General features: G+C 50.2%; 1 pseudogene across 1 annotated transcript; it reads right to left on the bottom strand.

Annotated features, from left to right (window-relative positions):
* Positions 1 to 14,359: 14,359 nt before the first annotated feature.
* On the bottom strand, positions 14,360 to 48,950 carry LOC306956620 (maternal embryonic leucine zipper kinase-like; annotated as a pseudogene). The gene is made up of 16 exons: positions 48,945 to 48,950; positions 46,112 to 46,198; positions 45,749 to 45,884; positions 30,991 to 31,076; positions 30,418 to 30,534; positions 29,729 to 29,872; positions 27,944 to 28,021; positions 26,792 to 26,884; positions 25,570 to 25,672; positions 24,020 to 24,084; positions 23,352 to 23,450; positions 22,375 to 22,438; positions 20,941 to 21,088; positions 16,992 to 17,138; positions 16,075 to 16,295; positions 14,360 to 14,457 (listed from the first exon to the last, which is right to left on the bottom strand). The product of its transcript is annotated as a maternal embryonic leucine zipper kinase-like (transcript).
* Positions 48,951 to 71,664: the final 22,714 nt, after the last annotated feature.

The following is a 71,664-nucleotide window of genomic DNA, read 5'->3' as shown; positions in this document are numbered from 1 at the left end:
ATGTCCACAGCTCCCTCAGATGCAGCAGTAAAGCTCAGGCTCACCCAGGCCGTGTCTTTCCCTGAACTGCTCCCTTTGGCAGGGAAAGCTGGCAAAGCTGGGCCCATGGCCACCTCTGACCTCCTGAGCTGGTCGCAGGGTCCCTCAGCCAAGCGCAGGGCAGGAAGGAAGCTGAGACCCAGTCGGTTCCTTGCTGCTCACTCCCATCAGAAAGGTCCACGCACTGCTTGGGAAGCACAATGCCTCCTGGGGAAAAGAGAAAGCAGGAACAGGCCATGCAGGTGGCTATCACCAGCAGAAGGCCAGATCCTTCCGCCTGATGTCTACTCCTCTTTCCAGTCCTGATGTGGCCCAGAGGATGCACAAGTATCGGTGCTTAGCAGCAGGACTCAGGGAAGGATCTGTAGAATCGGAGCTGATTCAGCTCTCCAGCCTGGCAAAGGAGCAGAGCCGTAGGGCTGCCATGAGCTGCAGGACTGCCCTGCTGTCATTGGGGTGCTGAAGCTGAAACCAGCTGGCTGGCACAGCCCCATCTTGCTGACTTATCCATAGAACACCAGGGAAAGAGAGACAGCCTCTGGGCTGAGAAGGGCTTGGGATGGTCCAGGAAAAGGGCGCAGCTCACAACTGTTGCTCAGCATCTCCAGAGGACCACTGCTCACCGTCAAGATGCTGTGAAGTCCAGTGCACAAGGCACTGGTGAGACAGGGAGGTCACAGCGAGTCCCCCAAAAGCTGGGCAACACCTGGAGGTGGCACATGGACAGTGCAGGACGGGTGGTGCAGTGGAATTGCCAGGTCACAGCCTGAACCACTGCGTGAGCACACGAGTACCTCGAGCGGGGAGCCTTCCTCTCTCTCCATCTCAGCAGTGCTCCCAGCAGCACACACGCAGTCAGTCTGCACAGGTCTCCCCCCCCAGCCCTCAGCCCCCTTTCACCTTTCAGCACACCGCAGTTCAAACGCAGAAGGCTGCATTCCTCAGCTCACCGCTTTCTGCCAAACTTTTGCTGGGAGGGATGAGTCGATTCCTCTTTCTTTGATATCCTGTTCTATAGCTCCTCCATCTCAAATAAAGGCTCTGTCATCGCCTTGTTTGCATTACAGGTGGGAAGGGGCAGAGGACGTCTGTAACAACCAGAATGATCAGTGCAGTGGAAGGAGGTGTAACCACAAAGGGACTAGCACAACAGAAGGGCGTTACAAAAACAAAGTGCTCACCTGTCCCTGAAGATCCAGGCTCACAGGGAAAACTCCACAAGGGAGGGATCTCCAACCAGAGATCCTCGCCCATGCAGAGTCAGCCCTTCAGTGAGGTCTAGGAGAGGTGCAGCCAGGCTCCCCTCATTCCATCATACAACTGAACTGCCCTCACCTGTGCTCCCAGGGCTGACTGGGTCCTTTCCCCAGATGCTCCATCAGTGGTTCAGGCCCTGACTCAACACTCACCAGACAGCATTTCTCCACAAATAACAGCCAAAGGGGGAAAGGGTTATTCCCCTGCTGTTTCCCAGGCTGCCCGTAACAATCACATTCTGCTGTGCTGGTTGGCACAGCTGACAACAGGATCTTCTCACGAGCCAGCAGGACGAGGAAGTGCGCAGAGTTTTTGGAAATGTGCCTGCTGTCAGGGTGGGAGTTTGGGCCTGCCCCAGCACCGTGCATTTCCACCACACGACACTGGAGGTGGCAAAGGTGTCGGAGAGCTGGTGGAGCAGGAGGAAGCTTGGATGCCTGGCAGGTGGAGGGGACATGAGGTAGCTTCATCCATCACAGCCATGGGCAGCGCAGACAGACGGCCATCGGACGTGACGTACAGGGTCTTCATGGGGCTGGCCGTGGTCACTGCGGAGAAGGGAAGAGCGTGGTCAGCAGTCATGGAGGCAGAGCAGAGTTGCAGGGTTTCAGGCTGCGCAAAATAACCTTTGTCTCATTTTGTCTTCAGAGTGACTCAAAAACCAACCCCAGCACTGTCACAGCCTGGGCAGAGCACGGCAAAGGAACCCTAAACCTGTCGGTTCCCTTCCTACACCCCTCAGATCACTCACAGAATCCCCTCTCCCTTCAGCAATCCCACCCTCTCCCCAGGGGCAAGGACCACAGGGCTCTTCCTTGGTCAAGAACTCCCCATCCACCTCTCAAAGCTCTCGCACAGCTCAGGCATCTTCAGCTCTGTCATACCAGCAGGTGGAGTCCATGCCCCCACTTGCCACAGCTTCGCAAGCTCTCACCTGCTTTTGCACTGCACACAACAAATTGCAACAGCGTCGCATGCCCCTACCTGCTTTTGTTTTGCAACATGCCAATAGCCTGCCTTTGCACTGCCCATGCCAGCCTGCCTCTGTGCCACACGCCCCACACACACGCCCCTTTTGCTGACCACTGCAGAAGGCGATAATGCTTGTGCATGGCAACGAAGGTACCACTCCCTGCTGGATTGTCTGGTGGGCCAGGTATGCCGTGCTAACAGAGAGAAAAGAGGAAAAACAACTGAGAGATGGAGAAAGAAGGCCCTCACTAAACTAAGGATTTGGGGACTCTCTAACACACCTGTTGTCTCAGCTCAGTTCACAGTTACTTCAAATGCACACAGCACCTGCAAAGAATCACGCTCCAGGAAGGAAAGGAAGGAAAACAAATCCGGGACGCAGTGAAGGGCTCCCAGCTCTCAGTGGGTGATGCCTGCTCCGTGTACAGAGCATGCAGATAAATACAGGGCAAAAATAAACAACAGCAGAAGAAAAGAAGAAGAAGAAGAAAGGATGCAGGTAAGAAAGAAGTGGGGAAGAATGAAAAGTGCAATAGAGAAAACGGTTGGATACAGGCAAGACAGCAAAGCAATGAGGAGATGAGCAGAAGAGGAGAGCAGAAGCATAAAAGAGAGGATGAAGGTAAGAAAGACGTGCAGATGAGGAGAAGAGCAGAAAGGGAGGGGAGCCAAGACAGGTAAGACAGAAAAGCACAAGTGCAGAGCAGCTGAAGAGAAGAAGAGAGAACAGGGTATGGCAGAAGTACAGAAGATGGGCAGAGAGGACACAGGCCAGGGAGAAGTGCAGAAGCAAAACAGAACAGAAGGGAGGAAGAGAGCACAGAAGAGCAGAGAAGGAAAAGAGCAGTAAAGGGGTTCCCCGGGGTTCCAGGTGCCTGGGGACAGGCAGCGCAGCTCCCACCCGGGGGGCCGCCCCCAACTCCGGCTCAGCTGCCACCCGTGGGCCTGACCCCAGCTGCGGGGCTGCACTTACCGGTGCTGCTTCGCTCTCATGGGCAGAAAGCGGCATTGGCGGCACACTTGAAGTGTTGATATGAAAACTGGTATTTCTGGGGGAAATATCATATTCCTGAAAAAGAAATCATATTTGCAAAGGAAATGCAAATGCAGCACATCCCTGCACCATCCCAGCACATCCCATCACATCTCATCACCTTCCAAGCACCATCCCAGCACATCCCAGCATTACTCCAGCATATCCAATCACATCCCAGCACCATCCCAGCATCTTTCCAGCACACCCCAGCACATCCCATCAGCATCCCAGCACCATCCAATCACAACCCTGGATGCCTACCTGTGCGACCTGGTTTAGGGAACCTGCTTTGGCAGGGGGGGTTGGTCTTGAGGATCTCTAGAGGTCCCTTCCAACCCCTACAATTCTGTGATTCTGTAATCCCTGCTCCATCCCAGCACATCCCATTACATCCAGGGAGCATCCCAGCACCATCCCAATGCCTATCACCACTTCCAAGCCCTATCCTACCACCATCCCAGCAGCATCCCTGCTCCACCCCAACACCATCCCAGCAAATCCCAGCACATCGCAGCACGCCCCATCACCATCCCTGCTCCATTCCATCACCACCCAAGCACATATCAGCACTTCCCAGAAGCATCCCAGCACCATCCCAGAACATCTCTGCATATCCAGGCATCAACCCAGCACATTTCTACACTTCCAAGCACCATCCCAGCACATCCCAGCACCATCCCATCACCATCACCATCACAGCACATGCCAGTACATCCCAGCAGCATCTCAACAGATCCCAGCACTTCCCTGCACATCTGGACACCATCCCAGCACATCCCAGCAACATTCCAGCACATTCCAGCACCATCACTGCACAGGCCAGTACATCCCAGCAGCATCTCTACACATCTGAACATTTCCTGCACATCCGGGCATCATCCCAGCACCATCCCAGAACCATCCCAGCACATCCCAGTACATCCCAGCACATCTCTGCACATCTGGGCTCCATCCCTGCACCACTACAACACTATCCCAGCACATCCCAGCACCATACCAGCACATTCCAATGCCATCCCAGAACATCCCAGCACCATTCCAGCACAATCCAGTACCATCACATCACCATCGCATCACCATCCCAAACGATCCCAGCAACACCCAGCAGCATCCCAGCACAACCCTGCATATCCCAGCACCATCCCAGCACCTCCCACCACCACCCCACACAATACCACAATACCATACACAATACCATTGGACACCAACCCATACCATCCCAGCACATCCCAGTACCATCCCAGCACCACCCCCGCATATACCAGTACTATCCCAGCAGCATCCCAGCACATCCCAGTAGCATCCCAGCACCATCCAGAACCATCCCAGCACATCCCAGGTTTCTCATTTGCCTAGCCTTTCCTTTACTTCTTGCAGTTCCTCCTGAGGAAAAGTCTTTGCTTGAGGCAGACTGTGGGTGACAGTGTCGCTAGTATCCTTACATGCTAACAGTCCCTCGAAAGCCATCTGCAACAAGGCCGAAGTGCGTTTCTCTTTCTAATTGTTCCTCGCGATTAACTATTTGGTTCCGCAGAGTTTTTACCCATTCTGTGTAACTCTCGCCGATTCCTGTCGTGCTTCTATGGTTTGGAGTTCTGCCGAATGCTTTTCATCTCGGAACTCCACGGCAGCTTTTAAAGCAGCCCCGAACACGGCACAAACGACTTTCCTTTTCCAGCTGTGTCCCAGCCTCATTCTGTAAGGCGCTAATGCGGTCCAAACACTGCAAATGATGCCCATTTTGGCGTGCCCGGCCCACCCCTGATCGAGAGGGACGAGCACCGTGCTTTTCTAAAAGGTCAAATAACGCAGCTTCACTTCTCCGACCGGCAATACCGTCACTCATTTCGTAATGCTATGGGAGACCTACGCTAAGGGAGGAGGAGGTGCACGTCTTCAAAAGCTCGGTTACTCCTCACCGCTCCTCCCGAGGAGGCACCGCACCTGAACAAATGCGAATGCTCCCATCGCGCCTCCTTTTGTTGAGGGGAGCACACAAAGACAAGAGGCTAAAAAGCTGCAAACACCACACCTGAGTTACAAGACACACTGCAGTTCACTTTTTGCAACTCCAGGAGCTGCTCACCGCTCAAACCACTCCTCCCTTTCTTTGGGGCAGCACAAACAGTGCGAAGAAGCTGAAGCTACACTTTCTAGGTTTCAATAGAGACAATAAAAGGTCTTGGAGAGGCACACACGTTTAAGTCAAAATACCACTTCCTCACTTCCCCGAGAGCGCACACACACACACACACACACAAAACAAAATGCAAACAGTCAAAATACGCCCCCGACAGGTACTCACGTTAAAGGTAAAGGTTCAGAATACGGAGCGGTCTTCCTGGAGAAGGACTCACGTCTCAATGTTCAAAAAGGTCGCTCCTTGCAACTCCAGGAGGTGCACACAGAGAAGTTTCAAACTGCACCCGGAAGGACAACACTCACAGCGGGTATCCTGCCACGGCTACGCCAGTAACAAAACGTCTCGCTCCAACTTACAGGAGGGAGATGAGGTTCTTTTAGTATCTGTATGCCCGGCGTGAGATTAAGAAACAACGGTTCATGTGTTAGTCCGACCGGTTTATTACAAATCCTCATCAGGGAGACGGGGAAGGGAAGGAGGGCGACCGAAAAGATGGGAAAGAAGCAAGAATTGCGTCAAGCGGGGATGGTCACCGCCAGGATCCAGCAGCGTCCCGTTGCACGGCGTTTGAAGGTCCGAGGCAGAAGCAGCGAGGGGGGAGCAGCAGCGTGGCGGCCTTGGGCAGCAAGCAGGCAGCAGGAGGCGGCCGCGGAGCCATGCGGGAGGAAGCAGCAGCGCTCGGGCAGCAGCCCAGGAGAGTTCGGCAGCATGCAGGCGTCACTTGGTGAGGAGGCTGTTGCCAGAAAGCCTCTGTTCTTCTTCATCAGGAATCTGCTGCCAGAAAGCCTCTGCTCTTCATCAGGAATCTGCTGCCAGAAAGCCTCTGCTCTTCTTCATCAGGAATCTGCTGCCAGAAAAATTATCCTCATGGTTTTCGATTCCCTTTTATCCTCCTTGTTCTCCTGCCTACGTGACAAGGATGGGTCTTGAGCAAGAGTCACTGAGTGCCCCCTGAGATGGCCGTCATCCTGAGGTAAGTCCGCACAAAAGAGCACTTCACAGCCACTTAGCAGCTCATCTCCCCTCCTTGCCCCTGGCCTCGTCCATCTGCGTCCCCCAGACAAAGGATTTCACAACCCTTGCTCAGGACTTGCCTGCACTTGCACAAGTCCATCTGTGTCCTCAGCAAGCTTTGAGACGCTGACGTTAACAGAAGAATATCTTACACATCCCAGCTCCATTGCTCCATCCCAGCAGCATCCTACACCATCCCAGCACATCCAGGCACATCCCAGCACCACACCAGCACCACCCCACACCATACCAGTACCATCGGACCCCATCCCACACCGTCCCAGTAGGTCCAAGTACCATCCCAGATCGTCTCAGCACCATCCCATCACATTCCCAGCACCATCCCAGCACCACCCCAGCATATACCACTACTACCCCAGCACCATCCCAGCACATCCCAGCACATCCCTGCACCTCCCACCACCACACCACACAATACCAGTACCACCGGACATCAACCCACACCATCCCAGCACACACAAGTACCATCCCAGATCCTCTTAGCACCATCCCAGCACATTACATTACCATCCCAGCACCACTGCAGCATATACAAGTACTATCCCAGCACTATTCCAGCACATCCCAGTACCATCCCAGAAAGTCTCAGCAGCATCCCAGCTCAAACGAGTACCATCACAGCACCATTCCAGCACATCCCAGCACCATCCTAGCTGAAACGAGTACCATCCCAGCACCACTGTGTGTCTTCCCAGCAGCATCCTACACCATCCCAGCACATCCAAGCACATCCCAGCACATCCCAGCACATCCAAGCACCATACCAGCACCATCCTAGTACCATCGGGCACCAACCCACACCATCCCAGCACATAACAGTACCATCCCAGGTCATCTCAGCACCATCCCAGCTCATCTCAGCACCATCCCAGCTCAAACAAGTACCAAACCAGCACCATCCCAGACATCCCACCACGATCCCAGCACCTCCCACCACCACCCCACACAATACCAGTACCACTGGACACCAACCCACACCATCCCAGCACATACCAGTACCATCCCAGCACCACCCCCTCATATACCAGTACTATCCCAGCAGCATCCCAGTAGCATCCCAGGACCATCCAGAACCATCCCAGCCCATCCCAGCACGTCCCACCGCACACCAGCACCATCACAGCTCATCCCAGCACCATCCCTGCACACCCAGCACATCCCAGCACCATCCAGCATGTCCCACCCCAGAATGTCTCAGCAGCATCCCAGCAGATACCAGTACCATCCCAGAACATCTCAGCACCATCCCAGCACTATCTCAGCATATACCACTACCATCCCAGAACCTTCCCACACCATCCCAGCACATTCCAGGACCTTCCCAGAACCATCCCGTTACCATCCCACACCATCCTAGAAACTCCCAGCAGCATCCCAGCACATCCCAGCACATCCCAGCACCATCCCAGCACATCCCAGCACCATCCCTCACAACCCCAAACCATCCCAGTGTGGGAATCAAATGTTGTTTCCGCATTAGAATTGGATAATATTATTTTTATTTCATGATCTCCGCTATCATAGTTCTTTTTGGGAGTCCTTCTACTTCACTTGGGGAAGATCTCTGATAGTTTACATCACTGATCCTCTGGACGAACCTTCCCAGGCACGCACACTCTGTATAGAGGTGTATAGATGTATATTTTGTCATACACACTGCAAGAATATCCTGCACGAGATCAAACCAGACAACAGCCATGGCAGCCCGAGGAAGCGCCTGAAGAGACATCGGAAGGCCTGGCATCATCCCCAGTGCTCTTTGTTTAACGCAGACTTTAAAGAAAATCACCATATCAATACAAGGAGAGCACCGAGACAGCTTGGAAACAACAGGCAGCGTTCGTTTCTCGGCGCTTCTGCCCGCGGTCGTTTCTGCAGCTCCAATAACCCGCCCCGTCCCCGTACCCACCGCCGGGTAAGGACGGGGCGGCGCAAACGGCCGTGTCGTAGCACTGCGAGCGCCGGCCCCGTCGCTCCCCCCGCGTCGCCTCCCCTCCTCGGCACCGCGTGGGAAATGGCTGGGGTGGGATTCCGGAAGAGCTGGGGCGGCTCAGCCTGCAGAAGAGGAGGCTCGGGGCGATCCCGGGCGCGGCCACCGGTCCGTGCAGGGAGCTGCGCAGAGGACGGAGCCGGGCTGCGCCCGGCGGTGCCCAGCAGCGGGACCGGAGGCTCACGCTGCAGCACAGCAGGTTTCCCTGTATGTCACCGCTGAGCCCCCAGCTCCGGTCAGCGCCGTTGGATACTTTTGCCACTGATCACAGTGCAGGAGATGGGAGCATCCTTGTGAAATCCACCGGGCATCCTAAGGCACGAGGTGCTGCTGGCACTCCTGAGGCTTTGAAGGGGCAGCGGGGAAAACTGGAGGGCTCAGGGCAGTACTGGGGGCTCTTGAAGGGGCTTTGAGGTGCTGTGGGTTCAGAATGGCGTTTTTTTCCTCGTTTCACACACAAGGTGGCTCAGTAGCTACCAGTTGGTGGCAGCTGAGCCCATCAATATTGTGGCTTAGAGGTATGACACCAGCACCTGGCACAGGAGAACTCTGTAAGCTAAGCGCCAAGGGAAGAAGAAGGGAAACTTTAAATTCATTACCTCCTGTAAACTGGTAGTCTTTGGTTTCTTGTCACACCCTACTCCTGTAAAGCAGGATAACAAGGATTTATCGACATGCATCTCTGCAGCTTAGGACCACCATCCCGGCACTGCTCTGCTCACAGACAGCGCTGCAGGTCGTGGCACTCAGAAGGCGCCCCTCTGTCGTGCAGCCCTCCACAGCACCTGCCTGCCTGTCCCTGCGTGGGCTGGGATGGAGCTTTCCCTTTGCAGCGCCTGGTGTGACGCCATGTCCTGGTTCCATCGGTGCCATCCTGCAGGCTGCTGTGCACAGTGCAGTGCTGCAGAGCTGTGCTTCCCAGCCCTGTGCTCTCCAGCACTCTCGTGTGAGTTCCGCCTCTCCCAGGAATCTCCTGTTCCCAGGAACCTCCGCTGCTCCCTTGCACGCAGATCTGTGTGCACAGCCCTGTGCAGAACCGCACGCCCACGTGCAAGGACTTCCCTGCACACACACCTGAGCATCCACACACACATGCAAGCACATCCTTGCACAGCCCTGTGTGCACGCTCCATCCACGTGCACGCAAACGTGTGCAAAACCACACAGCCTTGTGCAAAGACCTTGATGCACACACCCATGTGCAAACCCACCCCTCCGCACACCAAGGTGCATGAAAACACGAGCGCAGCTCCAGCTCTGCACACAGCCGTGTGCACACACACACACGTGCAAAACTAACATTCACGTGGAAACACCCTGCTCACACCCACGTGCAATGCACACTGATGTTCAACACCGCCTCTAAGATGATCGGAGGGCTGGAGCAGCTCTGCTGTGAGGAAAGGTTGAGGGAACTGGGCTTGTTTAGCTTAGAGAAGACAAGGCCCTGGGGAGACCTCATTGTGGCCTTCCAGTCCTTGAAGGGAGTGTATAAACAGGAGGGGAACGGCTGTGTGTGAGGGTGGGTGGTGATGGGACACGAGGCTTTAAACTGAGACAGGGGAGATTTAGGTTGGATATTAGGAAGAGGTTTTTCCCCCAGAGGGTGGTGAGGCACTGGAACAGGTTGCCCAAGGAGGCTGTGGATGCCCCATCCCTGCAGGCATTCGAGGCCAGGCTGGATGTGGCTCTGGGCAGCCTGGCTGCTGGTTGGCGACCTGCACACAGCAGGGGGTTGGGACTGGATGAGCACTGTGCTCCTTTTCAACCCAGGCCGTTCTGTGATTCTATGATCTCTGCACACCCTGCATGCACACACACCTGCACTCACAGCTCTGTGACAAATGCCACGCCCATGGCACAGCCAACATGCAGACGGGGGAAATGTCAGGAGCAAAGATGCCCCGCTGCGCTCCTTCATTCTCCTCTCTGTAATGAAGGCACCGGGGCGCAGCTGCAGCCCATCCTGAGATGTGGGTTGCTGCAGGGTGCCTCGTTTGGACGCTGCGGGGTCAACCCGGAGCCGCAGCCTGAGGGACACTGCTCGTGTGCTCTGGAGATGGAAGATGTGCCAGGAGCCAAGGCAAGACTTTCACAGGCAGCGCAGGGTGGCGTTCCTGGGCCGGGCGGTGACACGCAGAGCTGTGCCCACTGCCCTGGGATCTGCGTGTGTCCCGTCCTGCAGCGCTGCAGAAGAGCTCAGGGTGCAGCGCTGCGGCACGGCTCACTGAGGACGCCGGGTTGAGCAGCAGAGCCCCAGGTGGGATATGGGGGTCCTGGGACGGTGAGGGGGGTCCTGTCAGGACTGTGAGATCCCAAGGGTGACCCGAGGGGGTAAGGGAGGTCAGAAGGAGGAAACGGGAGTTCTGGGGGAGCCCAGGGAAGGGATAAGGGGTGCTGATGGGGACCGTGGGTTTCTGTGAGGCCCTGGGCTGGCTGTAGGGGAGGTGTACAGTGTCTGAGGAGGTTCTTGATCCGGTCACTCAGAGCCCCGTCCAGCCCGACCTGGAATGTCTCCAGGAATGGGGTTTTGTCAACAGTCTATGGGCTGGTTTGGCCCGGTTCCGTGACTGGCAGGGTGGAGGGACCCCGGAAAGGGATCAGGGATAAAGGATAGAGAGATGGGCCCCAAAACAAAACAGCGGCAACGTTCTGAGGAGAAATAAACTAATTTACTGAACAAGAGATCAGAATGCAAGATAACACACTGTAACACAATATAATACAATATACCAGGGCTCAGCACTGGGGCCGCTTCTATTGAACATCTCTACTACCGATATTGATGAGGGGACTGCGCGTGCCCTCAGTAGGTTAGCAGATGACACCAAGCTGGGAGGAGTGTTGATCTGCCTGAGGGAGAAAGGCACTGTAGAGGGACCTGGATAGAGTGGATCCGTGGGACAAGGCTGACTGCAGGAGTCTCAATAGGGCCAACTGTCTGGTCCTGCATTTCGGTCACAACAACCCCAGGCAACCCTGAAGGCTTAGGGAGGAGTGGCTGGAAAGCTGCCTGGCAGAAAGGGACCTTGTTGTGCTGACGGACAGCCAGCTGAATACGAGCCAGCAGTGTGTCCAGGTGGCCAAGAAGGCCAACGGCACCCAGGCTTGGATCAGGCACGGAGTGGTGAGCAGGACTGGGGAACTCATCCTGCCCTGTACTCGGCACTGCTGAGGCCTCACCTGGAGTTCGGTGCTCAGATTTGGGCACCTCAGCACAGAAAGGACACGGAGGTGCTGGAGCAGCTCCAAAGCAGGGCAGCAAGGCTGGGGAAGGGCTTGGAGGATATGGCTCCGAGGAGAGGGAACACGAGGGAGCAGGGCTCTCCTGCAGCTGCAGCTGCAGCCTGCAGCCGGGCGCCTCGCTGAGGCCCCTCGAGCACCTTCACTGCGGGTGGGCGGCACACGGCACGGGCGGCACGGGCAGCCCGGCCGGGCCGGCGGCTCTGACGGCAGCGCTGCGCCTACGGCACACCGCACGCCATCGCAGGGAGCGGGGCCGGGAGCTGCGTGACGTCTGCGCCCGTTATTGGCTGCCCGCGCGTGCCCGCCCCCCGTCTCCGCAGAGCCGATTGGCCGCCGCGGCCGTCACTCGACTCCAAGGCGGGCTTCCTCTGCACGCCGTGCACGTGCGCGTGCGCGTTTCGTCCGGCGGTGCCCGGCCCGCCATGCCGAGTGAGGGCATGCCCGAGCGACAGCCGTGCGGCGGCGTGACGTCATCGTTAGGCGACGCGCGGAGCTCGGGCTGCGCGTCACGTGAGCGGGGGGGGGCTGCGGTTTGGGGCCGGGAGCGGCTCCGGGGCTCGGGATGCGGAATGGGGCTCCTTGCGGGGCTGGGCTGTGGATCGTTGCTGTGGGGACTTGCGGGGTCCCGCGGGGATTTGGGGCGTCCCTCTGGAGCCCTGAAGGCCTGGGCGCGTTTTGGGGGCCGCTTGTGGCTGGGGGCTGCGGGAAGTGGGGGTCTCGCAGGGCTGAGGGCGGCACGGGGCTGTTTGTTGGGGTGCTCCTCTTGGACTCGCGGCGAGGGTCTGGCAATGGTACGCGGCCGGGGGTCTGCATGCCTGATGGAGTCCGTTCCCGACCTCGAGTCCTCTTGCAGGACCGTTTCTTTCTCAGAACCCTATCCTGAACCGAAATCCTTGCTGTACCCAAGTCTAACGCCAACCCCTGCTCTGGTTAATGTGAAAAGGGCTCAAAAGGGAATCTTGGTGACTAATTGTTGCTGTTAGCAATGCTTTGGTGTTCGTTGTTGTTGTTTTTGTGAAATAAAGCCATATATTGTATGTATATAAACAAAACCCACAAATACCTTATTAACTATGTTAACTGACGTGAAAAAGTATTTTGGTATGATATTAAAGCTTATTAACCAGTATTTATGTAGCTTTTCTTTGATTGCCAAATGTTTTGTTTTGGTTTTCAAAACGAAATTGAATCTGTCATTAAAAAAATCAATTCTTAATCAAGTGCCTTATGTCAAGGCTCATTTGTTACATTCCCATCCCTCTCGCTCACCAATAAAGAAGTAAAATTCTTCTTTTTGATAAATTGGGAAAAAGGGAATCTGAATGGTTTTAGTGTAAATGCAAGTGAACTTTTTGGAGTGGGATGAATATGGGAACCTGTATGTCATAAATTACAGTGACAGACCGGAAGAAAGGTGTATATTTCACATATTTTGTCCAGATGATGTTATACTCTGCTCAGCTTGTAAAGAGATACTTCAAGGGGATTGGTGTTACTCGTGTCTGGAGTGTGGACAACAGTGGTGGAACAAGTTTTGGGGATTGTTTTGGGGAAACTTCAGGGTAAAAGGAGTAATTAGTGGAAACGTTAATAAACTAATAAAACAACAAAATAGCGCTATGGGAGGGTCGCAAGGGAAAGAAATACCAACAAAACAAACAAACAAACACCTCTCAGGTGTATGTTGGCACATTGGAAGGATGCTGCAGGAGGGCCAGGGGGAATATCAAATAAGGAACTGGGAACATAAATGGAATAACGGGAGCAGTTTTATAATGGAGTACCCTAATCATGAGAGACCAAGTGCTGGGTGTTTGTGGAAGCTGAAGAACTGTACGGTTTGATTTGTGGATTGTGAAAGGAATGGGACAAACTGTTGTGATGGCATAAGAAAGGTAATTGTTACTGGTATACAGAAGTAGAATGGAGGGTATGTGGAAGTGTAACTGAGGGTACGACAAAGGAAAAAGGGTTAAAGAGAAAGTGAGTTCATCTGTGCTGGGGTGAGAGCAACCCCCCACACCGTTCCCTGCGAGCAGAACTTGGTGTGAGAGAGTGAGCTGCAGACGGAGACTGCTGCTGTAAACAGCATGACTTGCACAGGGGGAGGTGGAGAGGACAGGGCACTGGAAGTGAGGCTAGCCTCTGCAGAGAGAATCGCAGTGTTGGTACTGGGAGCCTCTGGAGAGGAGGAGGTCAACTGGGAATAACAGCAGCTGTTAGTGTGGCGGCACTTTTCCTCAGCAATCAGACTGTAGTTATTTCATATGCACTATTAGAATATGATCAGATAGAATGAAGAAAACAAAAGGAAGCGTCGTGTATTATGAGAGTTTCTGCTTACATGTCAGTTGAGCTTGAAGCTCAGAGATGCTTTTTAAAACTGCAGCACAGGGAAAATGGAACAAGATGGGATTTATGTTATGGAAAACAGGAATGCATTCTGAAGATGAGTGACTTCTAGTTTTAATTTTTATTTTCTGCTTTCAGTGTTTCCCAGGGAATACAGCAAGAGGTTTTAGGAGAATTTTAACCAAGAGAAAGGAAATACAGCTTGCTGTTGTGAACAATGCTTCCTAGGCTGTTCACTGATTGAGGTAGCACTGCTCTAAACCAAGAACATATACAGATAACTGCACACTTACCTCCTCTCAGGAAGAACCTCAGTTGCTGTCAGTTCATACGTATTTGCTGGTGTTTTGGGCTTCTTAACTGCAATGACTGTTGTGCACTGGCTCTCTGAAAGAAAGTATCCAAACCAAAGCAGGTATGTTTCTGCAGTAGAGGATTGACTTCTCTTCAGTCAGGATTTCTCACGATTAGCAATTACTTTTTTAAAGCCAGCCTCCTATCTATCTCTAGTCCACATCTTCAGCGTGATAAAATAGGTTTTAACTAGAACAACAAGACTACAACTGAAAACTGAGACTGATCCCCCCAGAGCTCTGTAATTCAAAAGTCTTTGAGGGGCCGGCGCAGTGCAATACTACAGTTTGGAAGGGATGAGGACCAGAGCTGGCTTCTTGTTCTGCCACTGGTCTCAGGACAAACACTGAGGAATTTACTATGTCAAAAGGTTGCATTCCACATCAAGCACTTTCCTTCAGGTGAAAGGTGTGAATTGCATCACCACAGTTAATACTACATGTTGAGTAACGGCCTAAAAAGTTCTACTGCCCACGTGTTGGAAAAGAGCTCTGTGGAGCAGCTTTGCATTTGTGGAGACAACTCAATACAGCTCGAAGATTCAGCTTTCCATAGCAGCAGTTGGCCCCAGACAGCCATGTTCTCAACACTTCCAAGAGATACTCCCACCATTTATTGTTATATCTCTAAGCACTGCTTTAACTATCCTGAATGCAAGAACTTCCAATAGAACAACAACAGTATTTTAATTGCTTAACTCTCAGGAATATCTAACAGAAATGAGCTGAAATCACACTTCTGCACTTCTCATGTAAGAAATACCTACTTTCACTTTTTAAGCTTGCCATAAGACCAACATCAGAAGTTACCACATGCAGTCTTAAGACAAAAATAAAACCTGTGTGAACAACCAGCCTTCGTAATGCGCTTCGTTGAACACTTAGCAAAGGAAAGTGGTATGTTCAGTGACTCTTAGTAACATATTAGCCTGCAGAGATGGAGCATTTCTGAACAATATTCCCTAGCACTTAGAACAGAAGAATCTTCAACTGTAAGAAGCGCTTAATACTTTAAAGGGCAGAGTGAACACGTGCAGTATCAACACGAAGGATGAGGACAAACATCTCTGTAACCCAGAGGAGCTGATACAGCATGGACACGTTTCTGGTCCATCACGTAAATGCAGCTGTTAACATTGCTAGCCTCAGTATTTTCAATGCCACACCAAGCAGATATGTGAAAGTACAGGTTACATTTCATTTAGAAGCAAGATGCAATAAGAGCACAGTTAAATAAAAGCATTTACCCTTTTCTTTCACTCAACACAGCAGCCCAGAAGAAAACAAAAAACCATAATGAACGTTGAAGAAATTTTCTACTAGATCTCCACGAGAAGTGGAACCACGTGCTAGTTTTAGGAACAGCAACTGTCTCATTATCTGGATGCATCTAAAGGCACGCTCCTTGCGAAACTGTGAGAACCTCTGTAATGAACAGACGAGTAACCTGCCCTGACATATGGCTAAACCTCTTGCAGTGCACTGTCAGATGTACAGGCTGGTGAATACATGCGCTGTGACCAAAAAAACCCCAAACCTAAATCTTCCAGAAACAGAAGGTTAGGATCCACAAGTATTGTGTTCACATTTGAGTTTAAAAAATCCCTAAGCTACACACGTTCTAGGTTCTCATCTGTTAGACACAACATACCTTTGGAAGGAGGTGCCTGGAGGGGTTTGCCTTGCACTTGCTTCTGTGTCTCACTCTTTGGAAAGGAGGCCTTTGGAGCAGGAAGTGCAAAGGGCAGCGCATTTCTTAATGCTGACTCTGCATCCACATTTCTTTGCATGCTTCATAGATGCCACTTTTCCTGTCACTGGAGCTGACAGTGTGAATTCCTTATCGCCCAGCTGAGTATCACACCTTGAATGCTGCCAGGTACTGCAATCACATCCAGAGAAGTCACTGTCAAGGAAATTCTAACATCTAAGCAGGTCAGACACAATGCTTATAAAAACATCCTACACTACTTGTCTATTGAGCAAAGTAGTTAAAAACTCTTCAGTACCTCTGATTCTCCCCTAAAATGAGTTTGCTTCTTACAGATTGTCAAGTGCCATTTTTCTATCTGTTCATCTAAATTCTACATTTAGGATTACTCCTCACCAGCTTATCTAAACATAGCTATGAATTATCACTTTTTTAGCTGCGAAATTTGAATTGCTTCACTGTGGGTTTTCTTGTCCAATACAGAGAGACTGAATTTCTGTCGGTACCTTTAAAGCTCTGTCCACCTCTTGCCTAACTCCAAAATCGTATTAACTGTGCCTTATCACTTCCCATTTTGTTTTAAAATCCTCACTGACTCCTTCGCTTGTTTCCTTACTCGCTGTGTCAGTGCAAACCGAACACTGAAGTTAAGGTTCTCATCAAATGAACCATGGCTTTCAGGTAGAAGGCATCACAATTTATGCTCAACATACTCCTTTGCTCAATCTGTATCTCCCTTTGGTCAAGGTCCACTAGATACTTAAATATGTAATAGGCATTATACACACTGAGAAGCAGATTTCTGGATTAAGAATTGTATTTTTTCTGTCAGAAACTAGCACTGGATCTTCAGACACCTGCTTTGTTCTGTGAGTATTTAGAACAAACTCTTCTAGTGGAGATTCTTCAAACAATGAAGTTCCATCAGCAAATTCCATGGATCCAAACGCATGTGGCACATGGCTGCAACCTGGCACATCTTCAGATGTCACAGCCTTTTCAGACTGAAAAGAAGTGTTCAGTTGAGATTCTTCTGCAGGATTAAAAGGAAGATTTCATCAGAAAAAAATAACACCAGTAAAATCTAAATATGATTGCTTTGCAAGTTCCTAACTATGGCTAACAGCTAATGGAAGTCCACACGCCAACAGCCCCAACTTTATATCATGCTCTTAATATTGTAATTGTGGATTTGACATTCATATCAAGAGCAGAAGGGAAATTATTCTTAAAGCTCGAGTCATCTTTTACAACCTGTGTCAACAAGAGCAGCATCTCAGAGCCTTCCATTTGGAGACTTGGACCACAAGCTCTTTCCAACAAAAGTCAAATAACAGCCTGGAAAGAACTGAAGAAAAGAATGCCGTGAGGTCTGAAAGTGGCTCATAGAAAGGTAAACAAGTCATGTCCAAAACATATGATTGTGCAATCTGCAGCACTGCTTGAAGCAGTGTTTGGAAGCCTATGAGGAAGCCCAGGCAAAAGTTCCTTACTGAATCATGGAATTCAGTATTTCAGTCAAGATTGCTAACCTTCACATCTCACACCACACATGACTGTGGTATCAAAACATCTTTTGTTTCTAACAGCTCATTATGATTTCAGGAACATCCTTCCCATGGACTTATTTCATACCACTTTGCCAATACTGCATGCAGCTACCTTATCAGTCCTGAGATAGAAAGGAGGCATTTTTGGAAGCTATGTTCTACTGACAGATAAGTGTCTCCTGACCTGTGTTCATAGATGTCACAACGATCACGTGTCTCATTGCTAGTGAAAGCAGAAACAGCAGATCTAGGGAAGCTCTATGATGACTTACTAAAAAGCCCTTTCCAGAGGGCTGCTAGCTATGGGCAATCTCTATTCTGTAACTGAAATCACGTTCCATTACAATATGAATGCCTGAGCAGGATATCGTGACTATTGTGTTTCAGAAGAAATGTAGGCCATAATGATTTTTTTGGAATTTCCTTACACATAAAACTGTTTCCAAAAAGGTGGTGCATACTCTTGTGCCATCAAATTCACAGAATCACAGACTGGGTTGGCAGGGACTTTGCAGCTCATCTGGTCCTACGTTCTTGCCCAAGCAGGGTCACCTAAAGCAGGCTGCCCCAAACTATTTCTGTCAGCTTTTGAAAATCTCCAAGGAGGGAAACTCCACAACGTTTCTGGCCAATGTGTGGCAGTGCTTGGTCACCCACACACAGAATTTTTTCCTGGTGTTTAGACAGAATCTCTTGCAGTCCAGTTTCTGCCCATGTCCTGCCATTGGGCACCAATGAAAAGAGCCTGGCTGCACCTTCTTTGCATCCTCAGTCCAGGTATTCACTCACAATAAGATCTTCCTGAGCCATCTCTTCCCCAGGCTGAACAATGCCAGGTTATGTGAAAGGTTACATTCTCTCACTTTCTTGTCTTCACATGAGACCAGTTCTAATTAGAGGCATTTGCTGTTCAGGTATTTTGGCAGGTTGAGCATGTATTCAGATGCCTTATCTTCAGGCAGGCAGGTGAAGTTTGTTCTGACTACTGTGGAAGGACTGATAGGCTGCTGTGTTACGTGATTTTCATCATCGTATGTGAGGGCATAATGCATTTTTTGAATAGCAGCACTAACCAGACCTACCTGGCACCCATGTCACAAGTGCCAGCTAGATAGATAGAGCAACTTCACTGTTGCTGAACCCAGAAAGACTAATGATCTGGGTGTGAAAGACTAACTCGCTGTGATCACAGAAATCACATTATTATTAGCTACGAGATATGGTTTAGTAGCTTGTGGCACTAATAGGAATGGGAGGGTGGTTGGACTAGATGATCTTGCAGGTCGTTTCCAACCTTGCAATTCTGTGATTCTGTGACCAGCAGTTCAAGGGAGGTGATGCTGCCCCTCTGCTCTGCTCTCACTGACACACCATCTGCAGTACTGCGTCCAGTTCTGCAGCCCTCAGCACAAGGACATGGAGTTGTTAAGCAGGTCCAGAGGAGGGCCACAAAGATGATCAGAGGGCTGAAACACCTCACCTGTAGGGAAAGGCTGAGAGAGCTGGAGCTCATCAATGTGGAGAAGAGAAGGCTCCAAGGAGACCTTGTAGTGGCCTCCCAGTACCAGAAGGGCCCTACAGGAAAACTGGGGAGGGACTTTTTATGAGGCCAGGTAGTGACAGGACAAGGGGAAATGGCTTAAACTGGAAAAGGGTAGATTTAGACTACATATTAGGAAGACATTTTTTACAGTGGGGATGGTGAGACACTGCAACAGGTTGTCCAGCAAGGTTGTGAATGCCTCCTCCTTCCAAGCATTCAAAGCCAGGCTGGATAGGACTTTTGAGCAGCCTGATCTAGGGGGAGGTATTCCCTGCCTATAGATACTAGATAATCTTAAAGGTCCCTTCCAATCCATACCATTCTATGATTCTACTCTATGATTCTATATTCATAAGGCTATTCTTGTTCTCTAATTTGTTGTGCTAGAATAGAATAATCTTGCACAGAACTTGCTTAGAAGATGCAATTAAATCTGCTGAAGCCTAAGGAAACAGACTGCTGGACTTTCACCCAGCTGCAAGTAAAGAAAGCCACAGAGCTTATTCTAACTGCAAGATAAGGAAGTAAGAAAGACTAAATTGAGACTCTGCAAGCATTGGCAGATCTCACAGTCCTGAAGATTGGAGAAAACAATCCACCAAGAGACAATGAAAGGAACCAATCCAGAGCAGAAAGATCTCCAACCTCAATAGTACTATTGGTCTTCATGGCCGACGGGGAACATGCAGCAAAAGGGCATTTCTCTGTGCAAGGTCCTTCTCCAAGAGCAATCACCTCGAGTTTTTTGCGTAACTTCAACTCTGTATGGCTTTTATGTTTTTTGGTGGGGAATCAACCACCAGCCTAAAAAGCCTGTATCAGCAGCTGACCACACTAACAGTAAATAAATGTTTCCTATTGTCTGGTCTGAACTTCCCCTGATGCAGCTCTGGGCCATTCCTGATCGTCCTGTCATTGGTTCCCAGGTAAACACAGCACCTTCCTCTGCTCTCCCCTCTTCAGGGAGTTGCAGAGAACAAAGAGGTCATCTCCTGGCCTTTTCTTCTCTGGACTAGGCAATGCAAGTGCCCTCAGCCTCTCCTCAGAGCACACACCTTCCAGTCCTGTTAGCAGCTTTGTTCCCCTCCTCCTGGCTGCCAGGGCACACCACTGGCTCATGTTAAACTTGCTGTCCCCACCACCTCTAGACCCTGTCCTAGTACTGCTCTCCAGACACTTGTCTCCTCATCTGTATGTTTGTTCCTATTCCACTGCTGGTACAATGTCTGGCATTTTCCTCTGCTGATTGCCTAACGCTCTGATCTATCTAGATTCTTCTGCAAGGTCTCCCATCCCTCCAGGGAGCCTCCAGCACTTCCCAGTTAAATATCATCAGCTGTTTAAGAAAACCTGCAGAGGATGCACGCCTCTCCTGCGTCCAAGTCAATGGGAGCCCCATTCACTGTGACTCTTTGAGCTCTGCCACTGAGCCACTCAGTATAGCCTGTACCTGTCCATCTCACATTTGGATGACTTGTCTGGAAGGATGCCACGAGGGACAGGATCAAAGGCCTCCCTGAAATCTAGAAAGATTTCATCCTCTGCCTTTGTGCACAAAGTGAGTGGCCTTATCATAGAACAAGATCTGACGACCAAGACTGGCTGCACACATCTCTCTTACAGATGTTGAGGCCACCAGGCTGTTTACCCAGGCCGAGCTTCAGCACACAGCAGCGTTTTTACCAGAATGTTGTGCTGAACTCTAACACTTACCCCTGGCTTGCTGGCTGTGCTGTACTGGCACGTCGTTTGTGATGGAATCCTTAAGTGGATGCGCTTGCCACGAACCTTCCTGGATTGAAGCAAGAGATAGGTTGTGACATCTGGTCACAATTCCACCTGAAAACAAGAGCATTTAGATCTCTTCAGAGAAGTTGTCAGTACAAAGAAAGCTTAGCGTTCTGAACGTTTCTGCATGTCTGGAATATTTTCCCCTTGATGTGCAACCTTCACGTCTGATCACATCAGGCTAGTTTCAGACCTTAGCTGCTCACACAACAAGTTTAAGATAGAGAAGCAGACTGCTCTTGTTTTTGCTTGAGAGCAGTACAATTGCTGAAAGTGAAAAGTAAAGCTGGTGCCAGAATGGCTCTACTGGAGTGAATGGCAAAGCTCCTATTAATGCACTTTGCACAGTATTTCAGCTGGACTCCCATCATTTTTGGGGGTCATGTTTCAGCCCAGCTCCAAGGAGCATCAACATTCAACTTGATTTTCAGCAGCTTTTTGACTACTATGAGAACCATGGGTAAATTGCTTGATAGACTCACAGTGTAGCACAATGAGCTTGAATTACTTATAAGGCATTAGAAGTCCTCTGATAAAGGACTGTGAAAATATTACAGACTAACATGGAAGAACTTCTTCCCCTCGTAGGTAGATTGTTCTCATTATTTTCTGTACCTGAAAAAAAGTAGAAATGTCTCTCCTAGGTAAAACTTACATTTTATACCTATTCCTACTAAAGTTATCTGGAAATCTTAACAATCCTTCCAAGTTCTACCACTTTCTATTTAATAGAAAGACAATTCAATTTCAAGAAACAGCTTTCAGATTCAGGTTAAAGCCAGAGTACACATCGTGTTTTAAATCTCTTCTGCAGCTTGGAATGTCATTAGTAGCACTGATACAATATCCCTACAAGCACTCAGTTTAGCTTTTCTCATTCATTTTCAAAAGTTACTGGGATGGATTCATTTCTTTAAGAGTTTGTGAGCTGTAATTCCCAAAGCTTGTTTGGTTGTCTGAGTGAGGAGTTGATATTTTCCACTTATTAATGAAACATTTCAGAGCAGTGAGTTAAGCCAGCACGTGACACCTGCTGTGCATCCATGAGTTTCTGTTTTGAGTCTATCTGGACTTCCAGAGATTCATCAGGATTTTAACATGGTACAAAATAACAGAAAGGCTTAGAAAACAAAATTAAAGCAGAAAAATAGTGTGAACTTCAGAAATGTAGTTGTTAGCTACAGATAGGCTATGGAGTTCAGCAGGGGTACCTTAGCTCTGAAAGGTATGAAAGATTTCATGTTTGAGAAGAAGCAAGCATTAGAGTCTGTTAATACAGAAAGGTTATTTACTGCAGCAGTGAGCTTAAATACAAAGAGTTACATACATTCATTACCTCTGATATTAATGCCGATATACTCTCTCTGCTCTGGTTGTGAAACACAGCAAGTTCTGTTGCACAGTCTTCATCAAGGTGCCCCAGCTGCAAGAACAAGACCTGTACTGAAGAAACAGCTTCCGAGTCATCTCACAGAGCCAATATCACCATGACAGTCTTCTGATATGCACCAATCAAGCCAATAGTTAGCCACCATTTCAGATTTGCTATTTTAAATAGTTAGCATCAGGGCTAAATACTGCAAGGAGTAAACAGAAAGAGTCACCACGCTTCAGCAACTGGTCCCTCTGTGGCAACAGGTTCTGCATTCAAGTACAAAAGTCTGTCAGCAGATGAGATTTTCACTAGAGCACAAGTTACACCTCTATCCCCTCTTAATTATTCAGTTGCACGGCATGCACAGCACACGGTGCTGTACGATCAGCACAGCTGTTCTTCAGAGAAACAGTGGCACCCAGAGGCCAGCAGCAGCCATTGGCTGCAAATACACAGCAACTTCTCAGTATCTGCAGCAAGAATCTCCCTCACACACCCAATTCCCACCCCAACCCCCCTACCCCAACCTCTCACACAGGTCAGACAATTGAGAGATAAGGAGGACAAGCACAGTTCCAGAGAATCATAGAACGGCTTGAGTTGGAAGGGACCTTAAAGACCATCAAGCTCCAAGTTGCAAAGCTGCAACTCACCAGATCAAACTGTCCGGAGCCTCATCCAACCCGGCCCTGAATACCACCAGGATGAGACATCCCTACCTCCTGTTTTATCCACCGCACCTCTCAGCACGGGGCTGCCTGCAAACTTTCTGAAGGTGCTCTCTAGTTCCATTCTCTCTGTCACTGACAAAGGTGTTGAAGGTGCCAAAATGGACCCCGGAGAGTCACCACTTGTCAGCAGCCTCTGAAGAAATGTGTTATCACTCCCATTCTGAGAGGATGCCAGTGGTCCAGGAAAGACTCCAGAACATACCTAGGCTTCTTCGAGTGTGTGTACTTACTGGGTATTTACTTTGCCACTCAACAGCACCAGAATAACCTTGCATGAGCCAAGGGTGATTTCACAGGAGTTTAACTGTCATCTGCTTCTTTGGGTCTGCCTAGTGGGCAGCAACATTCAAGCTGTTATTTACATCACCGAGAAGAACTGCAGACAGTTATTCTTTTCCTAACAACTTCAAGGTGCCTGGAAGCACAAATAGAGACCAGCAGTATTTATTCACTTCACCAGAAGGAACGTCAAACACCTGAGCTGTGAAGAACAGTTACAGCACCTACGGTTACAGTAAATGTTCCACGAGCATTTTGTCTGTGAGACTGCGTAGATACAGCCCAAAGGCACACTCAGTACGTTCAGCTTCCTTTGAGAAACAGCTTTTGTGTACAGATCACTTTTAATTACACAGCACAATTAAGAACATCCAAATGCAAGCTGCTTGAAGACTGTGTAGTTATTAAAACTGCAATAATTTCTATAACCATTAACTAGTACTACGTGACTATTGGAGAATTTTCAGCACAAGGCAATGCTAACCTTTACTTCAAGGACATCAGGCGTGGAGCAGTTTAACTTGTTTAAACACCGCATATTTTCTAAGCACTCCATCAATGCTTTGAGCTGATGCAACAGCATTTTGTACATCAATCTGAATAGAAGCAGCTCTTTTACCTGCAGCAGTTGGTCAAGTAGCAGCGTGCTGCTAGGGGAAAGCCATTTTGGAACAGTGTCTTTTCCTCTCTGCAATAAAAAAGTTATTCTCTTCACTAAAATAAGAGAGGATTGAGAATGAACCTTCAACAACTAGCTCAAAAGGAACTACTAAATTATTTGGATGATATTGACATCTCTTTTCTTTCAAAGCGTAGGAACAGAGATTACAAACTCTGCTTTAAGAACAGCCTGAATAAATGTAATGGTAAAAATTCACACGTGCTTGGCTGAGGGCAATGCTGGAAGGGAAACTGCTCACAAGAGCTACAAAATGCCCAACAGCACACCAGAAATACTTTGGTCTAACAACAGTTACGGCACATAGTCAATTTCCTTAAGTATTTCCCAAATGAAGTGATGTGGAGCATTACAAGGAAAAGAACACTGAACACAGATGCTGTGATTGGATTCAAGCAGTAGACTTAAACCAGTTCTGAGTTTTAGATTCCAGGATATCTCAGGATCTGTAACGTGTGACAGTCAATTACACAACAATGCCTCGGTGTCTGCATTCCAAGCACTTTTCAGATCACAGCCACATAAAATCAAAACAAATTCAGTGCAGAAATAGCAAGCCAGTATCTTAATACTTGTGAGAGTATCCATTTTTTACTGCATTCTGACTCAGTTCTGAAACTTGCTCATCCCAGTTCACTTAAACAAGTTCCACCAGTTCAAGCACTGCAGCCCTCAGCTCCTGTGTGCATCAGACAGATAGAACTAAATGGTGCAGAAACAATCTTGGACAGCTTTAAGAGCTCCATTCTGCTTACAGGCTCGCAGTCCAAAACTATCCACAATTTTAAGGAAATGTACACCTGAAGCAGTTGGATCATTTTCCATTTGCCACGTTCTGCAAATTGGAGTAGTGATTAGCACAAAGGATTTTCTGCAGTCCTGCAGAAATGGACAACGTCCTAATTACAAAGGGACAAAGGCTCAGTGCACAACACAGCTCACACCAGCCTGAAAAGCCGGGTCACTTGATTCACACGCTCAGGTTGTTGTGCGCTCTGAAAGGAAACAGAACGAACTGCTGAATTCAAAGGCAATCAGTGGGGTCCTACATTTCCTCCTGGTTCTGGAAGAGGAAATTCTGATAGCAGCTGCAGAACTTTGCTCTTCCTAGACAGGAGAAGAGCTGGCATTCCATAACATTCATTTCTGGTAAATCAAACGATGTATTTCTATTTTTACTACAGGTAGTACGGGGAGCAGCCAGTTGAAGAACCAGATACAGAAATTAGCCCATTGGCAAGCAAATACTTCTCCTCAAACTCTGCATGCTACCATGTTATATAATCAGGCTACAGCGCCGCACAGGCCAACCAAGTGTAGAACCAAACCCACAAAATACTGGTAGACAAAGCAGCAAAAAAGGGGACAATATTCAGCAGACAGGCCTTTCCACGCACAGCACAGCTCAGCATGTTCTGCCATCAGAAAAGCAAGGCCTCTTGTCATGCTCAGCTATTTCCCTTCTCAGTGTATTCTAGCACCATCGATACCTCCTGTTATCCTCCTGTAGAGTGCCATCACACTGCCATCGTCAAAAGGAAGAAACCCACACAGCAGAGCGTACCGCAGTGCACCCATGCTCCAAAAATCTGCCTGAAAAATAAAAGGACAAGTTTACAAACCTGAAGCACTTAAAATGGCTTACTGACAGACTGCACTGTCTGCCCTTGCCAAAGGCCACATACAGCCTACGAAAAGCTGGCTCTTTCCCTCAGGAAAAAAACCTTATGGCTCCAGACAAAGCATATGACCCTAATTCAATTGCTCTTCCGCTCAACTTAAAGCACTACGAAAACCAGTATCTTCATCTTAGCTCATCACCCTTCTGCAGTACCTTATACCTACAAGGATTTCACTGGCAAAAATGAAATCAAACCCATCACAAAGGATTTGGCACAGTTACGTGCTACTGGCTACAACGAGAGCTGCCAGCAGTCAGCTGTGAGGCTCTGCTGCTGTTCTCTTTATGCACAGGCACAACAAGGCTCTACACCTCACAGTGCAATTCTCTCTTTGACTGTAAAGAAAAAGCAGGCTTGAAAAGCAGTCTGGGGAAAACAAAGAAAGCAAGAATTAGAAGCCATCAACAGCAGTGCAATGGTACCCGAAAGAATTGCTACATCTTTAACAGCAGAGCAATTCAACAAGCATGAGGACATTTCAAACCAGACCAGTTGGGACAGATGAACAACTGCAAGTAGTGGGTTCCAAAGTTCTAGACATGAAATCAAGGCTGAAAAAACTCTTCACGTTTTCATCTCTCAGTTTTTAGTACATTGTGCATTACAGTGGAAGCAAGTCTTCAACACAACTTGGAAGCTAAAGACAAGTCTAACAAAACATGTAAGATCCTGAGACCGCACAAGAGTTTGACCAATGATGGACAATTAGCAGAGCAAATTGCTCTTTCAAAAACTTACTAATAGAAGGAGATCTCTGAAGTTGCTGTTTTACAGAGCCCCAAAGTAGGGAACAATTGGTGGAGACAGATGAGGATCAGCCAGAGACAAACCAGCCAGCTGTGTGAACTGCGGCCCATTGCACTTTTCAGTCTGTGGCCATTGACAGCTTCTGAGAGCTACTGAGCAACGCAACCCAGCAGAATTCAGGAGGGGAACCAAGTGAGCGTATCTGAGCTCCACTGCCTTTAAACGTTCTCTGGGGAGGGAAAGAGGGGAGAGGTGCAAAACAAACAAACTCTGGTCTGCATACCTCTGAGCCAATATAGGCTTTGCCCTGGATTAGCTCTGGTGCTGCACGTGCTGGGCTTCCACAGCATGTGTTCAGGCGGTCATCAAGGCCTCCCTGGAATAACACAGAAAACAGAAGAGTTTGCTTTAACAGAGTTCATGCTTTCTGTAAGGACACTTCAGAAGCCTCAGAGGCTTCTTCTCCTGGGCATACTTTCATTCATTATATATTTGGCTTTCATTCAATAGGTGACCTCACTAAGCAAATACTGTCTAAGACCATGAGCACTGTACAAATATACAGATCCCAAGCTGCTCACTTATCTGATGTATCCTTGGCATGATGCATTATTTTCCTCAGCTGATCATCTACTAAGATGAACTGTCTGCGCAAACACCAAACTGAGAAAGAAGTCATGCAAGAGCTGCTGTGTTTGAGGCTCGCTGGTCATTTAGAGCAACTTCATGCAATCACTTTACAAACTTGACAAAGAACAACTGGTAGAATACTTCCTTATTCAGAGTATCCTATTACTCTACTTGGGTTTTGTGCTAAACAGGTCAGAGCAAGATGACATTATACCACTGGGACAAGAGCCTGTTGGTCTTGGTTACCTGCGAGAGGCTCTAAATTTGGCCAGGAAAAGCGATTTGAGGATAAGTAATTCTCTTTGAATCAGGAAGGCACTCTTCCCATTAAATCCCTTCTCACCAGCACCCATCTGGCATGTTAAGTAAAGGCTCCTAGAAAGCCGTTTTAAGATCAAGAAACAATTCAGTTCAAGCATATGCAACCACAGGATCTGTTTGTCACCTGCAAAACTCTTTGGTTTTATCCATGATCTCAATCTACACACAGTTCCTTTGAAGAGATAATGGCACGCCAGCCCAGTGCTCCTATGACAGGCCCTTGCATAAGACAGGTGATACACGTACAAGATTATCTACAGTTAGACTGTGAAAATAGGAAGTCTGGGTAGAGAAAAGAACCTGAGTGTGCTTCTGAGCAATCTGTTCACTCTCACACAGCTAAGGCCCTTCCAAGCAAGATGCAACTGCATGTCAACCACAGAGACAGCTTGAATGTAGGGTGTTTGGGCAAGTCCCTGTTGCATACTGTAGAAAAACATGCATTACTTGGGGGCACATTATATTTGATTTCAGATACTCTTACCTTTGGCTTTGCACAGAGTCCAAGGTCTGTCAGCTTCAAATTATGAGAAACATGTTTCTCATCAATCAGCGGATCTTCCTGGTGAATGAAAAAGCAGTCAGGAATTATTTTCACCTGAATGCTCAAGGAAACATATTTTCTCTTCTGTTATTTCTTCCTGTGGTCAGTGGTTAGCAGGCTACTAAAAGCCCTCTCTCTCTCTCTCTCTGTCTCTCAGAGATTTTCACTGACTGCTAACAAATTCCCATATCCCAGGTGGGAAATACTGGTTTGTATCTGTTAGAAAGGGCCCAGGGACTAGGAGGACAAGTGGTGAAAGACCACAAGATGAATGCAAGCCAGCAGTGTGTGCTGACAGGAAAAAAAGCACAACAGGATAATGGGCTGCATTCAAAAGCAGCACAACCAGACCAGCACAAGACACCCCTGCTGCACACTCATTGGACCACATTTACAATACTGTAGTTAGTTTTTGGCCAGGAAAGATAACAACCTGAAGCAAGCTTTGTGGATGGCCTCCAGTCAATGCAGGGAGCTGAAGCTCCCACTCAGAGAAGAGAAACTGGGAAGAAAGAGGTTTGTTCAGAGTGCAGAGGAACCTCATGGCAACTTCTAAACGCCCACAAGGGAGGCATGAAGAAAGGAAGACAGATTCCTGAGAATCCGTACAGCAGGTCATGGTGGGATAGTGACCGAAAACAGTCACTCATGGAAACAGCAGACTGGACAGAAGGAAACAAAACTGCTCAAGCAGTGAACAGATTGCCCACAGAGAGCATGCAGCCTCATCCTTGGGAGAGGTTGAGCATGAAAACAAAAAAGCTCTGAGAAACTTGGTGTCAGGATTCTCGGAGCAGCAGGTTCAGGCACAAATCTCTAGAAGTCACCTCCATTCCAAGTTACTGTCCGAGCCTGTGAATCCACCAGCTTTTCAGCTGGAAGCCAGTTCCTTGCAAAAAGTATAGGCAATGCTTTATTTTTCAGAGGGGAAAGATTCTTTAGATACGAGGATTTCATAAGATGCCTAGGAAAATGCTTGTGCTGTAATGATTTGCTTTACTCGGCGATATCAGCAACTTAAGAAATGCAAAGTTATAACCTACTTGTGTAGAAAGACTCAAACCTTCCAGTATCTAACCCGTGCTTAAAGCCTTCAGTGACAGAAAACCCACTGGATGGAGCCAAGGCATGCATCTCATCCCATACTCTGCATAGCCACTGTTTGTTTGAAGGATCGCTCTTCCTTGAGGCACAAAACTGGAGCACACTGCACGCTGACTCCTGTAGTTACTGCTAGGCAGTGTTGCACAGAGCCAAAGTCATTCTCAGCTGAGAGCCCAAGGAAGTGAGAGGGAACAGAATTAGGACAGCTGACTTAAACTGGCCAAAGGGATATCCCACACCATATGACATGGTGTGGAAGGAGTTCTGAAGGGCGTAGAAGTTCATGTAAATCTCTTCTACTGCTGGGAGCCTAACTGGACATTGATTGGTAGGTGGTGAGCAATTGCTTTTGCGTTCATCAGAACTGTTATCCTTTTCCCTTCCTCTACCTCAGTAAATAATTTTATCTCAACCCATGAGTTCTACTTTGTGTGGTTTTCTCCCCCCTTCCATTACCTCCTGCAATTCACTGGAAAGGAGTGGACTGAGTGAAGCACTGCGTGATGCTCAGGCACCTGCCAGGTTAAACCACAACCACAAAGGGACAACTTTCTCTCCCAATGGAAAAATAAAAACACGCTCATTGTTATTTATGAAAGACTGAATACAGTTCAGACTTACTGGTTTGAGGTCTCTGTGGGCACGACCCTGACTGGGAACATAAGCAAGTGCTGAAACAGTCTGTCGAAAAAAGACTCGAGCTTCCTCTTCTGAAAGGTGGTCCTTAGAAACAATATAATCAAACAGCTTCCCTCCAGGACAATGCTTTAATGAGAAAGGTAAAGTTACCTGACAACGTATTTAGAATGCATCAGAGAAAAATAAGCAGCAGTGAGAGCACAGCAAGCACAGGACACCATTCCCCGTGCTCAGTCAGAGCAGTACAGAGTGCTCCAGTTATGCCATGGGCCAGCACTGTGGCACACCACACAAGCTACACAACCTGACCCTTGCCTCCAATCTGGTAACTGAGGCACTGCACTCAATGTCGTGGGTGGCATAAATCACTCAGGAGATGGCAACAACGTGAGGGCTCTGGTGTCCTGCAGACCTTGCAGATGCTACTTTAAAAACTGAAGTGTGAGTTAGGAATTAAAACCAGTTCCCTTACTGTGAATGCTGATTAGTGCCTTTTACAGAAAGACAGAATATAGAACATTGCATTCTTAATTTTAAAACCAATGAATCTTGAACCCATTCACCACTGAGATATTTAAGAATCATTTCATTTCAGCTTCATTTCTATATTATTGTCTGCTGCTAAGGATAAAAACAGTAGCCTTAAGCGTGGCACAAGCACTGTTTCTTACCTCCAAGACCATGAATATTTCCTTTGATGTCTCTGTTACATGATACAATTGGCAAACATCTTGCTGACTTCAGTTCTTCATGGCACCAATTCCTGTTCTAACACGAGGCAAGTCATCCTTAAGAGACCATAAAAGCAAGCCATGAAATTGCTAACTAATTTGGCACACCAGGTACCACATCTGACTACTGTGTAACATAAGATGTCAAAGCCTGTATGTGACAGTACACAATTCAGCATCAACTCAGCAATGGCTGACATTGCTCCCATAGGAATTCTAAAACACAGATCAGAGAAAGCTGAAAGGTAAAATATCCAGTATTCTCATTAGCACTTTGTTAAAGTTGCTGTAGTAATGTTGAACTTCCTCCATTTTACAGCCAGAGAGCATTGCCCTCTGAACAACGAGGAACAAGATTTGTGATGTTCTGCTGAACTTTTTCCACTCCTACAGCATCCTTCAAAAGGCAATGGCACTAGTAGGCTACATTTCTATATACCACCTCCCTGTGTTCTCGAGAACTCCACAACTGCAACAGAAGGTGTCATCATATTTAAATATCTTTTGGCTTACCCCTAAAGCAACTTGGTCCATGATTTTTGCTCCAACTTTTTCACCAGTAAAAAGATGCCGTCCGAGTTTCACCTCTGCAAAACCACCTAAAATTCAAAACAAAAAGGCTTAAAGTTGACTGTGAATCACACTGCATGGCTCAGACTTCCCTTACGCTAACAGTACAGAGCAATGCTCAGAGCTTCGTGCCACAGAGCAGAAGCAGGGCTGGACTACATCTTTAGAATCATAGAATCACAAGGTTGAAAACCACCTGCAAGATCATCTAGTCCCAACCACCCTCCCATCACCACTGCTCCCACAAGCACTGAACCAGATCTCGCAGCTCCTCATCCACACGCCTCTTGGACGCTGCCAGGGACGGCGACCCCGCCACCTCTCTGGGCAGCCAGTAGCCTATCCTAATTCTCTTTCTCTCTCTGAGAGAAAAAGTTCTGCCTTACGTCTAACCTAAACCTCTTCTGGTACAACTTGGGGCCATTTCCTCCAGTCCTGTTTGTTGCCTGGGAGAAGAGGCCAAACCCCTCCTCATCACAAGGAGCTTCAGGAAGTTGTAGAGTGCAATGAGGCCTCCCCTGAGCCTTCTCTTCTGCACACTGAACAATCCCAGCTCCCTCAGCCGCTGTTCATAAGACTTATGCTCCAGACCCCTCACCAGTTTCGTTGCCCTTCTCGGGACACACTCCAGGGCTCAATGTCTCTCTTGCAGTGAGGGGCCTAAAACCCCTAAAACACAATACTCGAGGTGCGGCCTCACCACAGCTAAGTACAGGGGGACGATCACCTCCCTGCTCCTGCTGGCCACACTATTTCTAATGCAGGCCAGGAGGCCGCGGGCCCTCTTGGCCACCTGGGCACACTGCTGGCTCGTGTTCAGCCAAGCACCCCCAGGTCCCTTTCCTCTTAACAGTCATCCAGCCACTCAGCCCCAAGCCTGTAACGCTGCACGGGGGTTACTGTGGCCAACGTGCAGGACCCGGCACTCGGCCTTGCTGAACCTCGTTAGGAAGCAGCTAGAGCCACTCCCCATAGGCCTAAGCGGCCCAGCAGCGCTCTGTCCCTTAGCAGGGCCGCCTCAGCTTCGATCCCACCCCGCGCTCCGCTCCGGCACAGCGCAGCCCGGCCTTTCTGCAGGCCGCTCCGCCCGAGGAGCGCCGCCGCCTCAGCGCAGACACACGGAGCGCTACTCCCAGCCCCCCAACCTCCTTTCCAGGGCGACCCAGGCCTCCGCCGCACACCGGAACCGCGCTACGACGGGCCGAATGCGAGCGGGGCAGCCGGCAGCTGCACAGAGGGCGGCCCGGCCGGCAGCTCGCCGGGTTCGAACTTCGCTGTCGGAACGCTCACTTCCGGCCGGGGGAGAGGATGGACCAATCACCGCAGCGCCGAAACCGGAACGGCTGTTGTGGCGCAGTGCATGACGGGAGGAAGGTAGGAACGGGATGCGGTGCGGTGCCACAGTGGCACCATGTTGAGTGGGTCTCCGGCTCCACTGCCGCGCTGAAGAGAGATGGAACGCGGTGGTGAAACTGAATTCATACAGCCCAAGGAGGCCTGGATTGCCGCATAACGCACGTTAATGACGAATCTGTCAGAGCCGTTTTATCACTGCCCCCCAAACACACTTTGAGTGCTTTAGGAGCATCAGTGGAATTTTGAATCAACTCGGCATATTGTAGCAAAGCTGCAACAGCTGCAAGACAGAACTTTGGGAAAAAAGTGATCTGTAACGACTGTTGAATAGTGTGATTTAATTATCATCCGGTAATTAAATCAATCAAACCAAGGGAATCAGCTCCCAGCCAATCAGCTACCAGCCAAGCAGGTGCAAGCAGTACAAGCTGCTCCTGCACTCCAGGGCCCATGCAGTCTTACCAAGGGGTCTCCAAGGACTCCCCTGTTGATCTCTGGCTTCCAGTGCCCCCTAATGTGCAAATCTGGCTCCTGTGTGCAGACATAAGGGGGGAAGTTCTGGAGCGCAGCCTGGCAAAAAGGGATCTGGTTTGACGGCCAATGGAATCTGAGCCGGCAGTGCGCCTGGCAGTCACAAGGGTCAACCGTACCCTGGGCTGCGTCAGGCCCAGCACTGCCAGGCCAGGGAAGCGGCTGTCCCGCTCTGCTCTGCGCTGTGCGGCCTCGCCTCCAGCGCTGGGTGCAGCTTGGGCTGCCACTCCATGAGATGCTAGGAGAGAGTGTCCAAAGGAGGGCTCCAGAGGTGGAGAAGTTTACATCACTGATCCTCTGGACGAACCTTCCCAGGCACGCACACTCTGTATACAGGTGTATAGATGTATATTTTGTCATACACACTGCAAGAATATCCTGCACGAGAGCAAACCAGAGAACAGTGATGGCAGCCCGAGGAAGCGCCTGAAGAGACATCGGAAGGCCTGGCATCATCCCCAGTGCTCTTTGTTGAACGAAGACTTTAAGGAATATCATATCAACAGGACCAGGAGAGCACCGAGACAGCTTGGAAACAACAGGATGGCTGCTGACTGACACCAGGTAACAAATAAATTAACAAGTAAGTAGCAAATGTCAACCTTCTGATAAGGTTGTGAACCTGGAGTACCCAGCCAGTGGGGAAACAGGGGAGGGGGGAGGCAAGGGGGAGAAAGCAGGGTCTAAAGGCTGTCATGTCGTGTCCATAGGCGCTGCTGCTTGCGGGACGCCGCCATTGCAATCGCGAATAAGATCTGCTTTATCAGAGATACCGTCCTGACAAACATGACTTGGATATTTCTAACAAGACCATTCCCCCTTGTCCTAGCACTGCGACCCTCCTAATCAGCCATTCCCCTCCTCTTTATACGCTCCCCTCAAGGACTGGAAGGCCCTGGAGCCTTCTCTTCTCCAAGCTAAACAAGCCCAGTTCCTTCAACCTTTCTGCATAGGAGAGGTGCTCCAGCCCTCTCATCATCTTATTGGCCCTCATCTGGACCCACTCCAAGAAGGTGACTTGATTTAGACAGTGCCTTAACATATACCAAAACAAAACAAAACAAAAACACACAAACAAACAAACAAAAAGAAGACAAAAAACACCCAACTAGTTGTGTCTCTGAAAAGTTGTTATGGGGAGAATCTGCCGTATTGAGAATCGTATTGAGAAACCAGGCATGATCAAGGATTGTTTCTTTTTTTGTTGTTGTTTATTTCATTATTTTGCATCCTGGCTAGCATCACAGCCACTTCCGGACCACATCCAGCCTGCCTTGGCTGGCTGGCTGGAGTCGTGGTCCTTGCCTGCCTGCCTTGGCTGGGTGGATGGAGTCCTGGCCCCTGCCTGCCTGCCTTGGCTGGCTGGCTGGAGTCGTGGTCCTTGCCTGCCTGCCTTGGCTGGCTGGCTGGAACCGTGGACCCTGCCTGCCTGCCTTGGTTGGCTGGCTGGAACCGTGGACACTGCCTGCCTGCCTTGGCTGGCTGGCTGGAACCGTGGCCCTGCCTGCCTGCCTTGGCTGGCTGGCTGGAACCGTGGCCCTGCCTGCCTGCCTTGGCTAGCTGGCTGGAACCGTGGCCCTGCCTGCCTGCCTTGGCTGGCTGGCTGGAACCGTGGACACTGCCTGCCTGCCTTGGCTGGCTGGCTGGAGTCCGGGCCCTGCCTGCCTGCCTTTATTGGCTGGCTGCCTTGCATCACAGCTGGTGTTCTGTTGCCAGGTTTCCCATATTTAGAGCTTTTGTCAGGGAGGTGGCTCATGGCATCATAAAGCCTTGGCTATGCATGCCTTAGAATGTCCCTTGACAACTAAAACATGGCTGCACTGGAGGATTGGGTGACTTTGTCCTGACAGTTGCCCTGTGTGTCTGATGAACCTGTTGAATTCTGCGGGGCTCCATTTTATGGCCATTTCTCTATCTTGTTTTTACTGTTGGTTCCAATAAAGATCTGTTGGTTGTATCAATCAGTTTGTGGATGATGCTAAGCTGGGAGGAGTTTAGACCTCCTTGAGGATAAAGAGGCCTTGCCTTGAGATCTGGACAAAATGGGGGTGGTTCCCATCTGCACAAAGAAGGGCGAGCGCTGGGTTCTGCACCTGGGACGGGGTGCCCTGGCTCTGCGTGCAGACATGAGGGGGGAAGTTCTGGAGCGCAGCCTGGCAAAAAGGGATCTGGTTTGACGGCCAATGGAATCTGAGCTGGCAGTGCGCCTGGCAGTCACAAGGGTCAACCGTACCCTGGGCTGCGTCAGGCCCAGCACTGCCAGGCCAGGGAAGCGGCTGTCCCGCTCCGCTCTGCACTGTGCGGCCTTGCCTCCAGCGCTGGGTGCAGCTTGGGCTGCCACTCCATGAGATGCTAGGAGAGAGTGTCCAAAGGAGGGCTCCAGAGGTGGAGGAGGATCTGAGGGCACAGTGTTTGAGGAGCAGCTGAGGTCCCTGGCTGTGCTCAGCCCAGAGCAGAGCAGGTTGAGGGCAGCCTTCATGGCGGCTGCAGCTCCTCACAGGGAGCGGAGGGCAGCGCTGACCTGTGCTGCCTGGTGACAGCGCCAGGGCCCGAGGGAATGGCATGGAGCTGTGCCAGGGGAGGGGCGGCTGGGGGTCAGGGAAAGGGTCTGCACCAGAGAGCGGTGGGCATAGAATGGGCTGCCCCGATGGGCAGTGGGCTCGGCCCCGAGATGCTGCAGATGAAGGACTGCCTGATTTTGGTGGTCCTCTGCGGAGCGAGGGGTTGGACTTGCTGATCCTTGTGGGACCCTTCCAACTGGAGATATCCATACAATCATAGGGTCATAGAATTGCCTGCGTTGAAAAGGACCTCCATGATCACCTAGTTTCAACCCTGCTGCTATGTGCGGGATCGTCAACCACCAGACCATGCTGCCCAGAGCCACATCCAGCCTGGCCTTGAGTGCTTCCAGGGAGGGGGCATCCACAACCTCCTTGGGCAACCTGCGCATCACCACCCTCGGTGTGAAAATCTTCCTTTTAATATCTAACCTAAACCTGCCCTGTCTCAGTTTAAGACTGCGGGAATCAAATGGTCTCACAACCCCAGCAGGCACAATAATAATGCCCTGGCCAATTGCAATATCCTTTTCCTGGGTTAGAACTCAGGCCAAAATAAAATCCTAAAAGGTTCAGGCATGGTTTAATTGGTACCAGCTCGCATAAAGTAGGTGTAAAACTGGGTGGACCTGCAGTCTCTTTAATTTGAATCACTTGCTGATCCTCCCACCTGATTAGAGACCATTTAAATGGCTGGTGTGGGTTACTTTCTGCCTGGATTGGTACCAACACCCACCCCACAATACATACAATACCATGCTATGATATTAAACCTCCATTTTATGAAGCAATAGGAACTACCACTCCTGCTAAGCCAACAAACGAATCGAACCCCAGTCAGTGTAAGCAGAAGGATGGGAAAAGGGGGCTCACTATGCAACGTGTAACGGGAAAAGGGCAGTGTATGGGTAAAATACCCAAATCCAGGGAGAAACTTTGTGCGGTGACAGTGTCCCTAGAACCAAAAGCTGAATGGATCATTTCGGCTGATGGGACCAAATGGATTTGTTCCAGGACAGGACTCACCCCTTGTTTGTCCTCAAAGGCGTTTAACGAAAACCGAGAACATTGTGTTCAAGTGACCATTATTCCTAGGACACTATATCACAATCAGACTTTCATATGTAATCATAGGGAAAAAGGGGAACACCATTCACAGAAAAGAGAACCTTTTACAGCTCTCACTATAGGAACTCTAATGACTGTAGGAGTTGTGGGAGCAGGCACAGGCATCGCTTCTCTGGTACAGCAAAATCAAAGGTTCCAATCATTACCACCACATTCCCATCTACTCTCGGGGACAAGACAAGACTGCTTCTTCAAGAGAAGGAGAGCAGAGGCCCTCATGCAAAACTCAGTCTCATGAAAGGCTGCTCGTATCATGTGGCTGAATGAACGTTTTCTACATTGAAAGATGTGTCATTAATATTTGCACTGCTTGGGCAGGTCCCCATGCTCAGCAGATGCCCAACAGCAGCTCCAGCAGCCAGTTCCTCCTCCTGGCGCTGGCAGACATGCAGCAGCTGCAGCTCCTGCACTTCTGGCTCTTGCTGGGCATCTGCCTGGCCGCCCTCCTGGGCAACGGCCTCATCAGCACAGCCGCAGCCCGGGACCACCGCCTGCACACCCCATGCGCTTCTTCCTCCTCAGCCTCGCCCTCCTCGCCCTGGGCTGCCCACTCTGCCCAAGGCCGTGGCAGGGTGCCCCGCTGTGCCAGAGCTGGCCTCCCTGGTGGAACTGTTGTAACGAAAGGAGAAATGGTGTCCGAGTATGAGAGGGGAGATTTAGATTGCATTAAAGGAAAAAGTCTTTCATGATAAGAGCGGTGAGGCAGTGGCACATGTTGCCCAGGGAGGTGGTGGAAGCTCCATCCTTGGAGGCATTCAGGAAGAGGCTGGAGCAGGCTCTGAGCGCCTGACCCAGCGTAGGGTCCCAGTTCACTGCAGGGAGGTTGGACCAGATGACCTGTAAGGTAAAGCATTCTATCATTCTGTCATTCTGTGACTCCTTGCATTGCTCAGTTGCCTGTCGAGCCCTTAGAGGCACCCCTGAGTCCTGCCCAGCACCGTCCTTGGCTGCTGATTTATCAGGGCAGATGGAGAGGGACTCAGCAGCAGAGATCCCCAGCCGGCTGAGTCTGCTTCTCCCTGGAGCAGCACAGCCAGGGAAGGTCATCCTGGGGTCCAGGGCAGCGCAGCCCCCGCCTCTGCAGAGCAGCCCTGTCAACTCGTGGCCCTGCAAGAAGCACAGGGAGAAAACCAGGAGCAGCCAGCCAGGCCAGCACCAACACACTGCCCTGGGCAAGGCTCCCTGGGAACAGGGGTGGCCCTGGAGAAGGGCGTGGGAGCACTCTGGAGCCTGCAGGGAGGCTCACAGGAGAAAGGGAAAGTCATTTCTGCGGGCGGCTGCTGGGGGCAGGCTGCTCTGTTGCTGGCACAGCGAGGTGGGAGGCACGTAGGAGGTGCGCACACCACGGCTGGGTGCTGAGCTTCAGGGGCAATTTTGGATCCCAACCCTGTGGAAGCTCCCTGCAGCACGGTAGCTGCTGGGCACCGCCGGGCGCAGCACGGCTCCGTCCTCTGCGCAGCTCCCTGCACGGACCGGTGGCCGCGCCCGGGATCGCCCCGAGCCTCCTCTTCTGCAGGCTGAGCCGCCCCAGCTCTCCCAGAATCCCACCCCAGCCATTTCCCACGCGGTGCCGAGGAGGGGAGGGGATGCGGGGGAGGAACGGGGTCGGCGCTCGCAGTGCTACGACACGGCCGTTTGCGCCGCCCCGTCCTTACCCGGCGGAGGGCACGGGGACGGGGCGGGTTATTGGAGCTGCAGAAACGACCGCGGGCAGAAGCGCCGAGAAACGAACGGGAAACGTTGAATCGACGAACGCACAGAGCGACAAACAAAAACGACCGCGTTCCCAGCCGGCTCCCGTCCGAACGGCGACTGCGGAGGACGGCTCGGTGCCGACCGGGGACAGACGGAGCCCCGCGCCGCCTTCCTCTGAGCGCCCGGCGTCCCCGAGGCGGCGGGGAAGCGGGGCTGCGGAGCGCCGCTTTCCCCGCACGGAGTCCCGTGGCTCCGCCGCCGCGCCGGGCACCATCGCCGCGGCCACGACCGCCATCATGAAATCAGGCACACCTGATACAGCCACACCACTAAGGCTCCTCTGCTAAATTTCACTGGTTCCCAATGCTCGCTTAAAAAATAAAGTCCACTGAGAGTATCAAACGCCAACACATTTCTCAGTATCTGGACATCCCTGCCTCGTCCATCTCTGGCCAGCAGGACTAAATTCAAAGCAGTGCAAACCACCATTCCACACAAGTAGCTATGATGTAGCTATGAACCTGCCTTGGCAGGGGGGTTGGACTCGATGATCTCAGGAGGTCCCTTCCAACCCCTACAGTTCTGTGATTCTGTGATTCTGTGATTAATCCTGCAGATCAGAGCTCAATAAACACTGGCTCAGCACAAGTCACTCACAGAGAACAGGGGCTCTGCTACCACCAGCACCTGCTATACATCAGGAAGGAAAACGAACCGAGGAAAACAAACACAGCAGCATACAACTAAGAGCTCCTCGTGATTGTCAGCACTGAAAGGAAAGCAGGCTGAAGAAAAACCTTAGGTAAATCCATACAGGACAGCAAAGCAGGGAGGACAAAGGACAGGGACTGATCCTGAACTGAACGCATTAGAGAACAAGAGCCTTGAGAGGAGTGATTGGGTATACAGGTAAGCGATACGCACGTCTGAAATGGTGATTTCTTCAGAAGACTGCAGGGTGTTCCTCATCAAGACAAAGGACAGTACATAAAAATATCAGGATGGATATAAGTTGAAAATTCTTTTCAGCTGGCCTGGCATCCTGGGGCAAGCTGAAGACTAGACAGGACACCAACACAGAAAGAGAGAACTAACAGCACAGGGGGTGCCACAGAGAAACTGGAAAGTGACCAAATCTCTGCTGTGTGAGGTAGAAAGCTGAGGGTGATACCTGCTGCCAATGAGGAGCACAGTGGAAGGACAGGACGGATGCCACCTGCAGCACAGACATTCACACCAGGGGCACAGCACAGAGCTACGATCCCAAAGCCATTATAAGGTTTTATTTAACAGTGCTGTGTGGGACGATTCAACTGCTTCAAGCTCAAACGAGCTGCAAGTGATTGATTAATCCATACATCTCAGTGACCTCAAAACCTGATGTCTTGGAAAAAACAAACAGAACAGACCATCTCAAGTAGCAGATAATCAATCTACAGAACTTAATCCAGCAGGCAGTCCTGTGGCCAAATTCTGTGCTGGCAGCAGAGACTTTTTATGACCATTAGGAACATTCCCAGTTACAGAGCTACCACAACTTGGGCACTAAATACACAGACCCACCTGGGAGAACAGCAAATAAAGAAGCAACTTACCCTCCCCTTATCCAACTCCACTCTCACATTTAGAAGTGAAACTACAAGTTCAAATGCCAGGAAAAAATGAGGGAAAAAAATCACCTGGTATTTTCCAGGCAAACGACCAAGATCATAGAATCACAGAACATCCCAAATTGTAAGGGATCCACAAGGATCACCAAGTCCAACCTGATGCTCCAGGAAGGACAACCCAAACGCAGATGGTCTTTAAGCTGCAGCAGCTCAGGACCAGGCCCACAGCCCTGGGGAGCCCGGCCACAACCACTGGTATCAGATGCAGCAAGCGCAGGGAACAGGCAGGTAGGCGCAGCAAGCAAAAACCAATATGAGAGGGGGCCTGCTTACAGAAATAAATCCGGGGCCTGCCTACAGAAAGCCCACACCTTTCACTCCAGTAAAGCTCCACCATTTTGACAGCCAAAACAGAAACTGCCATTTCACTTCTCATGGCTCTTCCCTGAACTCCCAAACAAATAGTTACTTCACGTCCCCTATCGCACTGCAACTGCTCATAATCAATAATCTAGATTATATCTTTCACGACATAAGAAGCTCACTTCTGCTTGGTGGCAATGACAGTCCATTCCCATTGCATCCTTTCATGTGAGGAAAATCACAGCTGGCTTTCTGACAGCCTCCTGCATGATTCCCCCAAAAGCACCCTGCACTTCTTCTGAAGAGTGAAAGAAAGGAAGGTTCATGGAAATGGGCACACAAGGCTTGCAAGAGATGCAGTGCTCCAGATCATAGACAGGACCATCACAGTGCCAAGACACAGCTTATCACTAAAGGAAACATTTGAGAGCATTTTCACAACTTCTGCATAAGCTGTAATGATTCAGCATATCCAGCTTTCTTATTGTTCAGTTGGAGAAGGCAGATGCTCTCACACATCAGTCAGCAAGCACTTGGATGAGCCAGCCCTCTGCTTTTCACAACGACAGAAATCGTTACTGCCAGCTCTGACACCTTACCAGGAGATGCTTCAGCTCATTAACGTGGACTTCATTCCTTCCATCAGCAGCTGCTCCTGAACTGACCTTCATTCATACAGTGACACCACCAACTTCCAACACGAGCTGACCTGCAAAACAGAGAAAAGAGAGCAGGATGACAACCAACACAGAGATAACACGTTTTAATATTCACGAACAAAAAAAGCAATAACAATACAGAAGGGCAGCTGCAGCAACACAGCAGTACATAAAGAAATGAAAACCTGGCCCGGCCCTGGAGCGGAGCGGCCCGGCCCCATAGCCCCCACCTCCAGATGCCTCATTCAGCAGAGATCCATCATCTCAGCAACCACCCACTACCCAACCCGCCAGCGTTCCTGTGACCTGCCATCAGCTGATGAGACAGAAGTAAGATCACCATGATCTTCCAAGCCACAAGATGGGCCAGGACACCACAAGAGGATTCACAGTACTTTAGATGGGGCCTCATGAAGGCAGAGTAGAGAAGGACGATCGCCTCCCTTGCCCTGCTGCCCACCGCTCTTTTGTTGCAGTCCAGAATACTGTTGGCTTTCTGGGCTACCAGCACACACTGCTGACACAGGTAAAGCTTTTTGTCTCCCAGGGAAGCCCAAGACCTTCTTGGCAGGGCTGCTGTTGAGGAGTTCTCCCACCATTTGGCAGTTGTGCTCTGGAATCCTGCCTTCAGGCATGAAAGCCAGGGAAGTGTTGCTGGTGAAGACAGAGGCAAAGAAGCCGTGAGGTACATCAGCCCTCTCTGCTCCTGTGCTTATTAACACAACAGTAGGCCCGCACCACCCCTGTCTACTCTTTTACTTGTAAGGAAACTCTATCAGCTGGAGCCTTCACACTCCTCTGTGAGTATCAGGTCCATGTCAGGTGAAAGCAGCCAAAGCTGCCCTGACTATCACAGCCCTGACCAGCTCCCTGTCGGCCAGTGTGAGACCCAGCTGAGCATCGCCTGTGTTTCCCCCCAGCAGCTGTGTGAAGAAGTTGGCTGAACTCGGTGGCCTGTTGTTCTGCTCGGCCAGAGAATGCCAGGGCAATTGCAGCTCCCATAGTCCAAGATAGTCCACTCTTCCAGTCCAAGAGGTTTCTAGAGTGTGTGGAAGATAGCTTCCTTACACAGCTGGTACGAGAGCCTACCAGGGGTGGTGCCCTGCTTGACCTGCTCTTTGCTAACAGAGAAGGACTGGGAGGTGATGTGAAGGTTGGAGACTGTCTAGGGCAGAGCGACGATGAAATTGTAGAGTTCTCTATTCTTGGAGATGGCAGAAGGGTGACTACCAAAACTGCTATCTTGAACTTCAAGAGGGCGGACTTTGACCTGCTCAGGACGCTTGTAGCATGGGTCCCTTGGGAGTCGCTCCTTAAGGGTAAAGGGGTCCAGGAAGCCTGGACGCTCCTCAAGGTGGAAATCTTAAAGGCGCAAAAACAGGCTGTCCCTGAATACCGTAAGGCGAGCCGTAGGGGGAGAAGACCGGTGTGGATGAGCCGGGAATTACTGTCAAGACTCAGGAAGAAAAAGAGAGTCTGTGTCCTCTGGAAGAACGGACAGGCTACTAGGGGAGATTACAAGGAAGTTGCTAAGGTATGCAGGGAGGAAGTCCGGAAGGCGAAAGCCCATCTTGAACTTAGATTGGCCACTGCAGTAGAGCAGAATAAGAAATCCTTTTACAAATATATCAGTGGCAAGAGAAAAACCAAGGATAATCTCTATCCTTTAATTGATGCGGCGGGGAATGTGACCACAGATGACAAGGAGAAGGCTGAGGTCCTCAACGCCTTCTTTACATCTGCCTTTAATAGTCAGACCAGCTATCTTCAGGGCACTTTGTGCCCTGATCTGGATATCTGGGCTGACACGCAGAATGTCTCCCCGGAGATCGAGGTGGAGACAGAGAGCTCCTCCTCCATCCGGACAGTCACAAGTCCATGGGACTGGATGGGCTTCATCCTAGGGTGCTGAGGGAGTTGGCGGGGGTAATTGCTAAGCCGCTCTCGGCTATCTACCAGTGCTCCTGGTTGACTGGAGAGATTCCAGAGGATTGGAGGCTTGCTGATGTGACGCCCATCTACAAGAAGGGCCGTAAGGAGGATCCGGGGAACTACAGGCCTGTCAGCCTGACATCAGTGCCAGGGAAGGTCATGGAACAAATTCTCCTGGGAGAGATCACACGGCTCGTGTGCGACGTTCATGGGATCAGGCCTAGCCAGCATGGGTTCATGAAAGGCAGGTCGTGTTTGACCAACCTCATCTCCTTCTACGACTGGGTGACCAGACTGGTAGATGAGGGAAAGGCAGTTGATGTAGTCTACCTGGACTTCAGCAAAGCCTTTGACATGGTCTCTCACAGTATCCTTCTGCGGAAACTGGCTGCCCGTGGCTTGGACAGTTTTACCCTCCGTTGGATAAGGAACTGGCTGGAGGGCCATGCTCAACGGGTGGTGATCAATGGAGTGAAGTCTAGCTGGAGACCTGTTACAAGTGGTGTCCCCCAGGGGTCGGTACTGGGGCCCATCCTGTTTAATATCTTCATTGACGACTTAGATGAAGGGATTGAGTGTACCCTGAGTAAGTTTGCAGATGACACCAAGTTGGGAGGTGGTGTCGATCTGCCTGAGGGCAGGGAGGCCCTGCAGAGGGATCTAGATAAGCTGGATCGCTGGGCTGAGGTGAATGGGATGAGGTTTAACAAGGCCAAGTGTCGGGTTCTGCACTTTGGCCACAACAACCCCATGCAGCGTTACAGGCTTGGGGATGAGTGGTTGGATGATTGTGAAGAGGAAAGGGACCTGGGGGTGTTGGTTGATGCTCGGCTGAACATGAGCCGACAGTGTGCCCAGGTGGCCAAGAGGGCCAACAGCATCCTGGCCTGCATTAGAAATAGTGTGGCCAGTAGGAGCAGGGAGGTGATCATCCCCCTCTACTCAGCACTGGTGAGGCCGCACCTCGAGTATTGTGTTCAGTTTTGGGCCCCTCACAACAAGAAAGACATCAAGGCCCTGGAACGTGTCCAGAGAAGGGCAACGAAACTGGTGAGGGGTCTGGAGCACAAGTCTTATGAACAGCGGCTGAGGGAGCTGGGATTGTTCAGTCTGGAGAAGAGGAGGCTCAGGGGAGACCTCATTGCACTCTACAACTTCCTGAAGGGAGGTTGTGGTGCAAAAGGGTCTGGCCTCTTCTACCAGGCAAATAGTAAGACCCGAGGAAATGGCCAGAAGTTATACCAGAGGAGGTTTAGGTTGGATATTAGGAGAAACTTTTTCTCTCAAAGGGTGGTCAGGCACTGGAATGGCCTGCCCAGGGAGGTGGTGGAGTCGCCGTCCCTGGTAGTGTTCAAGAGGCGCCTGGATGAGGAGCAACGAGAGATGGTTTAGTGCTTGTGGTACTAATAGGAATGGGAGAGCGGTTGGACTAGATGATCTTGCAGGTCGTTTCCAACCTTGTGATTCTGTGTGTGTGTGTGAAATAGGCAGCTGCTCATTGATCTGCAGACACCTCAGATTGCTGACAAAAGGCTTCTGCCTGCTCTCCTTGATCAAGCAGTTGGGAAACAGCCTGATCAAGACTACGCAACAGTTAATGATGTTATCCTATAATAGCTCAAGTGACCAAAATGAGAGAATCTTTTTCATGGTGTACTGCATGTGAGTCATAGGCTCTTTCACATCTGGTCAGTTAAGGATACAGTTTGCAAAGGAATCCCTCGTTTTATCTCTATCTATCACTAGCTGTATCCAATAAAGTCCTGCAAGAAGACACAAAAGCTGGGACAAGCTTGCTGATAACTGCTGAGGACACGCGGGAATGTCCATGACACAACAGCCACTGCATTCAAGGAAGATCTAGAAAATACAGGTGATAAAGCAGAAGAGAAAGAAATGTCATGCAGGTGATAAAGCAGAAGAGAAAGAAATAGTCATGCTCCAGTGGCACACGACTCCACTTGTTCAGCTAAATCCCTTTATAGGCTGCCCTCATTATGCACAGCAGGGACAGCTTCAGTTGTCCCAGATGTGGGTATCTACTGACAGTGCAGGTGTTGTTGGACAAAGGAATGTCCTGCCACGCTCTGGGAGTAACAGCCTACATTTCACCAGATATTTGCATCTGCACAGCTCCTTCCTATCCTTAATCTCCACATGTGAGCATTAGTGGCTCACTAATTAGCAGTAGTGAAGTACCTCACAGGGAGGTGTCTATGTTGTGGACATCTGATCTGAGGCAAGAGGAACTGAGGGGAATATTGGGAGGGGGGAAGAGGATCAGAATGGGGGAATAAGGAGGGGAGGGATGAGGTGAGGGTGGGGAAGGGACCCGGGAGTAAAAATGGAGAACTGGGTGGGAGGCGGGGGGGAACTGGAGTTGGGGGGGCTCTAAAGGTCAGTGTTGGGGGGGACCGGGGGAGAGTGTGACCCTGGGGGTCAGAAAGAGGGACTGGGGGAGTTTATGGCCGAACCGTGGAGGGGAACGAGGCAGCGATGTACCCTGGATTGGGGGGGGACGGGGACACAGCGCACCTCCCCACACCGAGCAGAGGCCCTGAACACCACAGAGGCCCCACGGGGCCAACGCAGAGTGGCCCCCGCCCCGGTGCCCCCACGAACACCCACTTGTAGAAGCTGAAGCGGCGCTCGGAGCCCGGAGCTGCCCTGCGGCGTTGGAGCAGCGCGCGGCCCCGCACTGCTTCCCCACAGCCGGCTCGGCCTCGCGGCGCAGGGTGATGACGTCACACGGCCCCGCGCACCTCGCCCCAGTCGGCCCTGCAGCTCCTCCCTCGCCCGGCCCCAACGCGCCGCTCCAGTAACCGCCCTCAGCGCGGGCAGAAAGTAACCGACCTTTTATTCTCACTATTGCTACTAAAAATCTCTGCTGTCTTTTGCGAATTGCCGTGAATTTCCACTCGGCACACGCAGGTGCGTTCTGCGTTTCCCCGGTTGCTCCGCGCCTCCAGTCTGACACGGCCGAAGGCTTTGCGGGGCTCCTCCTGCTGATACAAAGCGGGAAGCGCCGCGGCACATCCACACGGCTCCCTTTGCCAGCCGCAGAACCCCGGCTTGCTCTGCTCCGCTCCCTGGGCTGCCGTGGGACGCCAGAGCGGCGCTGCTGATGGGGGAAGGCAGCTGCACTCCTCCCTCCCGCCAGCAGTCGTCCCTCCACACCCGCAGGAGGACGGTTTCCCTCCCAGCAGCCTGCCGCACGCGCTGGCCGTACCTGCACGTGGAAGGTGTGGGCGATCTCTCCGTCCACATCGTAAACAACCAACCCCAGGAGAGTTTCACCTTCATCCTCATCTGCTCCCTCAAAGACAAGAGATGATGGCGGTCACACTTAGGCAGGCTGTGCGAAAAAGAGCATGCAGAGGCCGAAGGTGGGAGCCCCTCCCCCCCACATCAGCTCTGGCAGGATTGGAGCACAAAGGAGGGTGAGCCTGAGTCAGGGCACCTGGAGCAATTGCTCCCAGCTGCTCGGCCATGAAGAGGGGCTCTGTGGCAAAGCTTTTCCTCAGGGCTTTCCTCCAGAAGAAGCAGTGGGCAGAGACTTACTGAGACAGCAAACTCTTTGGGGGCACTGCTGACTTCCCTAGAGGGAGAAAATGCCTTGGAGATGTGCCAGGCAGTGAAAGCCATGGGCTGGAGATGCTGATTCTGAAGGTGCTTGTGCTGGAGCTTGAATTTCAGCCTGCGGATAGCTGGCTGTGGTGGTTGGTGACGCCTGCAGCACAGGGTGTAGGGGGCTTGCATAGGAGCTGAGGAAGCATGAGAGGGTCGACACCCTCCAGTTCCTGGGAGGTCCCAAATGTCCTTGGGCAATGGAGGGGGTGACAGTGGATGTGGGTGGCTAGGACAGCAGACTTTGCCTGAGCTCAGGATTGGAGTAACTCAGTTCCCGATGAGAGCACATCACATCCAATCCTACTGCCCTGCTTGCTTTCTAAAGGAACTGACCAAGAAACTGAGCAGGATGCACTGCAGGAAGGCAGCCATCCCACCCTGCCGGTCTTGGACAGTGGAACGCAGGCAGCGCCAACAGCTGGCACGCCAGGTAATTTCTGTGCCGCGTAATTTCATCCAGCATCACTAACCAGGTCAGCAACCTTGCACACCAGGTCAGCAGCCAAACCTGAGCGTGTGGGCACAGAGCACGTGTCAAAGAAGCCAGGGATGGCCCTGTGAAAATAGCTGACCTCAGTGGGGTGTGGAGAGTTGTTCCAGCGGCGTGCCAGAGGAGGGACGTGCAGACCTCTGTGACGCTGCTCAGCTCCCAGCACTCGCAGTTCCCAGAGAGTTGTGTAGCAGGTGAAGGGACCGTGGGACATTGTCTCGTTTCTTCCAGGCATGAATGCAGGAAAAGCACAGAGGCTGCTGTTCACAAATCTGAGCAGAAGCACCACGTCACAGCCATGGTAATGTTCTCAGCTGTGCTGCTTTCTGCACTGCTGCTGGCCTGTGGTGCTGTGATGTGGATGTGCCAGAAATACCTGTGAGTTGGCTTTTCCCCAAAACACCCTGTCGGAAACGGCGGGAGAAAAGATACAACCAAGGGCTTGATCAAGCTTTCTCAAACTTTAATCAGAAGGCACCGTTATTTATTACAGCGTATAATGAGGCTAATACATATTGCAAAAGGCGAGCTCCTGATAGGTCGGCGCGCGGGTAGCTGATTCAACCGCAGCAGCATTCCCACGGTCAGCACCCCCAGTTCTGCATCCTGTTATTGCTTCGTGTTGGTTCCTCATAATCCTGCAAGGGAATGCTGTCCTTGATGATGATAGGTCAGCAGGCTAGTGTTTATGCCTAGTTATTTCAGTCTTATCAGCGGGATTGTGTCAACATGACCCTTTTCTGCAAGCCAGCTTTCAGCAATGCTCTCCACAACACCCGATTGCTGCACTTGGCAATGAAGCATCTGTAGTGCCAGGATCCTGGATGGCCAGATCAGCTGCTGGCAGTGCACTGCCAGGACTAACAGCTCAGATTTATCTGAAGATGAAATTGCTAACCGGAGATACGGATTGTTGTACCAGGAAATGGAGGCTGATAAAGCAGAGGTACCTACCCCAGTGTGTAGCCTAGTCTAGACAAAGAGTTCCTTAGGTCAAGCATAACCTTGTCGTTTAAAACCAGTCCATCTGTGTGTTTCCTGCTACCCCTCCTAAGTCCTTGCAATTCTTTCTTGGAAAATTGTCATGCAGCTGTTCATAGTGTGGTGCCCTTCAGCCGTGTAATGAAGCAGGCTGGCAGAAATGCATTTCAGGAAGGTGAATGAAGCTTCACACTGTGAAGGCACACGGTGTCTCACAGCTTTTGTACATTATATGTATAATTTAAAATGCATTTCCAGTCTTTTTTCTTTTTATAAAAATACTGAAGTCACTGCGCTTTTTTAATTGGTTTTGGTGTTCTCTTTAAGCCTGTAAAATCTGTTATCGAATAGCACTGTCATCAAGTATCTTTCTGCCTTGCCCTTCCTTTTGTTATTTGTTTTATGTCTGGCCTATTTTTATTTTGCAAATAGAAATGTTTTACCCATGTTCTCGTTTAGTAAACAAATGATGACTTGTTCTGATCTTCACTTCTACTTGGGCATCCAGCACAGCATTTAATGGATTTGCACAGGTTAGAAACAAGCAAATTTTGAGTGTTTTCTTCTGTTTTGTTGGGAGGAGATTAAGACTAGCTGTACAGTTTTGAAAACTCTGCTCTGCAGACCAGCTGCACAGTAATGTCCTGCTGACATGAATCCTGAACTTGTCTGCCCTCAGAAAGTCTTCCTGGATGTTCCTAGAAGGCTGCTAATATTCTTGGCGCTCTTGGCCTAGCTGAATTTAATTGGAAAACTCCCACTAGCTTAGCAGGACTGTCTTCTTATTTTCCAAATGAAAGAACTGGATTAGTATTTTTCTTGCTCTCTTTTTTGGATTTTTCTAACAATCTCAAAATCCTGTTGTACAATCAGTGGATATTAAGATGTTATAATCACAAAAGAACAAGAGAGTTAGGCAAAGTAGACTAAGATAACAAGAGAGAATAAACGGAAGGCTTACCCGCATGCTAGGCTCACTTACAAAACCACCAGAAGAGGGGATCTCCAGAAGAGATCCTTCCCCACTGGCAGCCAGCTCTTCAATAGGTCTAGGAGGGGTGGAGCCAGACAGCACAGGTGGATTGCCTTCACTGTGCTTCTCTGGCTGACTCGTGGCTCGTCTCCGGTGATCAGCTGAAGAATAGGTGGGTATACCATATACCAGAAATGAGGCTGTGACTCAGCAGTTCCCAAACACCTGTGAAGCATGACTTCCTCACAGCTTTCACACCTGTTCAGTGACTCTGTGTATTTATGCATTTATACATGAAATGACTTTATTTGTTTCTGCAATGTTGTTTTCACCTAACGTATGTTTTAGTCTGGGAGTTAAATCTGAGTTGTTTATTTACTGCTGTGATAATGCTGAGGATCTGCTCGAGGCACTGCAGCAGTGCAGTGCACGCTTATGTCTCAAACCCCAGGGCCCCCATCCCAAGTGATAATGCAGGTGATCTGGGGCCTTCTTAAATTCCAGCACCTTTCAGAGGCTGGCTTACCCACAGCATGCTCTGCACACCACTGTTTAGATATGCACACAAAAAAGCTGGGCATCTGCAAGGCTGAAAACGAGTCTTTCAGTGCTTATTAATTTTGCTCCAGGCTTTTTACATTAGTAAAGTATTCAGAAGGAAGGGCTAAAATACAAAGCTGCCACCACTTTCTCTAATTGATGCATGCGAAGCTTCACCTCTCTAATTCCTGAGCAGTGTGCGCTGTGCAAAGAAAAGCCCAGAGTCCAGAGGATGTGTAAGGAGCTCCGAGCTCTGCACTCCCTGTGCAGTGCAGTCTGGCAAAATCAACTTCTGGCATTCGCTGTTCAGACGTGCAGAGTGCCTGAAGCAAAGTCCTTGCAATTCACTTCTATTCAGCGAAGGATTCCTCACCTGTTTGAACAACTTGAAACATTTTAGAGTCGTGGAACACTTTTGAAAAAGGAAGGTCTTTAATATTGATATTCATGCCTATTTAGATTATCGATTTTCCATCCAAGCTCAGCTATTGATGGTTGTGCCTGAGTAAGCCATAAAAATCAGGTCTTTATTGGATACATCCCATGCCAAATATTGTTGCTGTGTTGTTTTTATTTTCTATAGGTAGCATACCACTGTGTTTACAATGCAATCAAATGAGAATGTGACAGAGACTCTGGTAAGTGGTGGATTTTGCTTCTTTTCTAAATGGTGTGTAAAAAAAAGGGTACTGTTTTTTGCTTTGTACAAAAATATTTGCTCCTTTGTACAAAAACATGGGTGTTTTCCATCCTCTAAATCATTAAATCTTGACCTGAAAGAATAGGTGGGTATACCATTGCAGCTGTAAATCTGTACTTTCTGAAAGTCTTTCACTAGGATAGCACTGCAAAAAAGGAAAAACAGGATGCCTAGATACTTTTAGTTTATGAAGGTACAGTCAGTTTACTTATTTATTGCACTTAAGAAAAGCAAGAATGAGTGCTTTGGTCCAGTGTACAGCAGGAAGTGCTCACATGTGCTGTTGGTACACATACCTCTAATATTACTGCAGCTTTATCTATCTTCCACATTTTAGTAGGTACCATCTTTTAAGGGGGGGTAAAGGCCCGTGTTTTAGGTGTGGGCAGCGTGGCCATTTCAAGACACCTTAGGACGATCTTTTAAATTTAAGGTGGATCTTTTTAATCAACATACAACTGATGTCCCATATATAACTCCCACTAGGAAACTGGAGGGTGTTATCTCTCCACAAATTTATCAAATTGGGCCGTACGCTATAAAGAATACAGGTCAGCAACAGGTAATCTTTAATCCAACGTGGTCCCTCAAACGAGTGAGGTTATTATTGCAAACGAATGTTTCAACTATTAAACCAGATTGTGCATTATTTTTAGGCATGTCATATGCCGGATGGTCGGCATGGCTTCATCGACAGGCATTTGATACAACTAGGAAAACAAGAAGAGATGTTTCCGGTATTCTGGGAACAGGTTTAGGAGTCTTAAATAGTATAGACACTGAAATACTCATGAGTAAATTGAATACCATTACAAGTAATATGCGTGAATTGCAACATCCTCTACAGTCGTCCCTATCTGCTTTAGGGACAAGCCAATGGCTTTTATCAGATGTATTATCGCAATGGGAAAGGATAGATAGAAAAGATCATCAGCTGATTATGGATGCGCTTTCAGCAGTCCAAGGTAACACCTCTTTAGCCCTCAGTTGCATCCAGGCCCAGATGTGGATGCAATTTATAGCAGCAACAATCGTGAGAGAAGGTGAGGATGGCACTATACCTACTGAAATTAGAAAAGTAATTTGGGACAATGCAAATAGATTTGAAAGGAAATTTCAATCATGGTGGCATTTAGTTAACTTCACTTATGACCCCGTCACTAATTATGCCGTAGCTTTTGTTTTGACGATAAGTAATGCTTCAGTATACACGATATATCCAATTGCAGCTCTAGGATTAAATCATGGTGAGACTACTCTGTATCCTATTGAACATCGAATATGGGCTCTTCAAAAGAATGAGAAATGGCAAACTGTAGACGTTAGCTCATGTGCCATGCGAGAACAACGAGGATTTATTTGTGAAAGTAATACATTTGAGACTCAAGATATCTGTCTTGACACTGAACAAAATATCTGCCACTTTGAGGTCCAGCCTGGTAGGATGTTCAAAACAATGCTTATATATATTGGAAAAGGATGTGCTTGCATCAGAACTCATTGCGACTCCATACAAATAGGGGATATGATTGTAGATACTACCAATCACTCAAATCTTTGTGTTTGCAATTTTATTAATATTTTAGGATGTGATTTTAACTATACAGTTCCTGTTATTTCATATCAGCTTCTGCAGTTCAACTACACTCTGATCAAAGATTTGCGTCCAGCATTGATTGGGATGAATCTCGCCTTAGTAAGGAAGCTTCTACAACATGATGATCTGCATCGACTATTAAATCGCATTAAAGATAATGGACAAAAGACCTTGATCACTATTCATCATGACGTGAAAGAGATACATCGTGTCTTGGACAGAGTAATGAAGACTGTAGAACATCACTGGTGGGAGGTTTTTTTCGGTTGGTCTCCCACAGCAACGGGAATATTTAACTTTATACTGCATCCGGTAGTTGTTATATTAGGTTTAGTATTATTATGTTTAGTTCTTATAGTTATATTATATATAAAGACATGGCGCTTGCTAAAGCAAGTGTCCCAGCTTGATTTAGTATTAAATAAGGATGTACTGCATCGTTTCTTGTAAGACTCATCTTAAGGCTAATAAATGGTTGTAACGTTAAGGTAGAACTTATATAAGATATTAAGATATAAGATATTAAGATTTTAGGATTATTAAGTTAATAGGTTGTAGGTTATTAGGGTAGGATATTTAGCGAATCGGGTTGTAACGGGGCAAGGCTTAACCGAGAGGACAATGGCATGTATAGGCTCAATGCGGGGATCTCGGATTGTACGCGGTTAGGGTCCTCTCGAGTTGTAGTATGCTTTCTTGAGCATAAAGGGGGGGGGAGATGTTGTCAGCAACTGCGAAACTGCGAGACCCCCCCGCGGGGTCTGATGTGTTAGGCTCCCTCCCTGCTCTAATGATTGATGTGTGATGTGTGCCCCTAGGGGCGTAGACGAAGTAATTAGGCTATATAAGGTAGTATTCACGCGTAATAAACGCCATTTGCTGCTCATCATATTGGTGTCGCGTCAGTAATTGGCGAAGCTGTGGTCTCCTGGGAAATCGGAACGGGCGCATACGGCAACAAAGCTGAGGCCTGATGTCCATGTGCAGCCTGCACGGCAGGAGGGCATTGCTCAGAGCCGTGCTGCAGTGGTGTTCCACGCGATGCCTTGCAGGCACTGGGGAGCACCAGAGATGGTCTGCTGCCACTTCTGCATCCAGCCAAGACCCAGGGGCAGCTGCTCCCCCAGCACGACCATTACTTGTCAGAGCTGCTTTGTGGAGACCCAGATGGCAGCAAATGTCAAGTGTGGCGATTCTGTTAATACAAAGCCCTCCCTGCAGCTGGGCTAGTTCAAGGCAGGATGAGCATCCTGAGCAGGGATGGCTGCCTTTGCTAATGCTGGAAACAGTGTGCAGATGTCGATTCTGGAGGTGTTCCTATTGGAGCTTGAATTTCAGCCTGCAAGGTGCCTGGCTGTGATGGTGGAATGTGATGGTTGGTGATGCTCACAGCACAGCGTGTGAGGGCCTTGCTTGGGAGTTGATTCCTCAGGAGGTGTGAGAGGGTAGGCACCCTGCAATTCGTGGGAGTGCCCAAATGCCCGTGGCAGCAGAGGAGGTCGCAGGTAGATTTGGGGGGCAGAGACTTGGCAGAGTCTCAGGCAGACTTGGCCTGAGCTCGGGGTTGGGTCAGCTCAGATGTGCAATGTGAGAACACATCTCATCTGACTGTCCTACGTCTTTCTAAAGGGACGAACACAGGCAGCGCAAACCACTGGCATGCCAGGAGATTTCTGTCCAGTGTCACCAGAGTCACTGGGTGCCAGCAGGCGCTTCCTGCCTGCTCTCGCACATCAGGTCAGCAGCCGAACCTGAGCGTGTGAGCGCAGAGCACGTGTTGTAAAAGAGGCAAGGAGCGGCTCTCTGAAAATGGCTGAGCTCAGTGGGGTGTGCAGAGTTGTTCCAGCCATGTGCCAGAGAAGGCCTGTGTGATGCTGCTCACCTCTCACTGCTCCCAGTTCCCAGAGGGCTGTGAGCTTTGTCCTTTTGGGAACGAAGCGGCCCGAGGGCAATGAGGTGAAGGTAAGGTGGGACGTTGTCGTTTCTTCCAGGGCTGAATGCAGGGAAAAGCACAAAGGCTGCTGTTGGCAGATCTGTGCGGCAGTGCCACGTGGCAGCGATGGTGCTGCTCTCAGCTGTGCTGCTGTCTGCGCTGGTGCTGGCCTGCATCGCGGACGTGGAACACATGCCTGTGAGTTGTCTTTTTCCCCCAACCATTTCGTTGCTGCATGTGGCAATGAAGCATTTGTGGTGCCGGGATCCTGGGCAGCCGAATCAGCTGCTGGCAGTACGCTGTCACGATTTATTCGCAAGGTCTTCCAAGCTTGCCCTTATTTCTTGTCAGTGAGTAGTGCTTTCTGAAACTTATTTTCAGTGTGTGCAAGAGGGGAGAGAGAGCAGCAGAGCGAGCTCATCCTGACACCGACTGGGAGGGAGTTCCAGCTGGAGATGAAGTGGAGAGTGGAGAGGCAACGAGAGAGATCCTTGCCCAAGCCAACAAGAACCTCAGCAATAGTTCCAGTCCGTTCCATTCTGCCATCCCAGAGGCGTTCAGACTCGTCTGGAAGACCTGGAACGTGAACTCCAAGCCATGAAAGAGGTCCATGGGAACAGTGGTGAGTGCTGCATCCTGTCAGAGGACAGCCCTGGAAGTGAGAGCGGAGGATCAGCGGCAGAGCATTTGCCCTTCACCCTCCGTTCCCCGGGACGAGTATCACCAATAGTTCGAAGATTCTTAGCTCGCCATAGCTACAATCCTTTTGAGGGTCCCAATGAGGACCCAGAAAGCGAGCTTCCTCTGACCGCCGGGCAGCACGTTTATGTCTTTGGAGATGTGGATGAGGACGGCTGGTTTCTGGGAGAGCTGACGGATGGCACGAGAGGGCTGGTCCCTTCCAGTCTGGTGACAGAGGTTTCAGATGATGAGCTGGACACAACGATGCCTCCCGAGCTCTGTGATCTGCTGGAAACGGATGATTAAGTCGACGCAAAGAGTCCATAATGCAGCAACATCCTGTCGCAATTCTTGCCTCACTCCATCTGCAAGACGACCCCCCGCTCCACTTGATGTTCGAGTGAAGCGTGAGCAGGATGTGGATGAGCTCCTCCTGGGACGATCTGAGATGACTGACAGTGCAACTGCATGGTTTTATCGTATATTAAAAAATAGTTTTAAAAACTAACAAGCAGCACTGTTCTTTTTCTTTTTTGTTGAGGTGACACTTTTTCTAGCTGAGATTTTGCAAGAGTCTTGAAGCAGATTTGAACTGGTAGAAGTTGGCCGTGTTTGCATTCCGTTTCTCCTTCTTTCCTTGCTGATCAGAGTCAAGGTGCCATGCATCCACTCCCTGCCTCTGGCTGCCCCCCTCCACTGTGAAAAGAACTGAGAACTTCTGGCACAGAAGTTTGTCCATGTGCAAGGCTTAAACTTCGTGCTTCTTCCTTCTCTGCTTGGTAAAACTCAGCGTTGGGCTCATTTGGAGTCTGAGTGCTGGTTTCTGGGGCAGTCCTTAGCTAAAGGCTGGAGTGCCTGTATCAGCTGTGGCAGTGCAACTCCCACGCCCCACGTTCTCCCCTTCAGCCAGGCCTCCCAGTGCTTGGTGCACTTGGACAAAAGGTGGAGGACCAGTACGTGAAGGTTCTCCTTCTGTACCTCGCCCCTGCCTGCGCCTGGGTAGCAAACGGCAGTGAATAAGGGCGTTAGGGGATGCCCTGATTGTCCCTGCCTTCTGCCTCGTGTCCCATTGCCCAGGGCCAATCCTGGAGTCAGTCGTCTCCTGGCAGCCTGGTACATGTGGACACAAATCACGGCCCATGGGGGTAGTTTGGAATGTGTGAGTTCAGCAAGTGCTCAGGTTTGTGCAGCTGGGGGAAAGAACCAGGTTTGGCCATCCAAGGGGGCCAGTATGGAAAAGCACCCGGTAGATCTCCATCATCTCAGACCCTGCAGTTAGAGATTCTTAGCAAGTGTGAACATTGACCAGTACCTGAGGGCAGGTGGGAGGAACATGGATGAAGCCAGGCTCTTCTCGGTAGTGTGCAGCGGTGGGACAGCGAGCAGCGGCCTAGAACTTGAACTCGGGAAGTGCCATGCAGGCACGTGGAAGACCTTTGTTATGGTAAGGGTGGGGGAGCACCGGGACGGGTTGCCCAGAGAGGTGGCGGAGGTTGTGATGGGCATCTCCTCTGGTAGGGATGCCTCCCAGGTACTGCCAAATCCTCGAGGCTGTCCGCCAATGGAGGCCAGGGCAAAGTCAGCCCACTGGAGTCAGCCTGGATTACGACCTGAGGAGGAATGGCGGCCTGTTGTATTTGCTGTAAACAGGTGGAGGCAAATTGTAAGCAGAAGCCAGCTTGCTCTTCTTCCATCCACCTCCTTCCTTCCTTATCTGTTTTAACGACACGCGTTCGTTTCACAGCAGTAGGTGCTGAGATAGTTCACTTGTCCACACTTGTTTTGTGTGTTTGCATGTGTGTTCACACGTGAGAGCATCTGCACTCTCATGGTTTGATACAGGATGTCCCATCAGTGAGCGAGTGTGAATCTTGTCATCTGCAAATCTGTCATCAGGTCCCTGCTTAATTTTTCACCTATTTCTTAAACTGCTGCTAAACAGAACTGAGCAAAACAGATTTGCCATTTCCTGCCATGCCAAACTAGCAGGGTGGCAGGATGATGAGCAAAGTCGCCCAATGCTTACAAAAACGTGATGTCCAAACAAAGCCTGTGTTCCCTGAGGTTTTAGCTCCACATCTCACACTGCAGGGGGAACTTTGCAGACAGATGTCACTACAGCATTCTGGCCCCATAACCCCTATGGCCCCATAACCACTACAACCCCATCTCATAGCAATCCCATCCCATATCCATCATACCCACCCCATAACCATCTTGATTCCATCCCATATCTATACCCCCACATCCTATCCCCATCTTCTACCCCATATCCATCCTAAATCCATATCCCCACATCCATTCCATACATTATCATACAATCAATGAGTATACAGATGACACAGTATACCCGAGAGCTTGGCTTATGCAGTTATACTAGAACAGAAAAGAAAGACACTCACCCTACCTCAGGCTCATGGGGTAAACTCCAGTGGAGCGGATCACCAGAACGGATCCTTCTCCCCTGGCAGTCAGCTCTTAAATGGGTCTCGGAGGGGTGCAGCCAGGCTCCACCACTCCCGGCAGCGCAGATGAATTGCCTTCACCTGTGCTCCCATGGCTGACTCAGGGCTGGCCTCAGGTGACCGGTCAGAGGTTCAGTGACGGAGACCAGCTCAAGACACCTGGGACAGACGGGCTTAGGCTCTGGTGGCACAAGAAGCAAAGTTTATTGTTGTTACAGGGTTTTTATATCTTTTAGCTACAGGAGTATACAATACTTAAATCAGATAACATTCATGTGGCTGACAGCAATACATCATTACTTAATTAACTCTTTTGTATTATGATCAGTACAGTGATCAAAAGGCGTTCTCTTCACAGAACATGTTCTGCTCTTGGTCACGGAACGAAGAAGCTGTAGCTTATGGTTGCCAGTTTCACATGGCAGTCCTTCCCTTTCAGGAGGGGCCGCATGTTCCCTGTTTGACCCTTTCAGTCCAGCCAGGTCTGTTTTGCTTAACAGTCTTCCTCAGTTCAGGCTGTGGTTCAGCAGTCCCCATACACTTATCCATCCCATTATCACCCCGGCCCCATATTCTTCCCCAGTCCATCCCACACTCTTTCCCTGTTGATCCCACATCCATCCCAACCTAATCCCATACCCAAGGCCCATCCCATATATATTCCAATTACCGATCTTCCACTCCATAACCATCCCATATCCCACATCCCAATCCTAAATTTCACATCCTAATCCCACATCCCATCCCCATCTCCCACCTGTCAATCCCAATCCCATCTCCCACCCCCTATAGCAATAGGACGCACCCTGAAGTCCCGCCCCCATCACCGCCCCGCCCCATGCCAGTGCTCCTCCTATCAACGGCCCCGCACCTCCCCGCCCCCGGGCTCTCATTGGTCCGGTGCAGCTCTGTCCTGCCTCCGGGCTCCCATTGGTCAGTGGCAGCGCCGCCGGCTCCCATTGGCTGAGGCGCGGCGCGCGGGAACGGCCGTTAGCAGCCGGGTCGGAGCCGCCCCGCTTTCCCCTCAGGCGCTGCTACTCCCGCAGCCCGGGTCGCTCCGCGCGGCACCGCTGCTGTGCGCCGGAGCTGTCCGGAAGCACCGAGATGGAACCGCAGCACGAGCGCCGCGGTGCTGAGGACAGAGGCGCCGGAGCTGGGGGAACGGTGAGCGACACCGGGACAGGGGACACCTGGGCAGCCATAACCTGGCTTCATGCGGGGTGAGGGGCTGGGAGTGGGACTGGGATGCGGATGCAGACAGGATGGGATGTGGGGAAGTGGGATAAATACGGGACGGGCTGTGAATATGGGGTGGATATGAGGCTATAGGGAGCTATGGGAGAGATATAGGGGGATAATGGGGAAATAGAGGGGGGAGAGGGAGCTGTGGAGAGCTGGGGAGGGATATGGGGGAGTGGGGGCTACAGAAAGCTGTGAGGTATAGGGAGGCGTATGGATATATCGTGGGCTGTGGTGGGGAATTGGGGTATATGGGGGATTTGGGGCAATAGAGGACTGTGAGGATGTTATGGGGAAACAGTGCTATGGGGAGCATGGGGGGGCTTGGGAGGGGCTATGGGGAGCTGAATGGGGGTATAAGGTGGGCTATGGAGGGATGTGGGGCTAGAGGGTCCAGATATCATCCACTCTTTGCTGGATGAGGCTGGGAATGTGACCACTGAGGATAAGGAAAAGGCAGAGGTTCTGAATGCCTTCTTTACGTCTGTCTTTAAAAGTCAGACCAGTTATCCTCAGGATACTCCTTTCTCTGACCTGGTAATCTCGGCTGGGGACCACACTAATCCCCCTGTGATTCTGGAAGAAACAGTCAGAGACCTACTGCTCCAACTGGACTGCCACAAGTCGATGGGGCCAGATGAGATCCACCCGAGAGTGCTGAGGGAACTGGCGGAGGTGAGAGCCGAGCCGCTTTCCATCATCTGTCAGCGCTCCTTGTGCACTGGTGAGGTCCCAGAAGACTGGAGGCTTGCCAATGTGACTCCCATTTACAAGAAAGGTCGTAAGGAGGATCCGGGGAACTACAGGCCTGTCAGCCTGACCTCGGTGCCAGGGAAGGTTATGGAGCAGATCACACGGCATGTGCGGGATGAGCGGGGGATCAGGCCTAGCCAGCATGGGTTCATTAAGGGCAGGTCCTGTTTGACCAACCTGATCTCCTTCTATGATCTAGTGACCCATCTGGTGGATGAGGGAAAGGCTGTTGATGTGGTCTACCTAGACTTCAGCAAAGCCTTTGACACTGTCTCCCACAGCACTCTCCTGCAGAAGCTGGCAGCCTGAGGCTTGGATGGGTGCTCTCTCGGCTGGGTGAGGAGCTGGCTGGAGGGCCGGGCTCAGAGAGTGGTGGTGAATGGAGTGAAATCCAGCTGGCGACCGGTCGTGAGTGGTGTTCCCCAGGGGTCGGTGCTGGGGCCTGTCCTCTTCAATATCTTGATTGATGACCTGGATGAGGGCATCGAGTGCACCCTCAGTAAATTCGCAGATGACACCAAATTGGCTGGAAGCGTGGATCTGTCTGGGGGTAGCGAGGCCCTGCAGAGGGATCTGGACAGGCTGGAGAGCTGGGCTGAAGCCAATGGGATGAGGTTCAACAAGGCCAAATGCCGGGTCCTACACTTCGGCTACAACAACCCCAGGCGACGCCACAGGCTTGGGGTGGTGTGGCTGGAGGGCTGCGTAGAGGAAATGGACCTGGGGGTATGGATGGATGCTGGGCTGAACAGGAGCCAGCAGTGTGCCCAGGTGGCCAAGAAGGCCAATGGCAGCCTGGCTTGCATCAGAAACAGTGCAGCCAGCAGGAGCAGAGAGGTGATTGTTCCCCTGTACTCGGCACTGGTGAGGCTGCACCTCGAGTGCTGTGTCCAGTTTTGGGCCCCTCACTGCAAGAAAGACATCGAGGCCCTGGAACGCGTTCAGAGGAGGGCAACAAAGCTGGTGAGGGGTCTGGAACACAGGGCTGGTGAGGAGAGGCTGAAGGAGCTGGGAATGTTCAGCCTGGAGAAGAGGAGCTCAGGGCAGACCTCATTGCTCTCTATGACTGCCTGAAGGGAGGTTGTAGTGAGCTGGGGGTCGGCCTCTGCTCTCGTGTCATTAGTGATAGGAGCAGAGGGAATGGCTTCAAGCTGCGACAGGGGAGATTCAGGCTGGACATCAGGAAGTATTACTGTTCAGAAAGGGTGGTCAGGCAGTGGAATGGATGCCCAGGGAGGTGGTGGAGTCACCGACCCTGGAGGTGTTCAAGGAAAGACTGGATGTTGTGTTGAGGGACATGGTTTAGTGGGAGCTGTTGGTAATGGGTGAACGGTTGGACTGGATGATCTTTTAGGTCTTTTCCAACCTTGGTGATTCTATGATTCTATATAGGCCCAAATACAGGAACTATAGGGAGTTATAGGGGGAGATGGGGCAATATTGGTGGGATGTAGGGTTACAGGAAGGTTGTGAAGTGATACAGGGTGATAGTGGGCTACAGGGGTCTGAGGAGAGCTATGGGGAGGGATATAAAGGGCTGGGAGGAGGAAAAAAGAGAGTATGGTTCAATAAACATAGGGGGCAAATAGGTGGAATAGAAAGGGACTTGGGGCTGCAGGGAGATGGCTGTAGGTGTGATATGGAGAAAGAGGTGCGACAGGGGGCTGCGGAGGGGTGCTGTATGGGAACTGCTGAATCGCGGCCTGAGCCTCTGACTGCCCACCTGAGGCGAGCACCGAGTCAGCCCTATAAGCACAGATGAAGGCAGTGCTCCTGTGCTGCCGGAAGGGGAGCCTGGCTGCACCTCTCCCAGACCCATTTAAGAGCTGACTGCTGGTGGGGAAGGATCTCTTCTGGAGATTGTTCCTCTTGGAGTCTTCTCAGTGAGTCCAGGACAAGGGCAAGCTTCCCATCCATTCTTCTTTGGTGTGGTAGCTTGTTTAGCCTAACTTTCCTCTATATTTCGTAATTATAACAACTGTATATTCATTGATTTTACAGATATAAAGAGATATAAGGATATAAAAGGCTGTGGGGGAGCTACAGAGTACTTGCATAGGCTATAGGGAAATACAGGGTAATATGGGGCTACGGGGGGGCTATAGGGTAATGCAAGGAGAAAAGGCCCCTGGAGAGGAGCAGATAACAAGAAGATGGAAGGGATAAAAGGGGGTCATTAGGTGGATGTAATGTGACTTCAGTGGGCTGGGAAATAAAGAAACGAAACAAAACAAAAGAGGAAAAAAAAGAAAAGAAAACAAAAAAGCAACAAAAAAAAAAAGCGAAAAATGACAGATACTAAAAAATGAGAAAAAACACAACCAAAAAGAGCAAAGTTAAAATAATGAAAAGAACAGAACAAGAGAGTAAAAAGCAAAAAGCAATGGATGGTGAGAAATGTAGAGAAAGCAAGTAGGAAAGCTAACCATTGCACAGCAAAGGAAAGCAAGGCAAAGAGTGAAAGAATGAAAAAATGCAGCCTTCCAGGAATGGAGGAATGTGGGAAAGCTGAGCCCCGGCTTGCCACAGGAGCTGCGCAGAAGGAGAAGCGTTGTAGAGCTGTCAGGCAGACAGGGGTTGGTTTGCCACTCTCAGCAGGAATGAGACTAGCAATACTTTCTGTAAGTGCATTGCAGTTGAGAAATGAGTTTGTTTTGGCTACAGAAACAGTGTATTTGAGGGATTTTGAGGGACGTGGCCTAAAGGACAAGGATTCTGTTGGCGACTGCTTTCTGTGATGTGGAAATGCTGTCCTTTGTGTTAGGGATGGAGCATAGGATTCAATCAGCTCTTATTGAGAAAGGGGAAAACGGGCAGCCTGTGTGGGTGAGAACATTCTGTGAGCTGCAGTTTGGGTGTGTTCAGCTAAATAGGGCTGTATGAAAGGGCGTGTGATGGAGGAGAGAGGAAAGTGCCTTGTGTTGACTGTAAAGATGGTAGAATATTAGAGCAGTGGAAAGGTAAATTGAAGAAACCGTGCTTGGAAACTGGCAGGTTGTGGGTGACTGTGCCAAAATCTTCCTCCAAAGAGTTGCTCTTCAAGGGCTGCTTGCTTTCTCCCTGCCACAAGCTGACACCAGTAGCCGTCCAGTGCAGCGCGGCCATGCAGAAAGGCTGGGGAAGGAGACAGAGCTTGAGAAGGCACCAAGGACACGTACAGGTACACAACAAGCATCTGGACTTGATGCACTGTCTTTCTGCCCAGGCTTTCTGTTTGTTGGCTCCTGGGGCAGTTCTGTGCAGTTTACACCCCAGCTTTCTCCCAAGCTCTGGCTGCACAGAAGCGCAAGCAATCAGAGGAAGAGAAGGAAAAAGCAGAGGAGTGGCCTTCTGAGAAAAGAGCTGAGGGGGAGCTTGAGGCAGCGTTTTGGAGAAGTAGTGCTTTGACTTAGGGTTGTTCTGTGTCTGAGTTTTCCTTGCCCTGGGTTATCACTGAGTGTAGCTGCTTGTTTTCTTGGATCCTGTGCGCGCGTTGTTGGTAGACAGATCAGTGTGTGGAAAAGACAGCTGAGAATCCAGGGCATGGCAATGTACTTCTGCTGGGCAGATGTACTGAACTGCTGGAAGGCTTGTGGGAATGAGAAGAGAAGCTGGATTTCTGTTGGACAGCCCGACTGCATCAGTTCTGCCTCCTTTCACTGAGCTGAAGGCAGTGTGTGTGGAGCCTTCTGATGGGAAACCCACGGTCCCCACAGGGTGGGTGCGGAAAAGAAATGGAGCTGAGATGCATCTGTGTGCTGTGAGTGCTATTGCTGAGGACAGGGAGGAGCCCCAGCTGATGAAAGGGCTTTGGTAAGAACAGTGGTGAAAGCAGGAGTGGATATGGAAGGTTTGGATTGCTCTCGGAGGAACGGTGGAAGGGTCAAATGTTCTGCAGGTTCAGCACGCGCTGCGCCCTGCCTGCGCCCTGCCTGCGCCCTGCCTGCGCCCAGCCTGGTTTTTTGTCCTTTCCTTTTTAGGGTAGGAAAACAAATTTCTGGGGCAGGAGAAGAAGAAATGCAGCAGTCTTCTCTGCACGGCTCATTTTGCGTGAGTTGCCAGGTGCTGCTGTGGTAATGGGTGCTGATGAGCCAGCCTTCGTGGCAGGGCTGTGGCTTTATTTTATGTCAGAATTTGAGGCCTACGATTTTCCCACTGTGAGTGCCTGTTTTAAATGATCAAAAGTGATGTGAAAATTAGCTTCCCTCCTTGTTTTAGAATCACGTATTGACTTCTGATATTTGTCTTTCTATTCCTTTAGCAACTGGGGTGTTGATGCTGCTGCACGTATCTCCCATTTTGCCCTTCTGCTTTGTGTAAAAGAATAGCCAAACATGCCATCTCTGTGTGCAATTTCCTTGAAGTATTTTACTTCCAGGTTCCCTAAACTTTGGATCTGGGAGGTGACCACTCCTTTGTCTATGATGAAAGCACAGCGGTGATGCAGGCACTTGCTGAGGTCACAGTGGTTGCCGGGCTGGGAGCGTTTGTGCCCCAGCTGGAGCAGAGCTGGTGCTCTAGTGAGCGTGCTGCACACTGAGACCGAGCTCTGTGCTTTCATTGAGAGATCTTCCTGTGAGAGCCCACTGGAAGCAGCGCTGCGGCGTGTGTGAGAGCTGGGCACAGCTCCGGCTGAGCAGTGGCCAGGTGAGCTGGGGTTGGTGCTGGGTGTCTCAGCAGGAAAGCTGGGCTGGGGTGGGCACGCTGCGTCAGCCCTTGTCCAGGCTGGCGGTGAGACAAAAGGAGTTTTCTTCACGACAGCAACACCAGCCGTGTGCTTCAAGGTGCATAACTATGGAGGAGATGGAGAAGAACGCTTGCTGTCAGAACTCATGGCAGCTGTACGGGAGCTGGATGTATTTTGGAGGCAGTTCTCATTAGTAGTTGGTTTTGAGTATTGCCCTGCCCGGTAGCTTAAACTGCATAGCAGAAGAAAGCTGGGAAAATGCTTTTTCCTATTTTTCACTTGCAGGTTCTTTCTTTCGGGTTGGTTTCCAAAAGGAGATTTTGGGGACTGAGGCAGTTGAAGAGTGAAGCCAGCTCTTTCCAACAGCAGGGGGTCAGTCCCTGTGGAGAGGACCCCAGGAACGTGAGCTTCCTCTGAGACGTTCCCCAGCATGTCCCAGCAGGGACACAGACGCGGTTCCCATTCCTGCTTTGCGCGTGGAAAGGTATGGCTGGGTTTCTCTACCTTGGGTTTTCTTCCTTTCTCTGGTTTTGGAGGGGAAGGGGTGGAGCAGGGGGAGCCCTGCTGGTCCTTAGTGAGCTCAGTAACCAGTTGGCTTGTGCGGTGCAGCAAAAGGACAGCATTGCCAGGCTCCTTAACCTGCTGGGGCAGGGTGGGAGCCGAGAGCGGGCGCTGCCCTCCTGCCATCTGTACCTGGTTATGGTTTGCCAAAGCCATGTTTGCTCTGGGTTTCTGCTGAGAAGTTTGTTCTAGCTGCCTGCAGCAGTACAGGGTGGGGAAGAAATGATGGTGAAGAGCTAAGGCTGCGCACGGTGATTTTGCATGGGTTGAACTGTGGCACCTGAAGACACTGTTTCCCTTGGAATAATGCTGGTGTTTGCAGGTGTGTTGGTGCAACCCCCTGAAGTGATGTCTGAGAGCGCCTGTCTTCTGCACCTGAACGATCAGAAAGCTGCATATGCCCAGAAATTGCAGCTTGTGCAGATGTTGTGAATGCGCTCCCAATGTTTCCTTTAGTGATAACTCAGCGCTCTCTGGCACGATCTGGAACACTGCATCTCTTTGCAAACGTTGGTGCCTGTATCCATGGGCCCTCCTTTTTTCTCTCCTCAGAAGCAGCGCCGTGCTGTTCCCCATGCTAGGGAGCAGCAGCCAGCAGGCTGCCCCAGTGCCAGCTGGGCCTTGCAGCGCGCAGAGGGACGCGATGGGGATGGACCATCCTCAGCACCATGCAAAAGTGAGTCTCTTCAGTCCTCTGTCATGAAGGATGGAAGAATGAGTGTTACTTCTGAGTTGGTGCAGTGCTGTAGGGATGTCGAGTAACCATTGTGGAAGCATTAGGGAGGCTGACAGTGACAGCTGATGGCAGCAGTAAGACAGAAGTCTGTGTGTAAGTGGTGGCGCTCAGAGCTGAATGAATTCCCTTCAGAGACAAAAAAATCCATGTCTCAACTTGTGCAGCGTTTTGTAGCGTTTTGTTTGCTGATGCAGCTTTGCTCTGCAGAATGCAGAGCTGTCAGGCAGCCCTGGGTTCCTCTGCTGCCACCTGAGCAGGAATGAGAGCAGTAATGCTTTGTGTAAGCGCACTGCCGTTTAAACATCAGTTTCTGTTTTGGCTGTAGAACAGTGTCTTTTGGTTTCTGGGGGGTGGATGTGGGCTAACAGGACAGCGCTGCTCCTGGGAAACCAACACTCAATCTGTTGTTGTAGGGATGGAGCCTGCGCGTCCATGGAATGGTGCTGGGCATGGGGGGAAACGGAAAGCCTCCCCAGGTAAGAAGCTCTTGTGAGCTGTGGTGTGGGTACTGCCTCTAAACAGGGCTGCGTGAAGGGGCGTGTGATGGAGGAGAGGGGAAAGGGCACTGCAGATCTCTGCTGACTGCAGAAATGGCGGACCATTGTAGCAGCAGAAGGGCAAATTGAAGAAACTACGCTTGAGGAGCAGAAGTTTGTGGTTGGCTGTGCTAAAATGTTCCTGCAAAGAGATGCTCTTCATGTCTGTCTTGTTTCCTTTCTGTCAGGAGCTGATGACAACAGGCTTGCAGGGAGGCAGGGGAGGAGCAAGGAGAGTGGCACAGCACCCAAGAGAGGTACAACACACAGCAGGCATCTGGGTTTGGTGCCCTGTCTTTCTAGTTAGGCTTTCTGTCTGCCCTTTCCTGGGACTGTTGTCATTGCATGTTGCTTGAGGTCTTAATCCCTGGGGATTACAATTACCTTTCCTGTCCCAATTGACAATGCAAGCCCACAGTTCACCCACGATCCTAAGGTGCATTGCTGTGAACACTGGAGATGAGATTTCCTAGTATCGTGGCCTATTTTGCAGACTGAATGTAGTGCTGGACTCATTAAATGTTGCTGCTTCCCCTTTCTTGTTTCTAACAGGGAGAGGTGCTGAGCCAAATGGCGAAATCCACATGAAAACTCCTCTCCAGGCTGGAGGGCTTCCTGAAGCAGCAGGTCCCAGCAGAGGGGGAACAGCTTCTCCTGCAGTTGCCAACTGCTCCTTCTCCAAGATCACGGTCGCAAGAAAGCGCAAGGGAGTGGAAGAGGAGGAGCAGAAGGCAGAGCTGGGTCCTGCCAACAAACAAGTGAAAGTGGAGCACAATGGGGAGAAGGCTGAGAGCCCTCATCAGAGCAGAGGTGCTGTGCCAGCTCCATCAGCACAGCCTGGGCCTGCCCCAGTGCCGACCGGGCTGTACCGGACCTCAAAGCGAAGAGGTAAGAAGATGCTGCAGCTGCCCTGGTGAGGCGCTTCCCTTGTCAAGCACGTGGAGTTTGCTTGGGGTTTGCTTTGCTTTTTCTTCCCTTCTGCAGGGAGGGGAAAAGAGTAGAAGGCTACCAAGTCCAAAGGATGTGCCAGAATGTGTAATCCTATCTTTTCCCATGAAACCCATGATGGCCTTCTGCTCGTCCCACTGCAAATACCCGTTCCTGAGAGATTTCCCAGTCTGTTTTTGTGGTACCCGTGTTTCCGTGGTTTTGCTATTGACAAACTGAATTTCTCTTCTCTTGCTCTATAGAAAGACGACGACGACAGAAAGAAAGGAGAGCAGAAATGAAGAAGGCTGCTCTCAGAGCTGCTGCTGCACATGCAGAGGTGAGTCCTTGGCGAGCACAGACACGGCTCTTGTTCTGTCTGTGAGACATGAAGGGGGTTGTGGAATACTGGGGGAAGAGGTGTCCTGCTTTGACAGTTGCCTTGTTTCTTTCCAGTTCTCCACCATAAACAGCCTTGTGGAGATGATGGAGAAGCTGCAGCTGAAGGACTGAGCGGAGGAGCATCAGAAGGCAGCAGTTTTGTGGCAGCAGCCCAACTTGGCATTCTGGTTGCAGTCCATCAATAAACAATTGGAGTTTTGCATTCACAAGGAGCGCATGGCCTGATTTGTCCAGCGGCACCCAGTGAGCCACTGCTCCACCTCCTGGTTATTGCTCCACCTCCTGGTTATTGCTCCACCTCCTCGTTATCCCACCACCTCCTCGTTATTCCAGTCGCGGCGCTGGGTCAGAACTCCCACAGCTCCATCAGGGAATGCTGCAGGGTACAGAAGCAATGGACGCACCAATCCTGGGCCCTGCCCACAGACGCACTGTCTGAGCAGTTAGAGAGCAGCTCCATAGAGCCGTCTGACTTTCTTGGGGCAGCACTGAGCAAAGTGAGCGTGTGCCCCTCAGCCTGCAGGCGTCTCTGCTGGGGGAAGAGAGGCTCCGCTGGCCGCCTGATCCCGGAAGGCAGAGGTGTTCTGCTGACTTCTCTGCAGTGCTGCCTTCCTTCATCGTCCCCCCTTCCTTCAGATATTTTGATGCTGCTTTTCACCCTTTTGGGCGGAGCTTGAGTGACTCTCATCATTGCATAGCTTTGTACTGAGCGGTGTGGAATTTTCTGGCTTTGTTTCTAAAAGCCTAGGCTGAAAACTGCAGCGTGCGTGCTAAATGGGAGTCCTAGCACTCTGGAAGTGGATAACTTTTGGGATGGAGCTGCTTTTGGTTTTCTAATGAGTGTATAACGAGCAAAGTTTGCCAACAGGATCGTGTTTTCTCAACCAATGACTAGGAGCAATATGCAGAGGAAGATGGCAGTTGGCAGATGGAGCATGGCAAGAGCTGTTGTTTCTGTCCTGCAGCCGGGAATGCTCCACGCCGAGGGGTGCGGGCTGTGAGAGGAACATGTCTGTGGAAGCATGGCCGTTCCTCCCGTCTGATGGGGCAGAAGGCAGGGACAGGAGAGGAAAGCTGAACAGATCTGCATTTTGGTCACGGCTCTTACTGTGTGGGAAATGAGCTGTGCCACTGTGCTTCTTTGTGCTGGCTAGTTCTGGAGCTCTGCCTTCAACTTGATGCTCAGCTGTTCCTGTGTGCAATGCTCCACACTCGGACCCTGCAGAGCCCAGAGGCCTCCTTGGCTGCTGTCACTCACCTGGAGCTGGCAGGGTGCCGTGCGTGCTGTATGTAGCTGCTTCCAGCTGTCATTTGCAAGACCCTGTAAGTGCACTGGGTTCAAACAGCAGTCAGATAACACAGATGAGAAAGAAGCACGAAAACTTTTATTTTTTTTTTTTTTTCCTTAACAGCCTTTGATCTCCAACAAAGCCTGTTCTGCTGTGGAGAGCAGTGGAAGCTGTTCAGTTGCATGACCAAGGGGTGCAGCCTGGTTCCCCCCTCCCAAAGGGGGAGGCTCATTGAAGGGCTGGCTGCCTGCAGGGAAGGAGCTCTGCTTTTTGTGTGCCCTGTTCCTCAGAATGGGGTAAGCAGTTCTGTGGAGATTTACTAGGTTGAGTCCTTTGTGTTTCTGGGGTAACTTAAAGCTGTGTCTGCTCTTGCCTCTGTTTGCAGCTGCCACGCCTCTGGCCTTGGCCCCCACAGAGGCCCCTCCTGGTTGTCAGTGGCAGCTGTTACCTGTGCAGTGCCAGCAGTCTGTAGAAATGGCAGCACTTGGGAGGATGACACAGTTTGCCTGATTTTATGCTTTATGGATGCGGTCAGGTGAGAAAGCGCTGTGCTTTGTGGCACAAATTCCTTGGCCAAAGGACGCTTTGGAGCAGAGGTTTGCTGTCAGGAGGCATGAAAGCGTGGAAGGAAATGCTGCTGTGCACTGGGCCCAGAGACATCAGCTCCCAGCACGTCAGTGACTGCGGACGCCTGTAGCCTCTGTGTCTGTCGGGGATTGCTCCAAGGGCTCTGCAGTCAGCTGTCCGTGGCTGTTTTGCTTTGCTAGGGCATGGGCACAGATGACAACACACTGATGGTGTCCTGCTCGGAAATGGATGCGCTGGATGGCAGAGGAGGATTCTGAGCCAAGGATGGGATCATCTTTGTTCCTTCGTGAAGGTGAGTTTTTAAAAGTGAAACACTTGGAGCTGGATTTGCAGGGTGCCTGGAAGGAGGTGACTCTCGCTTGATATCAGTTGGGTATTTCAGAGCAGCTGAGATTAAGGGGACATCACAAATAATGTTCTGAGAATGTTCCTGACCGTTCTTAGTTGTTAAATTGTCTAAAAGAATGCAAGCAATGCAAAAAAACAAAAGCAGAACAACCACGGCATGTCCTGCAAAGAATCCAGCTTTAATAGAGACTGACAGTTATTGACGTTCCTTTTTCTTCTGTCAGTGACTGAATTTGCTCTCACCTCTTCTCTCTGCACGTGACTTCCCACTTCTTCTATCTTTAGTTCTTCTTCGGTTGAACTTCTCTCTTGTTTGTTTCTCCTCCTTTCTACCTTTGCAATCCCTTCCCTGAAACCCCTTCCCTCCCTTCTCTTTTCTGTCTTTTCTAACTTCTCCTCTCTGCTGCCTTCCTCTCTATTTTTTTTCCTGTACTTTTCTTTCTTTTCTCTGCACCGTTATTTCTCCTCTTCCTCCTTCTGCACTTCCTGCTCCTCTGTTCCCTCCTCTCAGTTCTCCCCTGCCTGTTGTGCTCTTTTCCTGTTCTCCTCCTCACTCCTCTGCCCTGTTTCTGCATTATTTCATCCTCCTGCAGCAGCGGCTCATCTACTCTGCAGTTCTCTCTTTGTGCTGTCCTCTGCTCTTTGAGTAATTCTTCCCTCTGTCCTTGCTCCTCTTCAGCTGGCTATTAATTCTCCACATCATGGCTCCTATTGTGCTATTTTTTCATCTCCATATTCTCACTCTTCCTTCATCTGCACTCCTCTTCTGCCGTTCTTTTTTTCTCTCTATCCTCTCTCCTCTTTCTTCTGCACTCTTCCTCTGCTTCTCCAGTTCTTTATTCCCTGCCTCCTCACTCCTCTTTCCTCTGCATCAACACTGCTCTTCTGTTGTACTTTTTTCCTTTTTCCGTACTTCTCGTTCTTCTGTATCTGCACTCCCCTTCAGCTGTTCTTCTTTCATTCTGTCCTCACTCCATTCTTCTGCATCTCCCCACGTCTTCTGATCTTCTTTACAGTCTCCTCACTTGTTTTTCATCTGCATCTGCACTCTTCTCCCATTCATTTTTCTGTGCTTCCTCCCTGTTCTTTCTTCTGCATCTGAACTCCTCTTCTGCTATTCTTTCTTCCTGCTAATCTTTCTTCCCTGTATAATCATTCCTTTTTCTTCTGCATCTGTCTCTGCACTCTTCTCCTGTTTTCTTCTCTTTTCTCTCTTTCTCCATTTGCACTCTTCTGCTGCTTTTTTTTCCCTGCCTTTTCTCTCTGTCATTTGCATCTGCACTACTCTTCTGCTGTACTTTCTTCCCTCTATCCTCACTTGTGCATCTGCACTCTCCTAAGGCTGATCCTTCTGCCTTGTATTCTCACTGCTCTTTCCTCTGCATTCTCACTCTCCTGTTGTTTTTTTTCCCCTTGCATCCTCCCTCCTCTTCTGCTGTTCTTTCTTCCTTGTTTCCTCACTCCTCTGCTGCATATGCACTCCACATGTGCTGTTCATTCTTCTCTGTATCCTCACTGCTTTGTATTCTGCATCTGCTCTCCTCTTCTGCTGTTCTTTCCTTCCCTGTATCCTCACACATCTTCCTTCTCTGTTTGCTCTCCACTTTGCTGGAGGCTGTTCTTTCCTCCTTTAATCCTCACTCTTTCATTTGCTGCTCTGCTCCTCCTGTTCTGTCTTCTATTTATCCTCACTCATTTTATTCTTCTGCATTCACGCTCCCTTTCTGCAGTTCTTCCTTCCCCGAATCCTCAGTCCTCTTTCTTTTGCTGCTTTTTTTTCCAGTTTCTCACTGCTCTTTACTCTGCATCTGCAGTCATCATTTTCTCATACTTCTTCCCTGTCTTCTCTCCTGTCTTCTCCATCTGCACTCTTTTTCTGCTTTCCTTTCTTCCCTCCTTCCTCCTTCTTCTGCATCTGAACCCCATTTCTGTTCTTCCTTCCTTCTCTCTCTCCACTCTCCTCTTTCTTCTGCATCTGTTCTCTTCTGCTGTCCTTTCTCCCCTGTAACCTCACTTCTCATTTTTCTGCATCACACTCATTATCTTTCATCCCTGTCTTCTCTCTTCTCATTCACCTGCAGCTGCAGTCCTCTTCTGCTCTCCTTTCCTCCTTGTATCCTCACTTGCCTTTTTTTCTGCATCTGCACTCCCCTTCTGCTTTGCTTTCTTTATCCTATCCTCTCTCCCGTTTTGTCTGCATCTGCCCACCACTTCTGATCTTTCTTACTGCTTCTCCTCACTGCTCTTTCGCCTGCATCTTCACTCCTCTTCTGCTGTTCATTGTTGTGCCCTCGCTCCTCTTTCTTCTCCACCCGCATTTCTCTTCTACTGTTTTTCCCCTGCATCCTCACTCCTTTGTTGTCTACATCAGCTTTACACTCCTGCTTTTCTTTCTCCCCTATATCCTCGCTGCTCTTTTACCTGCATCCCTCCTCTTCTGCTGTTTTTCCCCAGTATCCTCACCCCTCTTTCTGCTTCTGCTGTTCTGTTCCTTGCTTCCTCGCTCTTTGCATGTGCACTCCCCATCTGCTGTTCGTTCTTCTGTATCCACAATATTCTTCCTTGTACACTTGCACTCCTTCTGTTTTTCTTCCCCGTCTCCTTACTGCTCACTGCTGTGTCAGCTTTACTGTTCTGCTCTTTCTTTCTTCTCTCTTCTTTTCTTTTGCATATGCACTCCAGTTCTTCTATTCTTTCTTCCCCATATCCTCTCTGCTCTTTCACTTGTATCTGAACACCTATTCAGC

Source organism: Tetrao urogallus (assembly GCF_951394365.1).
Source record: "Tetrao urogallus genome assembly, chromosome: 33".
NCBI classification, from domain to species: Eukaryota; Metazoa; Chordata; class Aves; order Galliformes; family Phasianidae; genus Tetrao; species Tetrao urogallus.
Note: the sequence above shows the minus strand (reverse complement) of the source record. Positions and strands in the feature narration are given on the sequence as shown.